Consider the following 60,948-nt stretch of genomic DNA (forward strand, 5'->3'; position numbering starts at 1 on the left):
TAACTGTCAAAATGACATCTATGTAACTGTGTAGCTATATATGTACATATGACCGTATGTATTCATATACCTATTTAAGACAACATGTTTCATGCATTCTGTATGTGAAATTCGCATGTTCTTAGCTCCTGACTGCTAAAATCAAGTATACAAAATCTTCCTGCATTTCATTCATTTCCTCTGTCTTCATACTGCAATCTATTCCCTCATTTTCCTTCATGTTATTACTTTAATGGAGAAATACAACACTGAGTGTATGTTTCACATTAGAAGGTTCAGAATATTCTGTAGAGTAGAAAAAAACTATGTGAAGTTTAACTGATGTGCTGTGAAATGCAAATATTTTGAAGATAATTCAAAATGGCACATAAGTATTTAGTGTAGTACTAGTAGGAACAAATTAATTGGATTTTTTAGAATGTCTTAGGTATTCTCCCTTCCCAATAATGGAAATTATATAGGAAGTTTATTTCTGACTTTCTTAATCTTTGGTGCACAAAGGTGTGTGTGTGTGTGTGTGCATGCATATATATGTGTGTATGTTTACATACATATATAGAAGGTATATACACATATAAATGTAGATAAATTAGTGTGTGTATATGTAAATGTGTGTTAATACATGAATACAGTTCTATAAAAATCAGAGAAAAAGCTAAGCATAAGCCAAGCATGAATAGGTTGCAAGTGTTTAAGACAGCACCTCAAATTTCTCAAAGTTTTTTTTTTTTGTCTTTCTTTTAGGTGTAAATAAGATCATTTTTCTCTTTTTTACATTCTCATGGCATTGCTCTAAGCTTTTAAGAGGGAGAGATTGTGAAAATGTGTATTGATGTGAAGGAATTAACAGTCTGTAGGTAATATCATAGATAATTACATTTGGTGTGATTACATTCTTTTTTATATGTTTCTTAGAAAATGTTCTCCGTAATCTTCTTTAGCTTTTAAAAAAAATGTTTATTTAAAAAAAATGTATCACCCAGGTATAGAAATTTTCAATCATTTTACATCTTCAGTGATGTCTCTGTTGATGCAACGATGCTCTATTGATGACTTTGGTCTAAAATCTCCACTATAGGGAGAAAATATATATCAGCTTTTAAATCATCCAGGTAATCTCATATGTGTTAATTTAGTATTGGTTATCATTGGTTTTAATTCACTATTATTCACTCATTCAATATATATGTATTATGTGTCTATTCCACACAATTGACTTTTTTGAGATGTCAGTGAGTTAGGAAATAGTTTAGGGATGACGTTTTAACTTAGAAAATAGGTGTTGACGGGGCCAGACATGGTGGCTCACACCTGTAATCCCAGCACTTTGGGAGGCCGAGGCGGGCGGATCACGAGGTCGAGAGATAGAGAAAATAGGTGTTGACAAAAATAACTATAATATTATGGTTTCATGTTATTGGTTCCAGTCTCTGCAGAGTACAGCTGGAGTGTTGTACATTTCAGCAGAATTTCAGACTGACTATAAAACGGCCAGTGACTGACTCAAAACCCCACTCTCCATCACTATGTAGGAAAAGTCAATCTGGATTAAACCTAAAATATATTTTTCTTTTCTCTATTATCTTTATGTATTTTTAAGTTAAAATTCATGAAAATAGGATGTCTGAAAAAATGAAGAATTTCATTATTTTTTTTTTCAAAATCTTTGAGTGCCTTAGCCAAATGCAGTGGATACTGATAGATATCATCCTTTCAAGTGTGTTCGAAGATTTCTATGGATTTCCTTTATCTCTATTCCCTAAAACAGACTTTTTTATTTTAACAGCATTCACTGATAGGAAAGACAAGTAAAATCACTCTATCTTTAATTTGTTTGGTCTTTACCCCATAAATGATGGGGTTTAGCAAAGGGGGCACCACCACATAGAGATTGGCCACAAGGGTGTGAATGTGGTGAGGGATGGTTTTACCTCCAAAGCGATGGGCAAGAAATGAGAAGAATGCTGGGGTGTAGAACATAAGTATGACACAGATGTGACAGCCACATGTACTAAGGGCCTTGAATCTGGCAGCCCAGGAAGGTATCTGAAACACTGCCTGAAGGATCATTGTGTAGGATATAATGATAAGCACTATATCCAGTCCCGTAGAGAGTAAGGCCACAATGAGACCATAAATGATGTTGACGTTGATATTGTCACATGCCAATCTGGCAATGCCCATGTGCTCACAGTAAGAATGGGGAATGATGTTTCTCCCACAGTATGTAAGTCGGTATACCAGGAAGATGAATGGACAGCAGATGAAAAAGCTCCTGACCACAGCTGCTACGCCGATCTTCCTGATGGCTGATGAGGTTAAAATGGTGGTGTATCTCAGTGGGTAACAAATGGCCACATAGCGGTCAAATGCCATAGCCAGGAGAATAGCAGATTCTGCCACAAAGATGAAATGTATGAAGAACATCTGAGACACACAGCTACCAAAGGATATATCCGTGGAGTGGAACCAGAAGATAGCCAGCATCTTAGGAGCTGCAGCTGTGGAGAGCAGGATGTCTGCGGAGGCCAGCATGGATAAGAAAAGATACATGGGCTCATGGAGACTGCGCTCAGTCATGATCAAGAAAATCAACAAGAGATTGCCTGCAACAGCCACAATGTACATAGAAGAAAAAGGGATGGAGATCCAGGTATGCAAGCCTTCCAGCCCTGGGATTCCTATCAGGACATACCACACATCCTGGGGATTAGTGTGATTCTGACAGAAAGGAGCCATGTGTACACTTTATTCCAGTGCCATTAATGAAAGACCACAAGCCTGAGGATTTAGGAGCAGCGTCTTAAGCCAAATGATGTCTGATCAGATTTTTTTTATTTCCTGTGTTTTCTTCTCTGGGAGATGTGGGTAAAATGTGTTAATACACCTAATATTTAAGTCCTACCAAATAATTTAATTTTTGTACCTTGAAAAAATTAATAGATATCATTTAATAACTGCTTAATATGTGCCATACTACTTTACAAACATTAACATTAAATCTTAACAATAACCTATTGCAAAGCCCTTTAAATAACCATGATATAAATGATATTATTTTTACAGATATTAAAAAAAAAAAACCCATGGACTTTTAGTCTCTTATTCTGAGCCCTCCTGGATTTAAAGTGAGGAAGGATAAATCTGAAAGCTCTGATCTTTACTACCATCCAATACTGCCTATCAAGATAAAACTAGACACAAAACACCGCATCAAAATTTTGACTAATCACATCCCTAAGGAAAATAGAGAGTTATGAACTTGAGTTGTGTTGCTTAAGGAAATGGGATGGAATTAAGTCAGACAAAATAGATTTCAAGCAATATAGCATATATGCTTTCCTCTACATTTATTGGCCTTAACTTATTGTTAAGCCGAATGCTAGCCATTGAAGACACACAGCAAATTAAATTCACCTGCCAATTAATCTATTCCTCAAAAATATAAGATAAAGCATTATAAATTTTGGCTCTTTGCAGTGCCAAATTGAGCTGGGTTTTAAAGTGTATCCACCTAATAGGTAGTAAAGCATAAAATATTTTGTTTATTTTTTTCACTTCAGTCACTGATTGAAAATGAGACAATACACTTTGTATATTTAAATACCACCAGAGCAGCAAATAATTTAATGTTTTCACATTATATAACAGGAGTCTATATTACTTCAGTCAATTACTAGTTTTTACTAATTACTAGTTCCAAAGAAATGTGAATAGGAGCAAGTGTAATATTGGGTGAAAAGGTAGATTAGGTGATGCAACACCCGGGTAGGTGACATATACATAGATTAGATAGGTAGATAGATAGATTAGAGGAGATAGAATAGAATTGAATAGAATAGGATAGGATAGGACAGGACAGGACAGAATAGAATAGAAGCATGGGTATAAACATAGATAATGATATGTGAATGACAGGTGGCTTCTATACTCCCTCAGTCCCCTTTCTCAAATAAAAGCTGGCTAAAGTTCTTGTTTTCTGAAATGGCACAGGGACTTAAGAAATGACTGCTCCTCCATCTCTTGATTCCATTACATTTCAGTATACTGATCATTGTATACCACAGACTGCTACCTGTACTTTTATTTTTTGTTAAGTGCTAAATATTCTGGTCTCAAATTTTATATGGTGGAAATGTTTGGACCTCGTTTTTTGAGTTGCAGTTTGGAATATAAAATATCCACACAGTTGGTCAATTTAGTCTTGCTTTAAGTTAGCATGAGGTTCCTTAAATATTAAGATAAATTTGAAGTTATTTAACTCTGTGGGTCTACTTTATTTAGATATTTGTTTTACTACTTAACATATGTCGCACATTGTTAGAATGTTTTAAATAAACTCTTGATGTTTCAGAGAAAGAAAAGATTAATTTTGAAACATCCTGACGCAGATCTAGGCCAGAGTCTTGCATGTGAGTGAAGTACAGTTATAGAAGGGAGGATTACAGTCATTGGGGCTTCATCAGGAAATGAGGGGTGGGAGAAAAGAATCCAAGTGAAAAAAAATACAGGAATGAAGATGGGAGGAAAAGAAAAAAGGCTTTTCAGGCCTTTAAAATTTTTTTGTGGTGATCTTTTGTGATGTCAATGCTTTTTGTTTTGTTTTTCCTATAATACTGTCACCTGTGATTGCCCAAATTATAGGCCTGGTATCATTGCAGCATTATTCTAGGATATTTCTGATGGCATATTCTGGCTGAATCATGAATGTGTTCACAGAGCGAAGACAGTGCGGTATAATAGAAACAGTACAGCTCTAGGGACATATATAATTGTATTTAAATACTGGCTAAATCTTATTCTGACTCTATGACCCTGGAAACATTGTTTAATTTAAACTTTAGTTCTCTTGATTGTAAAACATCTAAAAATAAGCATACATTTAAAATGTGAGTCATTTCTGAAGTCAATATTTTAGGAAGGTAGCTACATAAGTCAGTTATATCTCTATCCCAACAATAGATGACATTAGGGCACTAACAAAATTGTAGCAATTAAGACCAAAATTATTGTCAATTTGAATAAGTTGAACTTTGGGACTTCAAACTGAGATTGAATTGATTTAGGGTATCCATAAAGACTAGGAATAATTTTCTCATACTGGGCACATGATATCAATTGATAATCTTTACCCTGAATCTGTCATTTAGTTTCATAAGGTGCAAATGGTTCAGCATAGTGATGGACATGTGAATTTTGAAATGGAGTTTTATTTTTGCCCCACCAGTATAATATCTTTGTTACACAGGAAAGAGAGTTAAAAATTTTTGGGGTGCCGACTTCTTAATTCATAATCTGTGCCTGGGCCATTGATGCACAACAGTTAGTAAACTTTACAGAACAATGCATACACTTGCACACACACACAATAAACTACCAAAATTTTTTATTACTTAGCCTTGTTTTAACTACTAGAATATAAATTCACTGAATCTTTGTACAATATTCAAATCTGCATATTAAAGAAAATGAGCATATAAACATTCTAAGATAAAAATAAAACATTCTTTTTGAAAATGACTCACTTGATAAAAGAGCACAAAAATACTACGATTGCAAATCAACTCCAGCTAAAGCCAAGTCCAGTACTCCATGGATCAAAAATCAAGGAAAATGCGAGATGAGTAAGTTGTTGGAAGAATGAATAGCTTCTGCATTTTCTTGACTTTGTTTTTCTGGTGTCACTTTCTACATGTTTTCATTGAGCATAACTCAGTTTACTTACTTGTATTTTCTAGAATCCTGAAGGTATTTAGTAGGTTGAGAGTAGACAAAGCAAGGAGATATCCAAATACAGATAGGAAATCTGGAACTATTTATACTTCTTTCAAGGCATCTCTTGGGCCCAAGGTTTTCAGCTCCAGAGGACTGAATTTTACTCCTCCCAAGGAAGGAGATGACCCAGAGCTGGTTCTGGGACATCGTCCACAGGGAGAAGCATATTGCATTCTCTTCGATTATAATTTGTGTATTTTTTTTTTCTTTAGCCAGCACTCTCTGACACCTAAGTTAACACGTATGTCTATATATCCAGGTCTTCTGTCCCTGTAATATCTTGTTCCCAATAAACCATTGCATAATGCTCTGAAGTGCAACAGTTTCATCCCGAAACCATCCCTTCCCTGACCTTGCCTTCCACGAAACCAGACCCTCGTACCAAAAACATTGAGGACCAGTGGTGTACAGTGAACACCTGCCTGTGGATTTATTATTAGCAGATCATTTTTACTAAAAACACATTTCTAATCCTGAACCATGTCCTCTCACTTCTAGGAAATGCTGATCTCTCCCACTGGACCTTAGCTTTTTCATGTAAGATTTAAATGATTGCAAACAATAAACTAGACTTTCTGATTTTCTGAATCCTACCTTTGTCACCTCATTCTCAGCAATATCTTTTTGTTTTCTCATTATAATAGCTGTGACTTCATTTAAGGGAGAAATGTGCAATGATATGACAGTCTACCTATTAAAAGAAGAGAGCTGTGCTTCCCTGGCATCATTATGGCTGTTTTAGTAATGTTTCTTGGTGAAGTTAGATAGTAACCATGCAGGCCTTACAAAGGAATCTGGTAACTGCTTCTCACTGGCTCTGCAGGCTACCACATCAACAACAGTTTCAGCTGTTGTTGCCTAATTAATGGAAAATCAGTTTCTTTAGAAGTTAGTGATATATGGGAAAATGTCTCTACCTGGCTTCTTAAAAAGCTACCTAGTACCAGACAGTGTTTTGTTGTTGTTGTTTGTTTATTTGTTATTTGTTTTGAGACAGAGTCTCACTCTGTCACCAGGCTGGAGTGCAGTGGTGCAGTCTTGGCTCACTGCAACCTCCACTTCCTGGGTTCAAGCGATTCTCCTGCCTCAGCCTCCCGAGTAGCTGGGACTACAGGTGCCCACCACCATGTCAGGCTAATTTTTTATATTTTAGTAAAGGCAGGATTTCACCATGTTGGCCAGGATGGTCTTGATCTCCTGACCTCGTGATCCACCCGCCTCGGACTCCCAAAGTGGTGGATTACAGGTGTGAGCTATGCCCAACCCAGACAGTGTTTTAGACACTTGTGATGTCTCCATCTGGTCTTCATTTCAGGACCCGGGCTGATGTCTCTGAAATTGCTTTTTCTTCCCCAGGAGAGGTTTAGTTTTTAGTTTTTGTTTTTAAGTAATTGGTTCCAGATAGAGGCCTTTGCAAAACAAATGACCTAAATGACGAGTATCCTAAACCTCTTTCTTTCTGCATAAAACCCAGTAATCGTATAAAGCTTACTTTCATTGGCTCTTTTATTTTTTTTAACTAATATTCTTCCTTTTGGCTGAATTTTAAAGACTCGAAAGTTCTTTATAAATCTTATCGTCATAGTATAATTATACAGCTCTAAAATAAGCAATGATTTCTGAGTATACTCTTAGTTTTTTTTTCAATCATCTTTTTTTTTAATGGCCTTTATCATAAACTATTTTGGTTTGTATTCTGTTGGTTGCCATAATCAACACAGATACTCATAGTATGAAGCCCTCAAATGAGCCTTCCTACTCTTCCTGTTAAACGTGACTCAAACCAACAACTCAGTTGTGTCGAATGTGTAATATTGTTCAAATAATAAATATAAGTTAATTTTGATGCTTCCATGTGACTGGCTGGTGGGAAACACGTTGTCAGTTATTGAAGAGTTCTCTGCTTCCACAGTGTTGTGTCAGCTCTGCCATGTATGAGGAGTAGATGCTTATTCACTGTCAAAGCACTATAGGGAGGCTTCGTTGGCCATTGAGAAACCTATGAGACATTCACATGACCTCTACAGATTCAGCAGCTAGCTTCTGTTTTTATTATAAAACTGGGGCATAGGAGTCTTGGCAAATTGGGCACATTGCCGTCTGCCAGGGGAGACCATGCAGGCATTTATTATCATTAGGGAACCTGGAGCAGTACTGGCACCTGACATTGATCTCAACTTAATGAATGACAGCTATTATTATTATATAGCAAAACAAAAACAAAAACAAAAACAATTCATTGAAATTTTCTCCTCTAGAACCTACCTCACAGTTTTCAGCTCTGACAGCTATAGCAGAAGATAGACTAGATCCTCTTTGACATCAGGAAATTTACTCCTTTATCCTTAAAATGAACCCTACATTCTAACCCAGAAGAACTAACTTATTTTTCTAGGAATAATTTTACACTTGTCTTTCTAACCATATACTTTCCTCTGTCCAAAAACCATTTCTCCACTTTGAGGCTTAAGCTTTTAGAAACCAAAGCCCATATTTTTGTTTCCTTCTGAGTCAAATAAGTAGACAGAGACTGTTTTTTTTTTTTTTTCTTTTTCTTTTTTTTTTTTTCTTTTTCTGACAGAGACTGTTTTATTGAATGAAGTCCAAAATGAAAAGAAAGGAAGGCATAACTACAGGAAGACAAATCTAGTTAAGTTTCAGTTTCTTAACTGGATTTGTATTTAAAAATACAAAGAAATATTTGCATTTTGGTGTAAAATGACTCTTATGTATTATTTTGTCCAGTTTTAACACTTACCTCCTTAGATCCCTAACAGAATATAGGAAGAGTAAAGCAATTATTTTCTTTTTATCCATGCATAGATCTGTACCTGATTTCCTTCCAATCTTTCCTTCTCTGGAAAGCAGCACTAGCTTACTTACAGGAGAACTTCTTTATGTTCTTTTATCTTTTTTCTTTTAAACTCAGAATAAGTCAATAGCAGTCTCATCTGTTTTGAAGATCCTGCCCCTTTAGATATAAAAGCCAAAAAAATCAGAGCAAAATCTACTTTCAGCCTTGTAACAGTAGAATCCACATATAACATCTAAAAAATAAGGATTCTGATTTAAATTGGACCTGGTAGAAGTTAAATCCAAACTCATATTTCTTTGTGTCCTCTTTATAAACAGTAGCTGCACTGTCCAATACAGTGGCTGCTGAACTGTCCAATACAATGACATTCAACGTTAAATATAAATTAACTCAAAGTAACTGAAATTGTAAATGCAGTTATTCAATTACATTACTATCATTTCAAGCGCATAGGTGCCATATATTCCACTTAGGTTATTTTATGGTATTTTATAGAACATCTCCAGCAGGTTAGAAAAGTTTTCTTGGACAATTCTGGTCCATACAAGTACCACAACATTCCTGTGAGTTGGCTGTTTTCCATTTTGAAGATTAATTAAGTCAACCTAAGAGAATGAAAGAAACTTCAAGTTATCTACTTTGAAACTTGAAAACCTAGGCTCTTCATCCATCTTTGTTTTACAGCAAAGGAAATGCTCAAAAGTACATTTGAAGCAAATAAACAGTTTTTTCCTCTCTCTTAAATATGGTCAAACTGATAGGGTGACTTACATGTGTCCAAGTTGACACAGTGGAACTTATTTGTTGATTCTTTGACTACGTTTAAATATTTTTAAAGTCAGTTATCATGGACTCAGGGTGAAGCCCTAAGTTTAATAATTTTTTTATATTTTTGTGGCACTGATTTTTGTTTATTATTGTTGCTGCTTTTCTTCCTTTTTTAAAAGTAGTAAATCTTCAGCTCTCTCAACATCTTTTCAGAGAAAAGAGTCTAAGCATTCTGGCACGAATCTGTTGGGTCTTGACACTGTAGATGATGGGATTCATTAAAGGTGGGAAAAGGATGTAGATGTTGCCAATGAGAACATGGGCCACGGGAGAAAGGTGGTTGCCAAAACGGTGCACCATTGTGAGGCTAATGATGGGGATGTAAAATATAAGGACAGCACAGATGTGGGAGATGCAGGTGTGAAATAATTTATGCCTCTCTTCTTGAGAGGCAACTGCCAGGACTGACTTCAGAATCAGAATGTAGGAGAAAAGGATGAGTATAGCATCCAACAACAGTGTGCAAATAACCAGCATCAGGGCATAGTAACTGTTGAATCGGATGTCTGAACAGGCTAAGTGGAGAAGATCCTGGTGCAGGCAGAAAGAGTGAGAAAGGATGTGAAAACGACAGTAATGAAAAAGTTTCAGACGGATGATGGGGGGTGTGATGAAGAAAAAACTCCTACCTATGATAGTGAGCCCAATTTTAATAATTCTGGAATTAGTCAGGATGGAGGAATAACGCAGTGGATTGCAAATTGCAATATACCTGTCAAAGGCCATAGTGAGGAGGATGGAGGACTCCATGAAGGACAGACCATGGATGAAATAGGACTGGGCAATGCAAGAATCCAGGCTGATCTCTTGAATCAGCCCCCACAGGATCCCCAGCACTGTGTACACAGTGGACAGCCCCATGCACAGGTCTGTGAGGGCCAGCATGGCCAGGAAGTAGAACATGGGCTGGTGCAGGCTTGGCTCAGTCCAGATCACATGGAGAATCATGCAATTGCCCAAAAGCACCATGGCATAGATAGAGGAGAAGGGGATGGAAAACCAAGGATATTGCTGCTCCATGCCAGAAAATCCAGTGAGAAGGAATGAAGAATTTGTGCTGGGGCTTACTGAAGTAATCATTCTGGAACTGAGATACATGGGAGAATATTTTTCACAGGAATGTTTCAGTTTCAGCTGAATAAAATGAAATTTCTAAGTAAACAAAATGCCTTAAAAATTATTAACTTAAAAAGAATATAGCTGAGCAATTCTATTTCTTTTGAGGTATAGGATCCATTGTCTTTGAGAAAATGGTCTTTTTTGGATGTCATTTAAAAGTCATTAGTTTTTCATTGTTTGGATGTGAATATATCCTTATAAGCCATATGCAAAAACAAATAGGAAATGTATTAGTAAGAGGAGAAAGCAAGCTTTTAAAAAATATGTTGCCCAAGACATTTTCCCAGGGATAGTGGTGAAATTTTTATGCCAGTGAAGAGTGGAAGTTCTCAAAATATTATTCCCTTCTCTCCAATTCATTAAACATTTGAAGTGAAGAGTAATCTTCTGGCTTTAAATATTGTTAGTCTGTTAAAGTAGTCACTTTGTAGCCATCATTTTCCATTTCATGCTGTCTCCAAGTGTATTTTTTTCTCCAAAAAGTATTTAGTGAAGATACTCCTGTTTCCTCCTCCTCCAGATGACATAGCCAGCAATTACTTTTTCTTCCTTGGTGATAAGCAGACAGGAATATTTATGCATGAGACCTGTGGTAAATGATTTCTCACTGGAGTTCTGGCCTCTTGAGATGCTCAACTCATTTGTGCCTTTGTGATGCAGAGAATTAGATTGAAGACACTGTGCCTCTGATAGCAGCTCAGTGCTTCCTATTCCAGTTCATTCAGTTAGTGAGTCAATTAACTATTTATTTAATATGTATTCATTCAATGTACTGGCCAATTGTGTTTTCTTTCTTAGAACCTGCAATTCTACATATCACAAAAGTAGGCTCAAACAGCTAAGCTTATAATTTCAAAAGCCTCATGACAGCAGAATCCATTAGCTTCCTCTTTGCATTGCTTGCATGCTTTAAGTTCCAGCCCTGAGAATCAATATAATTTTTTAAAGCTCTAATAATGTAAACAGGTGTTCAAAAGTCTATACCTACTTTGATGTTTGATTGAATAACTTCGAGATGTTAAAGTAACTTCAGATTTGGGCTACCTTTTATGTCCTACTTTTCAGCTCTGTCTTACTCGCCTCACAACACAATTCCACAGATGTACTCTGTATACTAGACTGACAGCTTCTAGCAAGCAGTCTAACCATTGTTTTTTCTTGTCCTGACTCCTTCTTAGCATTGAACAACTTAGCCTAGTATTTTTAATACTTTTTTTTTCCTATGCAATGCTTAAAGTCTCTTTGTTTCTTGCAGAGGATTTCTCAGTCTTTTGAATACGTCTTCTTTCATTTCTCCAAATCCAATTTTTCTTTTTCCTTAGGATTTTTCTCCAGATGTTCTATCTGCCTAAAATATTCAACATCTTTTCCTCAACTTCTTTCTATCCTTTTAAAAACAATACTGTATTGTTTCTTTGCAACTCAACAAGCACTTTTCAAGAAGTCACTTAAGACAAATTTCTCCATATATCTATTATTTTGGCATCATGTTTTAATTTTAAATAAAACTTATAATTTGATATTTATTAGCTAAATATTTAACTAATATCTCTGTTACAAATTAAAGTTCCTTGAAGTGTGGCCTATGTCAACTCTCTCTTACTCGTTGAGACTAACGTTTGCACCTCTAATTTCTGACTGTTTCTGGGAGCTCAAATTTGTGAATACAACTGCCTATTTGATATCTTCATTTGAGTGTTTAATCTTAAAATAAGAATGATGCCAATCAACTACTTGAATTCCTCTCAAAGTCTATTTTCTGTCCTTTTTCTCCTAATATTATAAAATGACTCCACCAATAATACAATTGTATAAGACAAGTTGAGTCGTTTTTAAAATTTTTTATTTCTCTCTTTTCCTTTCCTCTCTCCATCAAATCTTTCATCAGTTTCTATCATTTCCACCAGAAAAACATCCCTGATATGCCACTTTTACATATTGCCACAGTCTTGGTTTATAATAATTAATAAATTATTATTTATTGCCACCATGAAATATATCTGCCTTTTAGGATTAAAAGAGCAAAATACATGTTGGAGGATCTTTTTTAAAAACTGTGTTTTGAGAGGTAGGATGAAAGAGCAGTTTTGATGAAGTAAATAAATGAAGAGTTAAGGAAAAACGTGGTCAATAAGTCAAGTTTGCCAAATGCTCCACCTGTATTTAAAAAAAAAAAAGATTTACAGTTTTCCAAGACATCATGTTGTGTTATGCTGAGAGTGGAGTATAGTATCTCTCTCTCTGAATTTCCAGCAACCAGAACAGTGCCTAGAATAAAGTAAATAGAGAAGACAAATAGCAATGAATTTGAGTCTGAAGCAATAAAAGGGTTTCAACATCCTCTCTGAGCACTGTCTAGAATGTTGACTTGGAAAACAAGTCTGTAATTCTGATAACCAGGTCATTCTTTCAGGAGTCTTTTTTGATGCCCTCTGATTAAAACTGACCTATGTGTGCAGAAACTCTTTTTTTTTTTCCTGTCTTTTGATAATAATTCCCTACATGATTACTGGCTTATTTTAGGATAGGGTAATAACCAATAGTCATCATTAACCCCAAAGAAATAAAGAAAGCATACTGTGTTTGAAAGACAGTTTTTTAATGTAATTATATAGAACTAAAACATTCCTACTTGCCCAGGCAGTGGAGTTTTTGCTTGTTCTTAGAACATAATTACTGAAAGACACCCACATGTGTACTGCCTTTGACAAAAAAAAAATTGTCCATCCTTCAAAGGTCATTCCACTAATGGTCCTTTCTAGACACCACTAGGGGTCAGAAGTGGTCCGTTAAACATCCTTCCCTTCCTACTTCAGTGAATGCATAAGGCAGATCTGCTTTAGTATAAGCAAGGTCAGGCCCTCAAGAGTCATGGCATGGCTGAAGAGATAAGAACATTCTATAAGACTTGTCCAAAAACTGGGTGTTTAGAGATTCTGAATATGCTAGTTTAGAGAGAACCTATTTACCACAAACCTGAAGTAGGCTTAAATTTCCAGTTTACCTGAATGGTTATGACCTATATGCGTTTATTGCACAGGCCTTGTGCCTCCAAGGAAAATCCACCTCTCAGCATGTTAATTTGCAGACCTGCAGAAGCACAGCGAAAGACCATAGGTGTGTTCATTTCTGCCTGACAGAAATGCGTGGACACTCAGTCACTGAAGACACAAGCCCAGCATCCCAGAGCTCCCAGCGTTAACACGGAAGCACGGGACGTATGAGAGCACCATCTTCTCATGTTGCTTTTCTGGGCTTTTTATTTCCCTCCTCGAGGTATTGCTGTTATTTTCTTTTTTGTGTTGTTTTTATTTTTATTTTTTGTTATTTCTTCCCTCTTTTTTATGAAGTGAAGGCAGTCTACCTAGATTTAGGTGCAAATGTTCATATAGTAGTGAAATCTGGAGCTTGATTGACTAAAGCTCTTTAAGCATGTGGTAATATCTCAGTTAGTATGCACTTCTTGAAATCCAAAGAAATGGTCTGACATTTTTCCAATGTTTAGTTTATAAATTTAGTTTTTATTTTAATATTTTAAGTACAATATGCATATATAAAAGTACACAAATTGTACATGCACAGCTGAATTCACTTTTGGAAAGTGAATACACCCATGTAACAACTAATAAGAGAGAAAATTAAAGAGTAAACATATGCTGACTTTTTATAATTCTCTAATTGTCTCCAAAGTTAATAATTATCCTGATATAATTTATTTCTATCACGATTGACTCAAGTCCATTTTTTAACTGTGTATACATTGAATTATACTGTGTTGTTTATGTCTGACTTTATTCAATATTATGTTTGTGAATTCCCTTCATGCTAGTGTATGACTGTAGTTCATTTTTTATTGCTGAATGTCATCCTATTTTATGTATCTACCACAATGTATTTATTGACTCCATAGTGGATAGATATTTGGGTCCTTTCTAGCTCTTGGCTATCAAATATATTGCTGCTATGAAGAGTCTCATACATATATTTTTCTGTAAATTGCTAGGTCATAAAATATGTATGTCTAACTTTGACATACACTGTCCATCTGTTTACTTCCCCACAATAATTTCATGTCATTTGGTCAACCTTAAAGACAGTAGATGCTTTCTCTTGTAGAAGCCTACACGTGTTCAGATTTTGAACTTATCCTTTTGTATACCTAATAAAATTTAGTTCTTATAATAGACTGGTTAAGATGGTTATTATTGTTCTCATTTGTAGTTGAAGAAATTGCACTCCAGCAAGTTTAAACTGCTCCTGGCTATGTCCTAGAAAAACAACAATAAGTGAAAATATTTTATGCGCCTACTTGACTAAGAATTGTATAAGGAGAACAATTATCCTTTCAGTGGGAAGCAAGCTTGCCTCAATAGGAACAGAATGAGAGAAATGCAAGACATGTAGTAATGGAACCGTCTCACACCCCACTAAATGTAGTTTTTCCTTTTCCCCATGGAGTCAAGGCTATCTAAACTTGTTTTAAGTGCACAAGGTAATATGATAAGGAAATACAAAGCCTAATTCTGCCATCCAGAATGAGCAAGTAGATGAGGAAAAGGGAAGGGAAAAGGAAGAGAATCTGCCAAGTCTGACCTAAGGCCCCCTGTTTGTCCCACTTGCTCTTCAGGATGGCTTAGCAGCTCCCACCTCAGGACCTATCAAAGGCATTTTATTCCTCCGCTAACAAAGTGAAGCCAGCTTTGCTTCTACCTTCTCCTCTATGCACTCTCTTGGGGGTACTTCCTAATCTCTTCAGTGCCTTTCGAGTTAGTTTTCAAAGTATGACTTGAGTTCCTCTCAAGATTAGAAAATAACAATAACAATTCAGGTTGTCTGGGCCAAGCACAGTGGCTCATGCCAGTAATCCCAGCCAAGACTGGAGGGGGAATCACTTGAGCTCAGGAGTTGGAGGCCAGCCTGGGCAGCATGGAGAAACCCTATCTCTACAAAATTTTTTTTTAAAAAGTGGCCAGACGTGGTGGTACATGCCTGTAGTCCCAGCTGCTTGGGAGGCTAAGGTGGGAGGATGGCTTGAGCCAGGGAGAGGGAGGTTGCAGGGAGCAAAGATTGTACCACTGCACTCCAGCTTGGGCAATACAGCGAGATCCTATCTCAAAAAAAAAAAAAAAAAAAAAAAAAAAAAAAAAAAAAAAAAAAAAAGGCAGGGAGAGAGAGAAAGAAATTAACAATTCAGGTTGTCACGTTGTCAGTGGACCAAGAAGGAATTGTAAATTTGTGAAGAAATCTCCTAAAAGTTATGTGCATCTAAGAAAGATAAAATAGCCGGGCGCGGTGGCTCACGCCTGTAATCCCAGCACTTTGGGAGGCCGAGGCGGGTGGATCACGAGGTCAAGAGATCGAGACCATCCCGGTCAACATAGTGAAACCCCGTCTCTACTAAAAATACAAAAAATTAGCTGGGCATTGTGGCGCGTGCCTGTAATCCCAGCTACTCAGGAGGCTGGGGCAGGAGAATTGCCTGAACCCAGGAGGTGGAGGTTGCGGTGAGCCGAGATCGCGCCATTGCACTCCAGCCTGGGTAACAAGAGCGAAACTCTGTCTCAGAAAAAAAAAAAAAAAAAAAAAAAAAAAGAAAGAAAGAAAGATAAAACAAAGAAGTAACCGAATGTTTTTAGCAAATATGTACCATAGAACTAAATTGTTCACATTATTTTGTGGGCAAAAAATTACATCGTCATTAATTTTTACTTTCAACAGCTATGTTTTTCTATTTACTATATAAGAACATAATAAATGCTTGTTGCATAAAATTAAATCATAAAGAAGAGAAAGACAGAGAATCATTAAATTACTTTCATAATGTACATAAAACTTAACATTTTGATAGACTTAAAAACAAGCTGATTATAACCTATTAAAAGACATGTGAATAATAGGTGGAAAGAGGAGCAAGGAAGAATAAAATGGGAGGCGAAGATCTGCTAAAGACTCATGACGGTTTGTTATATAGGTAAACACATGTCATGGGTTTGTCGTACAGATTATTTCATCACCCAGTACTCCATAGTTCCTTTTCTGGCTCCTCTCCCTCCTCCCACCCTCTAAGCTCAAGTAGGCGGCAGTGTCTTTTGTTCTCATTATGTGTGCATGTGTTCTTATCATTTAGCCCCCTGTTATAACTGATAACATGCAGTGTTTGGTTTTCTGTTATTAGTTTATTAAAGATAACAATGTCCAACTCCATCCATGTTCCTGTAAAGGACATGATCTCATTCTTTATCATGGCAACATAGTATTCCATGCTGTATATGTACCACATTTTCTTTATCAGTATACCCCTGATGGGCCTTCAGGTTGATTCCATTTCTTTGCTATTGTGAATATGCTTCAGTGGACACATATGTGCATGTGTCTTTGTAACAGAATGGTTTATATTCCTTTAGGTATATACCCAGTAATAGGATTGTTGGGTTAAATGGTGCTTCTGTTTTCAGAAGTCTTTTAAGGAATTGCCACACTGCTTTACACAATGTCTGAACAAATTTATACTCCCACCAATGGTGTATAAGCATTCTTTTTTCTCCACAACTTTGCCAGCATCTGTTATTTTTTGACTTTTTAATCACAGATATTTTAAGTGATATGAGATGGTATGTCATTATGGTTTTGATTTGCATTTCTCTAATGATCAGTGACACTGGTGGCCACATATGTGTCTTCTTTTGAATAGTGCCTGTTCATGTCCTTTACCCACTTTTTGTGGCATTGCTTGTTTTGTTCTTGCAGATACATTGACATTCCTTATAGATTCCGAATATTGGACCTTTGTTTGATGTGTAGTTTTCAAAAATTTTTTCCCATTCTGTAGGTTGTTTGTTTACTCTGTTGTTGGTTTATTTTACTGTGTAGAATATTTTTAGTTTAATCGGATCCCATTTGCCAATTTTTGCATTTGCTGCAGCGGCTTTTGACATCTTTGACATGAAATCTTTGCCCCTGCCTATGTCCTGAATGGTATTGCCTAGATTGTCTTCTGGCATTTTTATATTTTGGGTTTGCATTTAAGACTTAAATCCACCTTTAGTTTATTTTTGTATATGATGTCGAAAGGAGTCCAGTTGCAATCTTCTACATATGGTTAGCCAGTTATCCCAATGACATTTGTTTAATAGGGTATCTTTTCCCCATTGCTTGTTTTTATCAGCTTTGCCAAAGATCAGATGGTTGTAGGCATGTCGTCTTATTTCTGGGCTCTCTATTTTGTTCCATTTGTCTATGGGTCTTTTTTGTACCAGCTCCACACTGTTTAGTTACTGTATCCCTGTGGTATGGTTTCAAGTTGGGCAATGTGATTGCTCCAACTTTTTTTTTTTTTTAATTAGGATTTCTTAGGCTATTTGGGCTTTTTTTGTTTGTTTGTTCTACATGAATTTTAAAATAGTTTTATCTGATTCTGTGAAGAATGTCATTGGTAGTCTCATAGGAATAACATTGAAGCTGTAAATTGCTCTAGTCAGTATGGCCATTTTGTTTTTTATCCATGAGCATGGAATGTATTTCCATCTTTTTATAGCAGCTTTTATTTCTTTGGGCACTGTTTTGTAATTCTCATTGTAGAGATCTTCCAACTCCTTGGTTAGCTGTATTCCTAGGTTTTTTATTCTTTTTGTGGCAATTGTGAATGGAATTGACTTCCCGATTTGGCTCTTGGCTTGGTCATTGTTGATGTATAGAAAGGCTAGTGATTTTTATACATTGATTTTGTGTCCTGAAACTTTGCTGAAATTGTTTATCAACTGAAGGAGCTTTTAAGACTTGACTATGGTGCTTTCTAGATATAGAAAACAGGAATACTTTTATTTTCTCTCTTCCTATTTGGATGCTCTTTATTTCTTTCTCTTACCTGATTGCTCTGGCCAGAACTGCCAATACTATATTGAATAGGAGTGATGAGAGAGGGCATCCTTGTCTTGTGCTGATTTTCAAGACGAATGCTTCCAGGTTTTGCCTGTTCATCCGCAGCATGATGTTGACTGAGGATTCGTCACAGATGGCTCATATTATTTTGAGGCAGTATCCTTAAATAGCTAGTTTGTTGAGAGGTTTTACCATGAAGTGATGTTGAATTTTATCAAAAAAATTTTTGCACATATTGAAATAACCATGCAATTTCCGTCTTTAGTGGTGTATATATGATGAATCACATTTATTGATTTGCATATGTTGAACCAACCTTGTATCTCAGGGATACAGACTACTTGATCAAGCTGGATTAGCTTTGTGATGTGTTGCTGGATTTGGTTTGCTAGTATTCTGTTGAAAATTTTTGCATCAATGTTCAAGGATATTTGCCTGAGGTTTTCTTTTTTTGTTGTTGTATGTCTAACAGATTTTGGTTTCAGGATGATGCTGACCTCATAAAATGAGCTGCGGTTGAATCCCTCCTCAATTTTTTGGAGTAGCTTCAGTAGGAGTGGTACCAGCTCTTCTTTGTGCATCTGATAGAATCATCTGTTCCAGAGCTTTTCTTGTTTAAAACACTGCTTATTACTGTATCATTTTCGAGCTCATCACTAATCTCTTCAGGAAATCATTTTTTTTCCTGATTCAGTCTTGGGAGGGCATAAAACAATTCTTGGCAAATGCAGAAAAACAAAATTATATCTATCACTCTCAGACCACAGAGGATTAGAAATAGATTTCAAGACTAAGAAAATAGCTGAAAATCATGGAATTACATGCAAATTAAACAACCTGTTCCTGAATGACTTTTCAGCAAATAATGAAATTAAGGCAAAAATAAAGTAGTTCTTTGAGAACAGAGATACGATATACCAGAATCTCTCAGACACAGCTAAGACCATGCAAAGAGAGAAATTTATACACTAAATGCCTACATCAAATGGTTTAAAAGATCTCAAATTAACAAACTAACATCACAACTAAAAGAACCAGAGAACCAAGAGCAAACCAACCCCAAATCTAGAGGAAGACAAGAAATAACCAAGATCAGAGCTAACCTAAGGATATTAAGACAAAATATCATTCAAAAGATTCATGAATCCAGGAGCTGGTTTTGTGAAAAAATTAATAAGGTAGACCACTAGCTAGACAAATGAGGAAGACGAGAGAAGATCCAAATAAGCAGTTAGAAACCACAAAGGGGATGTTATTACTCACCACACAGAAATGCAGATAATCATCAAAAACTACTGTGAACGCGTCTATGCACACAAACTAGAAAATCCAAGGAAATGGCTAACTTCCTGGACTGCTCATTGTCTTAGGCAAAGTAGAGTAGTCGTACTTTATTTGAGGGCTCTTTGAGCAGAATCCTATAAATTCCTGTATTTCTCTATACTCTGTCTCCCTTCCCAGAATACAAAGCCCCTTCTGTGATGCCTCCTTTGCTTCTTTTGCTTATGTGTGTGTTATATTTGAATCTATGGCTCTAGAGAATCCCAAGAAATAGAAAAAGCTAATCTAAGGTCTGAAGAAGACAGATGAGACCTTTGGATAAATATCTTTTCACAAGTTGAGAAGATATGAAGAACCCAAAAAATCCACTGGAGAAGCAGCCCCTAAGTATTGTGAGGGGTTCAGACCTCTAATGGAGTATATCAGCAGCAAAATTTCTATGTTCTTAATCTCTCTCTCTCTCTCTCTCTCTCTCTCTGTGTGTGTGTGTGTGTGTGTGTGTGTGTGTGTGTGTGTGTGTGTGTGTCTACAGAGTAATGGTGTCATTATTGCTCACTGCAGCCTTGAACCCCTGGGCTCAAATTATCCTCTCTCTTTAGCCTCCTGGGTTACTGGGACTGCAGATGCAAGCCACTATGCCCAGCTTGCCTCTTTATTTGTATTTTAATTGGTCAATTTGGTTTTGGGCCTCTTGTCTTTAATTATTTTTCAACCTCCAAGTTGTCAAATATTTGACATAATGGGGAGACTTTCTCCTATTGCCATTTATCAAATTCTTATAAACAAATAAGAAAGAAGACTCCCAGAAATATGTGGAGAGACTGAGGTTAGAATTGAGCAAGGCCTGAAATTTTGTCACAACAATCTAGTTGAAGGAATGTTGACTGATTGAGAAACAATGAAGTGAATAAGACACCTGCATTTTTTATAGTAGACTTTGTAATTGTTCAAAATTCTTCATTTTCCCTTTCTGTAATATAGTTATACATTTTTTGCCTTGTGTCTTAGAATGTTTCCTGTGGGAGAAATATGTATACACATCTCATTGACCTAGTTTGGACGTGTGATTTTCTTGAGCCAGACAAATATGACTTCATGTGGCATATGCAACATTCCAGCAAAAACTCTACCAGCCAATGAGTGTTTCTCCAAGCTCTCTTGGTGTTATGAAAAAGTTATACCTCGAATAGGAGTTCCACCTTAGCTTGATTATAAACCAGTAAGACAGTTATTGCACACTTTGAATGAACTTGAAGCTAAAATTGTCAGCGGGAGCTAGAAATGAGCCTTTATTTTTGAGGCCTAAATCGTGAGGAATTTAAGATTTTTAATTTTCTCGGCCCTGCCAGCAAAGTTTACCAATACTAACTTTTTAGAAATCTTAGGAATCAATCTTCCAGTGTTCTAGTGTATTTTTTCTATCTTATTAATGTAATACATTTTAGCTTAAAAATATAAAGTGTTTGTATATATACAAATAAAATGTATGTGTATGCATGTGTATGTGAATATATGATATATACATATACACGTATATTCATATAATTTACATGCTTTTATAACCTGTTTTTCATTTTATTATCATACCCCATATGTCCATAAGTAAAATATACTTCAAAAATGCTATTGTTAATAGTTGTACACAGTTTCACAAAAGTTCCATAAAATTTTGTTTTATACTCCTTTGATATTTAGGTTGTTTTAAGGACTTCACTAATTTTAAATAATGCTGTCATACACATATGTTTATAATTTTCCTTACAGTAAATGTCTATAAATAGAATTACTTTTGAAACAGAATCTCATGCTGTCACGTGAGCTGGAGTGCAGTGGCATGATCTCAGGTCACTGCAATCTCTGCCTCCTGCTATCAAGCGATTCTCCTGCTTCAGCCTCATGAGTAACTGGGATTACAGGTGTCTGCCACCAAGCCCGGCTAATTTTTTATATTTTTAGTACAGACAGGATTTCACTATGTTGGCCAGGCTGGTCTTGAACTCCTGACCTCATGATCTCTCCACCCAGGTTTCCCAAAGTGCTGGGATGACAGGTGTGAGCCACTACACCAGGCCTAGAGAATAACTTCTTAAATGCTTTTATTGTCGACTGAATTAATTTCTCCATTGATAGTTTCTACTTTGGGTTGATAATTAAAACTACTTGTATCTCTAAGATTTTACACGTCTTCCCATATTTTTCTACTAGTTTTTTCATCACTGGATTTTATGTTGACAGTTAATTGTTCAATCAATTGTGGTGTATGCAGTTAAGAATTTCCCTTTACTCTTTCTGAAGAGTGTATTTGCTCAATTACTATTTGTTTTTAATTTCCAAGCTAAATTTGAAAGCTATATTTTTATGTATCAGATTATTATATTTTACTAAGAGTTAGATTTTGGATTTCTATTTATTCCACTATCTAACTTACACATGAGTGATATTAATTTCTTTTAGAATGAAAAAAATGAAGATGTTTTTAGATAAACCAAAAGGAACAAGTTATTTCCAGCAGAATGAGATAATATTAAGGATACTCAGGAAAAAATAAAATAGACAGAAGGTTAGAAATGAAGAAAAGCATGTAAAACATTTTGTAAATAAGTGTAAACATTTCTTCATTTAATAATAATAGGAAATCTAGGAAGTAAAACTATACACCAGGCGTCCCCAAACTTTTTACACAGGGGACCAGTTCACTGTCCCTCAGACCGTTGGAGGGCCGCCACATACTGTGTTCCTCTCACTGACCACCAGTGAAAGAGGTGCCCCTTCCTGAAGTGCGATGGGGGGCCGGATAAATGGCCTCAGGGGGCCGCATGCGGCCCGCGGACCGTAGTTTGGGGACACTTGCTATACACAATATCTAAAATGTATATGTAAAATTATAGATTGGGAATAGGAAAATGAAGATAAAGTATTAAAACTTATTGTATTGTTTTGGTCAAATGTATATTTGTGTCTGAAAAATAAAGAATACAACTCTAATCATTAAGATGCATTTTTTTATCATTCAGTTTTTTATTTGTGTGATATATACTTTTTCTTTTATTATTCTTCAACTTTGTTAAGGTATGACTCACAAATAAAAATTCTGTATATTTAAAGTATACAAGATGTTTTAATATATGTACTTTGTGAAATGATTACCACAATCAAGCTAATTAACATACTCATCTCACATAGTTACCTTTTTCTTGTGTGAGCACTTTTAAGATCTCTCTTTGCAAATTGCAAATATACATACAGTACGGTTAACCACAGTCATGATGCTATCCATTAGATGTCTGGAATTTATTCACCCCACATAAATGAGACTTTATACCCTTTGAATAATAGCTTCCTGGTTCTCCCACTCCCAGCTCCTGGAAACCACACCTCTACTATCTGTTTCCATGAGTTTGACTTTTTTAGATCTAACACATAAGCAAGATTGTGCAGTATTTTCTTTTTCTGTTAGGCATATTTTCCTTAATGTAGTGTCCTCCAGGTTCATCAATTCTGTCATAAATGGCAGGATTATATTCTTTTTAATTTTCTTCTTTTCCAATTTTTAATTTTTTGTTTTCCATTGAATCATATGAGTTTCTTATATATTTTGGATATTAGATATATGGTTTGCAAATAGGCCATTTCATGGGCCACCTTTCATTTGGATTGCTTTCTTTTGTGTGTGGAAACGTTTTTGTGTGAATAGAAGTTTAATGTAGCCTCACTTCTTTATTTTTCCTTTCGTTGTCTTTGCGTCTCATATCAAATTCAAAAAATGTTTACAACATGAATATTAGAGTTTTCCTCTTATGATTTCTTTAAAAATTTTTTATGGCTTTAGGTCTTAGTTTAAATCTTTAACTCATCTTGAATTTACTTTTGCTTTATGGTGTAATACAAGGGTCTGATTTTATTTCATCTTGAGGGTTCCACCCTCTCATATCACAAAATTCTTCTATTACACCCTTCTATCATCACTGACTATATGCCTTGATTTCAGAATTTTGTCAACTAGATTCAGAATTTGAGTAGGAGAGGGGACAAGGACCACTTGAGACTCATTTTATTTTGTAGACTCTAGCATCTACCTACCCAGCTATTGAATAAGTAAATGAAGTTAAGGTTGTTGATGGTAACAGGATGCTAATAACTGCAGAGCCAGAAACACCATAAAGGGCAAGATAAGAGAGCCGACAGACCTCTAATCACTTCCTGAATACCAATCTTAAACAGCCTGAGGAAGAATGGGACTTCCATTTGAGGTGGGCCTATGGCAGGGTAATAAGACAGCAGTGAATTTTAAGCTACAAAAAGCCCCCTTTCACATTCCTCTCAGTCCTGTGTTTTCTTCTTTTCCTTTCTTTTTTTTTTTTTTTCTTTTTTTGGAGATGGAGTTTCACTATTTTTTCCCAGACTGGAGTGCCATGGTATGATCTCAACTCATCCCAACCTCCACCTCTTGGATTCAAGCAATTCTCCTGCCTCAGCCTCCCGAGTAGCTGAGATTACAGGCATGTGTCACTGTGCCTGGCTAATTTTGTATTTTTAGTGCAGACGGGCTTTCTTCATGTTGATCAGGCTGGTCTGGGACTCCCAACCTCAGGGGATCCGCCCACCTCAGTCTCCCAAAGTGCTGGGATTACAGGTGTGAGCCACTGCTCCTGGTTAGTCCTACATTTTCTTTTCTTTCTTTTTTTCAAATTGCACTTTAGGTTCTGGGGTATATGTGCTGATCATGCAGGATCATCGGATAGGTACATACTTGACCAGGTGGTTTGCTTCCTCTATCCCCCATCACCTGCAACAGGCATTTCTCCCCGTGTTATCCCTTCCAGCCTCCCCTCCCCATGCTGTCCCTCCCTCAGCCCCTCCTACCCCACACTGACCCCGGTGTGTAATGCTCCCCTCCCCATGTTCATGTGTTCTTATCGTCCAACACCGGAGCTGTCTCTCTTCGACTATCTTGTCCTAGTCCTACATTTTCACACTAAGCTCAGTCCTTCCAAAGCAGACTGTGAAATAGTGAAAGTTCCAGGAGATCAGCACTGCCGATTCTGGGTCGCTGTTAGTGGTGGAGGCAGGGAACAAGGGCTCGCAGACAGCAGAGTCAAATCGTGACTGTTTTTCCTTCTTCAAGTAGATCTCTGTAAGACAACAGAGACAACTAAGACTGAGTGGCCAAGCGAGGAGGGAACTTGAAGGGAACACTTTACGGGAAAAGTAATATCTCTAATCAAGAGAAGGGAGTGGAGTCAAGGCCAAGAGATGCAGGATAAGCAAATGGATAGTGAAAAGACATTCACAAGGAAAACTAAAACAATAAGTAATGTAAAATAAAATACAGCAAAATTTTAACTTCCAAATCCAGCCTCCACCTGAATCCTTTTCTGAGGGGTGAATAAGGCACAGGCATCAGGGGCTACCGTCAAGGTACACTAGCTGTTTGCAGCCTCACCTTCCTTCATGGAGTTAAAGATATAGTGTATTTTCCCAAGGTTTGAACTAGTTCATTTCTTTCTGTTTTAAATGCACTGACTTCCCACATCCCTTTTGAGTAAAATATTCAGAAATAATTTAAATACACCGTTGCAATGAAAATAAATGTTTTTTATTAGGCAGAATCCAGATGCTCAAGGCCCTCCATAATATCCCCAAGTTTGATAGTTGGACTTTGGGAACAAAGGAACCTTTAATAGAAATTGGACAGCAAGAAAGGGAGCTTAGTGGTACTTGTGAGCCAGGGCATTAGCCACACCAGCCACCACTTTCTGATAGGCAGCCTGCACCTGCGGGGTGAACTCTTTGCCGAAGTGATGGGCCAGCACACACACCAGCACGTTGCCCAGGAGCTGTGGGAGGGAGACAAGAGATAGGAACATGATTAGCAAAAGGGCCTAGCTTGGACTCAGAATACTACAACCTTATCTCAACCGTAAAATAAAAACAGAATGATAGCTTGATTTTAGCTGATGTTAGCAGTAAGAAACCTCTTACATCAGCTACCATTTATATGCAGAAATATTCTTTACTATTGTCTTAACCCAGGAATTATCGCTGCTATTCTTTAGAACGGTGTAAGAAAGCATGATACAGTGTATGATTCTTGCCTCGAACGAAAGAGATTAGGGAAAATATTAGAAATAAGATAAACAAATGTGTATTAAAAGAAGAAAGCATTCTTAAACATTACAAATGCAAAATAACCCTGATTTGGTCAATACACAATGTACACATATTAAAATGTCATGCTTTAACCCATAAATATGTGTAAATGATTATGTATCATTAAAAATAAAAGCAAATAAAGTAGATAGAGTATGAATATGTAAATAAGCACACATATATGCCAAAGAGTAATGTACTAGGCAGACTGTATTTTTGTTCATTTTAAGTTGCTTAATGTATCTCAGAGATATTTCCTTTTGTTACACACAAAGTTAAGGCACTAAGTATAACAGTAAAAATTACAGAGACAAAAAAAGAAAGCAAGAATTAAGCAAGAGGAAACAATTGTTACGAACAGCAAACAAAAGAAACTAAATGATCCTGAGAGTTCCATACTGATGTGACCAGTTGTCTCTTTCCCATTCTCAACTGGACCCTGATATTTATCCCCTTCCTATAACATGAACTTAACTGCAGAGAGAAAAGGTAAAAAAAAAAAAAATCAAGTGTCCCGTAGACTCACCCTGAAATTCTCCGGATCCACATGCAGCTTGTCACAGTGCAGCTCACTCAGCTGGGCAAAGGTGCCCTTGAGGTTGTCCAGGTGAGTCAGGCCATCACTAAAGGCACCTAGCACCTTCTTGCCATGAGCCTTCACCTTAGGGTTGTTCATAACAGCATCAGGAGTGGACAGATCCCCAAAGGACTCAAAGAACCTCTGGGTCCAAGGGTAAACCACCAGCAGCCTAAGGGTAGAAAAATAGCCCAAGAGGCAGAGAAAGTCAGTGCCTTTCAGAATCCCAAGAGACTTCTCTGTCTCCACATGCCCAGCTTCCATTCTCCTCCTTACGCCTGCCTTGTAATCTTGATACCAACCTGCCCAGGGCCTCACCACCAACGTCTTCCACATTCACCTTGCCCCACAGGGCGGTAACGGCAGCTTTCTCATCACCAGTCAGATGCACCATGGTGTCTGTTTGAGGTTGCTAGTGAACACAGTTGTGTCAGAAGCAAGTGTAAGCAATAGATGGCTCTGCTCTGACTTTTATGCCCAGCTCTGGCTCCTGCCCTCCCTGCTCCTGGGAGTAGATTGGCCAACCCTAGGGTGTGGCTCTGCAGGGTGAGGTCTAAATGATGACAGCCATACCTGTCTTTCTGGCACTGGCTTAGGAGTTTGGCTTCAAACCCTCAGCCCTCCCTCTATGACATGTCTCTTGACCCTATACCATCAGTACAAATCGCTACTGAAAAACATCTTCCTTTATAAATGTATTTACATAACATTTGGAGTCACAACTTGGTAAGCATATTGAAGATTGTTTTCTCAATTTTGTTACTACACAAATAAGAAATTGATGCACAAAAAGTGGAAGAGTTTCGCCTGCTATAATTCAGCTTAGGGATAAGTAGATGAATCTCTTCCTGTGTCTCCAGAATATGCCAAATAATTACGGGACAGAATGGACGAAAATTCTACCTCAGTTCTAAGTATACCTTCTCCTGATTCGGATTAAAACCTCTGGTAAGAAAAAATATATATGCATTCATTCATTTGTTGTTGTTTAGTTTTTCTTAATTTGCTCATGTAACTAATAAATGATGTCTAAAAACAGAATAAATACAAATCAATGTGTTCTGTGTAACAGTTACTTACTAGATTTTGGAAAACCAGAGATGAAAAACTGGAGACCTCTTACTGCAATAAAAAATGCAAATAAGTAAAAAGTCACTCACAACCCAAAGTGTGACTAAAAATGGGCTAATCCATAGTGTCAGTTGGGAGGTTAGCTGGGGACATCTAACTGTTTCTGCCTGGACTACTCTGAAAAAGTTTCTGGCAAAACAGAGAAGCTTCTATGACTTAAAAAGTAGGGGTAGGAAAGGAAAAGGTCTTCCAGACTTGGCTCAGATTATTTTTGTCCCCCTAGTCCACTAAGAATACTGTGTTTTAAAGTCATTTCCTTGATTCAAGTTTCTATTTCTCTCTGTGTTTTGTTTGTTTAAACCTTCTCTACTAAAATTTACTGTTTTATCTCTATAGCTTTTCACCATTAATTCCTTTCTCCCATACCCCTGCCCTTTCTTCCCTCTTGTACTAAATTAACTCCTCAGGTGAGAGAAAAAACTTTTGAAGCATAGAGTTCTGCTTCGTGCTGTTAAAAGATGTAATGAAAACAGCAAAGGTGGCAAGCATTTCTGAGGTCAGCGTAGGGTCTCTGTGTTCCCTTAAGGCCCTGTCAGTCATTCCGAATTCTGCACCTACCTGGAAGCCCATGTCCTTTTAGTAAGAAAAGTGCTATATTTTTACTTTCCATGTTTCTCCTACTTCTCCCTTTCAGCTCTAACACTGAAACTACAATTACAAAAAATAAAATAAAATAAAATTCAGGTTAACCAAAAGAAACTGGATTTTCTATTTCTAGCTATTGCAAGAAAATGTTATTATTTTCATTGTTCTATTCTCTTAAATACTTTCTCTATTATTGCTAAATAAATAAAGATTTCTCACTTTTTCTACCTGTCTCAACCCGCATCAGTTACTTGTGAATAAATTTACTCTAATTATTCTCACACATGCAGAAAAGGTTTGGCTCTTCTATGGCTATGTGGGGCCTAGGTTAAAAAATTATGCCTATATATGATTATGGGGTAAGCGTGATGAAGTTTAAGTATTTTCTTTTATATTCTTTCTTCTGTAAAAACCTAAAGCAATGAAGATCTAAGAGTATGTGTATCCCTGAGAAAATATTTCTCATGTTGCATGCTAGGAAAAGAGGTCTTTAAAATATTTTAAATGTTAAAACATATAGATTTGACTTGACTTTTAGATTTTGGATTTTATTTTATTAAATTTAAACCTGCGTTAGCATTGTTTTAGATCAGACTATTTTCAAGACCTTATTTCACATCCCTGATAGAAGAGCCATGTGTATGTGAAATCGAGTGTTCTAGGGAAGTTTGAATGTCTTTTGCAAGTATCCCATGTCAAAGAAAATCCACAGACCTAAAATTATAATGTAAGATATATTTATATTATTCTGAAAGAGCAAAATTGTCAAGTCAACAGCTTTGAAATCCTGATTGGCAGAAATTGTTACCTTGTTAAAGACTTACCCTACAACTTTTTATGCTCAGAACCAGTTTTCCTAAGTTTTTCTATTTTGTTTTCTTTTCTTAATGATGAACTATGGATCCTCCTCTTGTGTTGGCAGCTGCTGCAAATACCATCATCCTGGTTTCAAGGCAGTCACTGGTTTTCTAACGGTTGCTACTTAGTGTAACTAGAGTGTGACACAGACTTTTCTTTCTATTACCCATAACCCTGCAGGGACAAGGCTGTAAGTTATACTAAGACCATCAAAAGCCCAGGCATACCAAGCAAAAAAGTTTTAAGAAGTGACCAATAGTGCAAATGTATTTATGTTCAGAGCCTCAGGCTCAAATCTAAATTAGCATTCAAATGTCCTGAAAAACTACTCAAGCTCACTGACATCTTCATAATTGTGAGCTTGCTTCTACTCTGTCAATGGGTCCCACAGCATGTGCAGGTCTATTCTGTTTTTATTCCAGCCCCACTGACCACCACACACACACACACACACGCACACACGCACACACACGCATGCACACACACATGCACACACGCCCACAGGCGCACACACACACGTCCTCAAAAAAGAGACAGCGCGGGAGACCGAGGTTCGTTTCTTTATTCCAGTCTGTTAATCTTCCTTAAGTCTAATGTTATATTCTAATTTTATACTAGAATATTTTATATTCTATTTTTTAATATGTTAGAATTATATTCTAATTTTTTATATTTTATATATTTTATATTTTAAATTAGATTTATATTCTAATTTTATACTGGAATATTTTATATTCTATTTTTTCTAATTTTATATTAGAATGTTACATTCTAATTTTATACTAGAATGGCACTAGTCTGAATATACTTAAGAGAATGAATATTAACTTTCTGCATGAAAATCATGACACTCATCTATGGGAGTGTGGTTTTATCATTTGTTTCAAAAACAGTACTTGACTAGAGTATTTTTATATATGCTCTACTGTTTAACCTAAAATTCCCTGAGATATTTAAGCAATCTAGGGTATATGTTCCTAGGTCAAGCACAGTCTAGCCACTAGCTACAGACTTCTCTCCCAGATTCACAATCTCTCAGTAACCATAGCTTAGTATCTTCTCAGAATTAGTTAATTAAAATGAAATTAAAATGCTCCAAGAAAACCAGAACCCATAGAAACAAACCACATACACACAAAATAGTTTTGATATAGGATAGTTTAGTTCACTTTAAAAAGTTGTATATCTTACCAAAAAGCAGTAAAGTTGACATAGACACAAGTTTGCTCAAGTACACATGTAATTATTACAGGGAAATTTATGTTTCAGTCTATAATTTGTTCATTAATATCTTCCCCAAAATGCCCTGAGTAGCTCTGCTTCTGATACGTAAACCAGTGGTTCCTAAATATCCTATCCAGATACAAAGAGTTCTCAGAGCCTACTAAGTATAATGACCCAAGGAAAACATGTGGATATAAAAAAGCTTCTGCTGCCAGTCAATTGAAAATAATGTTATACAAACAGTTAAATATAATGCATTGTCAACATATTCTGGCAGTACAGACAGAGTTACTATGAAAGCGCTTTTAAACACAAGGAAGCAACAGATTCTGTTTAGGTATCAAGTATGTTTAAAATTAATCAACAGGTATGTAATACTGATTTTTTTAAATGTATACAAGTGAGAAAGTTCTAAAAGCCCTTCTAATTTTACCTATAGCAAAAATGGTGCTCAAAGAAAAAAATTACTACCTGTAATCAGAAAGAAAACTACTGCTTGGTTGTTTACCACATGCTTCCTCTTTGTATGTTGTAGCATTAACACCAAAGGAACACTGTGCAATGGTATTATTCATATTATCCTCTAGTTCCTGAAGTTCTAAAGAAAGGAATAATTATTCTTTCATTTACTCATTCATTCATTTATTAATTTATTAGCTATTTTCTTGAATATTTACTTGTTGCCCATTGAAGAATTTAATGTAAGGCACAGTAAGCATGTAAGAAGTTACAGAATAGGCAGAAATGTTTATAAAGCATGGAATGAGTGTGTGTGTGTGTGTGTGTGTGTGTGTGTGTGTGTGTGTATGTGTTCACGTATAAGAAAAATATAGAAAATGGGTGTAGGGAGAGGGTTTGGAAAGATTTTTTGGGGTAGTATCAAAAAATTTATTGAGGCTGGGGTCAAGAGAGTTCACAAGTAATACGCGAGCAGTGAATCTTGCCTGAAATATGGGAGGATAAGATGAAATTCTTTACAGAGATGTTCTGGGGCCAGTAAGAAAAGGAAACTATTTCTTAGAGCAGGAACACTTAATGGACTATAGTATTATAGGCTACAATGTGCAGGCAAAGGAAGTAGGAAGAAAGAGAACGTAACATTGTCTTGAGAAATCATTGTGCCTCTAATTGAGGACATTATTTTCTCAGTAATTGTTGGAGTTTAATCAGAGCATTAGCCTTGAGGCTATGTCTGAGGGTTGAGGTCTTCCCTAGAGCCTCTACAGTACCAGTATCATCTCTATATCAAGAGTTTTTAATAATTTCTGTTTTTTTGGAGATAAATGTGTTATCCATTAATGCTTTGTACAGTTCTCTTGCTTTTTTAATTTCCCACATTCTCTCTGTAAAAGGCACAAGTGCTCCCTATCTGTAGACCCTCAGGAACCTTCTTACATACCTGGACAAAAAAATGAAACAAGGGAAATTAATCAGCTGAAAGTTCTTTATTAGGCAGAAGCCATATCCTTGAAGTAAACATTGTGTTCCCAAGTTCAGAAAATAGAATCTAGAGAAATAGGGTCTTCTTGTAGTTGTCAGGAAACAGTCCAGGATCTCAATGGTATTTGTGAGCCAGAGCAGTGGCCACACCAGCCACCACCTTCTGAAAGGCAGCCTGAACCTGTGGGGTGAATTCCTTGCCAAAGTTGCGGGCCAGTACACACACCAGCACATTGCCCAAGAGCTGTGAGAAGAGGTAGGCAGATACATGCATACGGTTAACAGAGAAATAGATTGGCTTCTGAGAAACTGGGCCAACACCCATTTTTTTCTGTCCAAATCTTAGACAAAACTTATCCCCAGGTTATTCCCATCAGCATAAATAAGTACATATATGAATGCATACATGTAATATATATATACATACACACACCCCCTCTATGTACTTAACTAGCATAGTCTACATATATACATATATGCTATATGTGCTGTATAATGCTATATACAAATTAATTTCAAATTAGTTTTAATTTTGTATTTGTATATAGCATATCCAAATTAATTATTATAAACAGATTAATAGATGCAAATTAATTAATTAATCAATGTGATGATGGGCTGTCTCCCAGTAATGACGTCTGCCCCACTTCCAGTGTAATGTTCTAATCTTTCATAATCAAATATTCCCTTTCCTTTCCATCCCATTTACTGCCTAATTTATAAAGTTTCAATTATTCCTCATTGTAAATCATTTATAGCCTCTAAAACAGCATTCTATGCCTCTCCTTTTTGAGTTGGAGCCTCTCCCATCCCCACATGGAGAAACAAAAGTATTATTCCAAGTACGGAATTTGCAGATGAGAGCTGGTATGCATAATATGAGCTATGGTTAGAGAAAAAAAATTGAAGGAAGTGGGTTGGGAGAGAAAGACAGGATATTAAATAAGTTAATTTTTAAAATAGCAAGATTGTGAGAAAGGAAAAAAGCAGAATATTGAAATAAAAAATTAACAAAAATTTAGAAGCATTAAATGATAAAATATAGTAAAATAGATAAAAATGTGTAAAAGAACCAAAATGTAAGATTACAAAATAAAAGGAGAAAATGGAGCATCTCCTGGATTCACCCTGAAGTTCTCGGGATCCACGTGCAGCTTGTCACAGTGCAGCTCACTCAGCTGGGCAAAGGTGCCCTTGAGGTTGTCCAGGTGAGCCAGGCCATCACTAAAGGCACCTAGCACCTTCTTGCCATGAGCCTTCACCTTAGGGTTGCCCATAACAGCAGCAGCAGAGGACAGATCCCCAAAGGACTCAAAGAACCTCTGGGTCCAAGGGTAGACCACCAGCAGCCTAAAGGTTGGAAAACAGTCCAAGAGACAGAGTCGGTGACTTTCAGAACCTCAAGAGTCTTCTCTGTCTCCACATGCCCAGCTTCCTTTCACCTCCTTAAACCTGCCTTGTAAACTTGATACCAACCTGCCCAGGGCCTCACCACCAACTTCATCCACGTTCACCTTGCTCCACAGGGCAGCAACGGCAGACTTCTCATCACCAGTCAGATGCACCATGGTGTCTGACAGAGGTTGCTAGTGAACACGGTTATGTCAGAAGCAAATGAAAGCAACAGTTAGCCCTGCCCTGCCTTTTATGCTGGTCCTGTTCTCCCTGCTCTTGTGAGCAAGTTGGTTTGGTTTAAGATAAGCAGAGTTTCATCGGTTTGTGAGAATGCAAAATGAACCTTCATTCCTCTGTTTCATTCAACTGGCCCTGAGATTGGCTGTTCTGTCATGTGTGTCTTGACTCAGAAACCCTGTTCTCCCCTACATATCTCCCAACCACATCTCTTTGGGCAGTTATTTCTAAAAATATGCTCCCAGTTTCATTTATGCAGAAATGTTTTAGTCTGATATAGTGGAATGTATCTTAGAGTTTAAGTTTTTGTTTCTGTCACTTTATACTAAGAAAACATGAAGAAAACTAGAAGCAGATGTTTTAGCAAGTTAACTCTATGTAAAAGTTCCTCTTTGTCTCTAGGGATTTTTGTCTCCAAAGGAATTTTAAGAGATTGGAATGGACAAATCTATTGTTTCAGTTTAAGCTTGCTTACTTCTTTCTTCTTTTGGTAAATTCTTCTTATAAAAAACTCTTATTTTTTTTACCATAATGAAATAAATATCCATTACAAGAATATTTTAAAAATGAATATGCTTTATTTGCCAGTTACTGAAATAGGTTCTGAAAACATGCATTTTAAGGGTAACATTTTAATGACATATAAAATCAAATATTACATATAAATATTATGATTGTTTAAAATTATGGTATGACTAAGGAAAAAAATGCAGAGAAAGTACAAAGTAGATTTACCATATTCAGCCAGATTAAAGTTAATGAAGTTTCTGGGAAAATGCTAGCACAGAAGTTTTTTCAACTGTGTTCAAAATATATATATATATATATATTCATATATATATATATATATTCATATATATATATGAAATAAGACCCAGGAATGAAGATCCCAATAGTTTCTCACTCTTTTCTGAATTCAAATAATGCCACAATGGCAGACAAATACACACCCATAAGCATATCCAAAAGGAAGTATTGAGGGAAAGAGAGGAGGAGGAAGAAATAAAGAAAGGAAGGAAGGAAGAGGGGAAGAGAGAGGGTGGAATGGGCGAAGGAGAAGAAGGAAAAATACATAATGGAGAGAAGAAAAAAGGAGAGAGGAGAGGATAGGAGAGAAGAGAAGGGAGGGAAGGGGAGGGGAGGGGATACGGAAGGAAAAGAGAAAGGGAAGGAAGAGAGGAAAGAAGTGAAGAGGAGAGAAAATAAGAGAAAAGTGTAGGGAGGGGAAGGGAAGGGAAGGGAAGGGAAAAAAGAGAAGAGATAAGACTGACGGTTCAAATTTTGTTAATAATATCAACCAACAGAAACTCTCAAACTCTGTTGGTGAAAGTGTACAATAGTATAACCCCTTTGGAAAACATTTAATAGTATCTATGAAAGCTGGATACATGATAAATCTGTTACCACGTAATTACATTTGTAGACATTCAGAAACACATGCATATGTGTATCCAAAGACATGTATAGAAATGCTTATGACAGCAATATTCATAAAAACCTCAAACTGATAGCAATTTAAACGTTTATCGATAGTAGAATTGATAAATTATGGTATAGTCAAAGTATAAAATATTACACAGAAATGAAAAGAATCAAATGCTGCTTAACATGTAGCAACACAAATGCATCTTATAGCATTTAGTGGATTAAAGGTGACCATAAGAGAGTTCAAACTACATGATTTCATTTATATACAGAAAGATGGACAGTGTGACTGAGGTTTTGATCACAAGGAGGGATGTTATCATACAGGGCAGAGAGAAGTCATGAATGACTTTTCAACTTTGCCACAAATTATGTTTCTGTAACCAAGGAAAGATTGAATAATTCAAGAAAGATGGTGGCATGGTTTAATTTGTGTCTTTAAAAGATCACTCTCACTTAGTGAATAAATGTATTTTAGAGTAGAGTAAATGGGAGACAGATAGCTGGGCTTTTGTTGCAGTAGGGAGGGAAGCAACAATGCCATTTCTACTCTCAGGCTTGGGTAATGGTGGTGGTATCAGTCACTGAGATTGTGAAAACGAGAATAGGGCCACATTTGTGAGTTTAATGGTGTGATAAGATCAGAAATTCAATCTTGGATACAGTCTATTTTACGTACTTTTGTAAAACGCAAAAGGAAGTACTTAGCTATATGGATCTGGAGCTCAGAAAGACTATGACCAGGTCAACAATACAGAATGGAACAGAACAAACAAGAACAGATCACATTGTGCTATGTAAATCACGACCACTACCTGGTAAAAATGACAGATGATGTTCTTTGTCTCCTTCTTAGAATGTGTTAGTGAGGTAGGAATTATGTTTCCGGGAGAGAGATCCAAGATGGCTGATCACTAGCAGCTCGGGATTGTAGCTCCCACTGAAAGCGCAAAGAAGGAGAGGACGCCACACCTTCACATGAATTCTTGTTGCTCACTCACCAGGAGATTCCCAGCGGAGGAGCCCCACGGGTCGCCAGCGCGACTCTTGTGACCGGCGGGGCGGTTTTGCCGGCGCCTCGGAGCGTCGGTTCTCGGTGCAGAGTCGGAAAAGCACCCTCAATCTTAACGCCGCTGATTTAGTCGGTGCAGTGGGTTGCTCAGATTTCGGCGCTGAGAATCAGTAAGTTGGACGTCCACTCAGAAACCCAATTACAAAGACGGTAATTATAAAGACCACAGATGGATAAATCTACAACAAAGGGAAGAAAACGGTCAAAAAAGGCTGAGAATACCCAAGATCAGAACGCCTCTTCCTCAGCAGGGGATCCCAGTTCCTCATCAGCAACGGAACAAGGCTTGATGGAGAACGAGTGTGTTCCAATTACAGAAGCAGGCTTCAAAACGTGGATAATAAGAAACTTCTGTGAATTAAAAGAACTTGTTATAACACAATCTAAAGAAACTAAGAACTTTGAAAAAAGGTTTGACGAAATGTCAACAAGAATACAAAATTTAGAGAGGAAAATAAGTGAATTGATGGAGCTGAAAAACACAATACGAGAACTACGTGAAGTATGCACAAGTTTTAAGAGCCGAATTGATCAAGCAGAAGAAAGGATATCAGAGGTCGAAGATCAACTCAATGAAATAAAACAAGAAGACAAGACGAGAGAAAAAAGGATAAAAAGGAACGAGCAAAGTCTCCAAGAAATATGGGACTATGTGAAAAGACCTAATCTGCGCTTGATAGGTGTACCTGAATGTGACGAAGAGAATGAATCCAAGCTGGAAAATACGCTTCAGGACATTATTCAGGAAAATTTTCCCAGCCTAGTAAGGCAGGATAATATTCAACTCCAGGTAATACAGAGAACACCACAGAGATATTCCTCAAGAAGAGCAACTCCAAGGCACATAATTGTCAGATTCACCAGGGTTGAAATGAAGGAGAAAATACTAAGGGCAGCCAGAGAGAAAGGTCAGGTTACCCACAAAGGGAAGCCTATCAGACTTACAGCAGATCTCTCAGCAGAAACCCTACAAGCCAGAAGAGAGTGGGGGCCAATATTCAACATCCTTAAAGAAAAGAACTTTCAACCCAGAATTTCACATCCAGCCAAGCTAAGCTTCACATGTGAAGGAAAAATAAAGTTTTTTGTGAATAAGCAAGCACTCAGAGATTTCATCACCACCAGGCCTGCTTTGCAAGAGCTTCTGAAAGAACCACTACACATATGAAAGGAACAAACAGTATCAGCCTTTCTAAAAAAATTATCAAAAAGAGCATCAATATAATGAAGAATTTACATCAACTAATGGACAAAATAGCCAGCTAATGACAGTATTAAACTCATATATATTATTATTAATTCTAAATTTAAATTGACTAAATCCCCCAATCCAAAGACAGGCAATTTGAATAAAAAACTAAAACCCATCAGTATGCTGCATCCAGATCCATCTCACATTCAAGGATACACAAAGACTCTAAACAAGGGATGGAGAAGGATTTACCAACCAAACAGAGAGCTAAAATAAATAAATAAAAAGCAGAAGTTACAATTAAGCAACAAAGATCAAAAGAAGCAAAGAAGGACATTATATAATGATAAAAGGATCAATGCAACAACAAGAAAAGCTAAAGATCCTAAATATATACGCACCCAATACAGGAATACCTAGACATACAGGACTTATAAAGAGACTTAGACTCCCACATAATAATAGTGGGAGACTTCAACATTAATATTAGACAGATCAATGAGACAGAAAATTAACGATATTCAGGTCTTGAACACAGATCTGGAACAAGTAAATGTAATTAACATTTATAGAACTCTCCACTTTAAATATACAAAATATACACTCTTATCAGTACCACATCATATCAATTTAGAAGTTTAAATGAAATCTTGGTTGGCTCCTTGTTTGTTATTCTCTTCCCTCATTTTCTTTCATGTCTCCATTATTAAGGACAATTATAGGCATACCCATATTTAGACTGCATTCTAGCCTGGGCAATAAAGCAACACCCCCATTCTCTCTGCCTCTTCCTCTTTCTCTTTCTTCCTCTTCAAAAAAAAAAAAAAAAAAAAAAAAAAGATTTCTGAATAGGGGAGGGGAAGTCCGTGATACAGACATTTGGATAAATCCCTAATTTTCCAGGGTCAACATCTTAGAAGGCAGTTTCCACAGGCTTCTCAACCAGGTTTCTCGTCTGGACAGCTGACACAAAAATGATGTAAGCAACTGTTTTCTCCATTGTCCCAAATAGCTAGAACCATTCTCGATGCAAAGGAGAGAAGTTAATTCGTCGCAGCAACAGACGCCGCCGGCCCTCCGGGCTGGGTTCCAGGACTCACATCTCATCCTGCTTGTCAAACCTCTTGATTCAGTGAACCCCCAGTTCATTCAGAAAACAAAACTCACCACTTTCGAAGCCAAAGAATCAGCAGGAAGAAGCTTAACGTAAATTTCCAAAATGGAAAAGAAAATATTCCATGAGCAGTGGCCTTCGAAACAGACAGCGGAGGGTTAAAGCCAAGGCCTCCTCCCTCAAATAAAAGAAACCCCAAATGTTCTACCTGTTTTATCTAAACAACACCCCAATAAACAGCTCGAAAATTTAAAAAAAAAAAAAAAAAAAAAAGGAATTATGTTTCCATTTCGTAAGTAATGAAATAGATTCTTAAAAAAATTAAGTAAATTCTTAAGGCCATAAGGACTGTTATTTGATGCCTGATATTTCCACAGACTTGGCTTTTCACTTTAATTCTATTTCACCTGATACGATTTTACACACTGGGGAAACCTGGTTACATGTTTATTGTATATAGATTGCATTGAGAGCATTTATATAATAGGATAATGTCTTTTCTTTTCTTTTCTTTTTTGTGAGATAGAGTTTCACTCTGTTGCCCAGTGGAGTACAATAGCACGATCTAGGCTCACTGAGACCTCTGCCTCCTGGGTTCAAGCAATTCTCCTGCCTCAGCCTCCTGAGTAGCTGGGATTGCAGGCATGTGCCACCACACCCAGCTAATTTTCTATTTTTGGTAGAGACAGGGTTTCATCATGTTGATCGGGCTGGTCTCAAATTCCTGACTCAAGTGATCTGCCTGCCTCAGCAGGATAAGTATAAAGTGGAGAGAATAGCATCTACTCTTGTCCAGGAAACAATGAGGACCTGACCGTGGGCAGTAAAAGTGATGATTAATACATAGGGACAAAGTCAAGCAGAACTGAACTATCAATTAGAGGTAAGGAAATGGTTTTAAGTCTCTGACTTTGGTGAATGGGCAAGTAGATAAAATGGACTAAAACGGAAAATACTGGAAGAGAAACAGTTTTAGTATGAAAAGTGAAATACCCCTGCTGCGTCTGGGGTGTCTTTAGGACATCTAAATAAATAAGCCTAGTACACAGTTTGATGTGTGGGTTTGGTACTGAAGTTGGAGGTCAGAGCTGGAAATCAGACTTGGGAATTGGAATTATGCAGGCTACATTTAAGAGTTTAGATATAATTGTGAATCCAAGAGTGTGATGAGGACAAAGTTAAATAAAAGACCTTTAATGAACACTAATATTTAATGTGAAATCTCAAGGAAGTATGGAGTAAAACAGAGTCTCAAAAAGCACTGTTTACAATAGCAAAGACCTGGAACCAACCCAAATGCCCAACGATGATAGACCGGATAGGGAAAATGTGGTACATATACACCATGGAATATTATGCAGCCATCAAAAACGATGAGTTCACATCCTTTGTAGGGACATGGATGAACCTGGAAACCATAATTCTCAGCAAACTGACACAAGAACAGAAAATCAAACACCGTATATTCTCACTCATAGGTGGGTGTTGAACAATGAGAACACATGGACACAGGGAGGGGAGCACTACACACTGGGGTCCGTTGGGGGGAAATGGGGGAGGGGCGGGGGGTGGGGAGGTGGGAAGAGATAGCATGGGGAGAAACGACAGATACAGGTGAGGGGACGGAAGGCAGCAAACCACACTGCCAAGTGTGTACCTATGCAACAATCTTGCATGTTCATCACATGTACCCCAAAACCTAAAATGCAATAAAAAAAATGCCTAATGATTTTAGAACTCAGTATCAATTTTAATTAGTGCAATGCCAATGTTGGTTAGAATGGAAGTCAACCTGCTGTTGGTTTCAGAGTAGATAGGAGATAAGGTTCTAGATTTTGACAGACAGTGAAAAACTGAAATGAAAAGGAAAAGACAGGGTGAAAGATAGGAGATGTATGTGAAGAGGATGAGCACATGGTACGGGAGAAATACTAAGGACTCTAGGGTCAGAAAAATATGGGTTATATCATTCTACAAAACTCACATTCTTGGCAGGGCACAGTGGCCCATGCCTGTAATCCCAGTACTTTCAGAGGCTGAGATCATCTGATGTCAGGAGCTGGCGATCAGTTTGGTGAAACCCCATCTCTACTAAAAACACAAAATTAGCCAGGTGTGGTGGCACATGCCGTAATCCCAGCTACTTGGGAGGCTGAGACAGGAGAATTGCTTGAACCTGGGAGGCGGAGGTTGCAGTGAGCCTTGATCTTGCCATTGCACTCCAGCCTGGGCAACAAGAGTGAAACTCCATCCCCCCTCAGAAAAAAAAAATTCCATTCTTGCCAACCTGAAAAAATAAATTATTTAAGCTTTGTACCCAAATTATGATTCTCAGATGAATATTGAGATGATATATTCTATGCACAGAGCAATGCATAGGAGACACATTGTAAGTGTAAGTAGAATTATTTTTATTGTTATTTATGTCTTAAATGCCATTGCTCTCCATGATTCTAATCTCAGTTCACTGCTCTTTGAATTCTGTGTTTTCATATTATCTTATTAATACACTAATCGTTGCAATAATCATTACACACTAAAATTATTCATTTACTGGACACATCTTAGTTTCCTTCTCTAAATTACAATTCTGATTTCAGATTTAGTCCTCATCCTTCCCCAGTGTTCTCTGCATTTGAGGAATTGACATTTCCCAGGTTTCCTCACCTTATGGGACCCATGTACATTCTGCAATGGTAAACACTGGGTGAAGGAAAGCATAAGCAAGATTATTTCTGGCCTCCTCTCTGTCTCTCCCTCTCTCTAAAGGGATCTCCTACAGCAGATAATCTTTTTTATGGTTGATATTTTAATGTCCCCATTAGACAGTCCTGGCTCTCTCCAAGGAGCCCCCAGTATCTCACTGAATCCAGAAGACCTCTGGTTTTGAACTCTGATGGTAGAAACATTTTCTCCTTCTGTCTTTCTAGGCCTAATGGTAGAATAAGCTTTCTGATGTTGCTAACATCTGGATTTCTATGCTGTCCTTGATTTGAAATTTCAGCTCTTCCAATACAAGCATAACCAACTATTAAGAGCTGTTTCAGGTTTTTCTTTTTTCTTTTCTTTCTTTTTCTTTTCTTTTCTTTTCTTTTTTTTTTTATACAGCTTTGTCACCCAGGCTGGAGTACAGTGGCCAGATCTTGGCCACTGCAACCTCCACCTTTCAGGTTCAAGCAATTCGCCTGCCTCAGCCTCCTGAGTAGCTGGGAGTACAGGCGCACACCACCACATCCAGCTAATTCTTTGTATTTTTAGTAGAGACAAAGTTTCACTCTATTAGCCAGCATGGTCTTGATCTTCTGACATCGTGATCCATCCACCTTGGCCTCCCAAAGGGCTGGGATTACAGCCGTGAGCCACCACGCCCCACAATAGCTGTATTTAATTATAGGTTGAAGTAATTGATAATGGTTTGTGCTTTCCTTGACAGATTCTAACTGATATAACTAATAAACTGATTTCTGATACTATGTCTTATTAGTGTACAAATTTCCTATGTGAAAAAAATGCATGATACACACTTGTTGACTAATCAGACTATAGTAAGACTGAGGGAATAACTTTGTAGAGGCAGAGGAAGGAAACTCATTAATTACAAATACTAAGATATCACATAGTCATTTGTGAACCAATGGTTCCTCAGTTTAGGTCTCAGACAAACTTCTCTAGGGATAGTGTAATACTCATAACATAGAAAAGAGAGATTTAACTTTTGGATAATTTAATCATTTTTATCTTCAAATACTAGGGAAATAAGAGTTTCCAAGAAAATGTCTCTACTATAAAAGAGGTTAAAATTTAGTGGTAGGAATACACAATGAACAGATTAAGTACATTAGTAGGAAAAGTGCTAAATATTATGATAAGAAAGAGGTCATAATTGTAGCAGAGTTTATATACAGGGTTTTCCACCCAGTTAAATTTTTTTTTAAAAAAATAGCTTCTTAATTGAGATGACATTTAAGACTTAAAGTATGAGTACAAGATAGACAGAGCAAAATGAGGGAAAGACATCACCCAGAGTAAATGAACAGCATGAACAAGCAAATGGAGTCAAATGCAGAAATCCAAATTCTCTAAATTGACTGGGGTAATTTTGTCAGTGCATTCAAGTATGCATCTGTAACAGTGTGTGTTCTTACATGTACATGGGATATGTGTGCATGAGATGTTTGTGCATGGAGCATAGGAACTTGTGTAGATACATACACATATCTGTATGTGTGTATCAGAGAATGTTTACATTGTTACAAGATTTTATATGACTACATGCACAAGTATTCATGCTTCATGTCACTTTGGTATATTTTTCCTGTGTGTCAAGATGTGTACTTATATGTTTTCCAGTAAGGGTGAATGTGAAAACTGCTCAGCAAGAAATGAACAATAAGTAACACAGAAAAATGAACCCTCTTCTCTTAACTTAAAATACAGAGTGAGATTTAGAAGGGGAGGGGATAGCACAAGTATGAGAGTTTAAAGTGTGGTTGCTTGAACACAGTAATTATTCAAAGAATGTGCTTAATTTATGTATGCTGGAAGACAGTAACTGAGGGATTAATGTGCCTGAGCAACTCTTATTTATTCTGCTTTGTGGGTTATTAGTAGGGACTCAAAAACATGACAAAGGAATTCCAGAAGCTGTTAGATGGTAGCACTGCCTATCTATGTGCTCCCACTCAAGAGGTAAGGTGAGGTGAGCTCTTTGGGGTGGACCCATATAGCAAATACTTCGAGAAAGAGGCTTTGGGATTACTGAAATTGGAGAAGAAATGATATTATGTCCTCTAAAACCTATTTCTTGAGTCAGTTTGAGGTTGCTACATACTTCCTAAGGATTTGGGTACGGGAGTTTGACATGAGTGTCACAGAATGGCTATGGTCATTGCCAGATCCAAACAAGGGGCTTATAGGCATTTTCTGTTCTGTCAATAGATTTCCTTCTTTTCATTCACAGACAGGGATTTTAGCTGCCATCTCTCACTCTGTTTCACAATGTTTTCCAGTTCTGTGGAATCACTGCCACAATGGTCTCTTACTCAATTTTTTATTTAATTTCATTGTTTCAATCAACTTCAGTTCTTTATCCAACACCTCAGTATAATCACAGCAAGCTCCTCTCACTATATCCAAGTTAGGCTTTGTCTAATCAGTTCTATAATATATCCATGTGAATCAATTTTCTTAAATTTCTCTATTTATTATGTCACTCTTACATGCCAGAAACTTTAGTGATCTTTTGCTCCAAACAATAGCTATTTTTCTTGCTTCATCTGGTCTCCGCATCCAATTTCCCTAATTTTATATCACCCTGCCTCCTTTAAATATCCGTATTCTCTTCTATCAGTTTAACCTAACATGTTGATTCCTAAATCTCAGCCTTTTAATCTGCTTTTACTCACATAAACAGCCTTTTGTCTTCACTAAAAATCAGTTGTTTTCAATACTGATTGCCAATAAATTTTTTTAAATTATAAAAATTGTATATGTTTATCAATGCACACATGTATAAAGATAAATAGAATAAAATCACTACCACTAAAAACAATAAAACTTATGTGTATTTATAAAAACAGAAGAGCTGAACAAAGAGATTGATTATTTACTGGATAGTGTAATAATGACTTTACAGGTATCAATTAAATTAGTTCTTTCAAAAATCCTTTAAGGAAAATAAATACGATATATCTAATATATTTACAGCTTAATGGAATTATAAATCTGTTTCAGGTTGCAGAAGTAGCAGATGAAGTACTGATGAAAACCAAGACAGCTAGTTCACATGGCTTAGAGATAATTCTCTATTAAACCATTGAAGACACTAAGAAAAAATTCAAGGTTTAGCCCTTAATTGATCTCTAGGAAGCCCCATCTCACTGCATTATAAATGATAAAAATATGTTGTTTAAAATAAGTAGAAGTGAACTACAGTCACCAAATGAGCTATATCCTGAGTTCATACAAATAATAACTTATACAGAATTTTTAATTTGAGTCCTAACATATCTTTACACACTATCAACAATCCTCTTACATCTTTCAAGAGTACCTGCATTGCCCGCCCTTTCTTTAAAGACATTGTCTTATTCTAGAGATGACCTCCCCTTTGCAGGAGTAGCTACCCCACTAAATCCACCCACAAGTTTTCTCTTATCTTTCAGGATTGCAAGAAAGTCTCCTCTTTATTCTTAAACTCTCATTCTCCAATGTTCCCATTTCCATCAAAAATGGTTCATTCTTTTGGCTGAATCAACATAAAACATAAAGACAGAAAAAATATATAATGATATTTCTTAGAGAGCGTATTTCTTTATTTTTATCATGCAGGAGCTGAATCTGCAGGCAAGATATTGCTCTTCTCCCCAGTATCCTCCATCTAAAGGAGATGAGCTTTTAGGACATGGATACAAACATAGTGGACCAGTAGGTACAAACACAGTGGACGGGGAGCTCAGTGATAATTGTGGGCCACAGCACTTGTTGATCTTTGCCCGGAAGCCTGTATCTGTAGGGTAAACTCGCTGAAGTGGGTTGCCAAAACCATCAATATCACGTTGCCTAAGAGCTGGGGAGGGAGTGAAGATAAAAAGGAAATGGTACATAGTGAATAATAGGCCTCAAGCTGGACTTGCAATAAAGAAAAGAACACTTATATTCTTTTTGACAAGAGTTTGTGCAACTCTCAGAGTCTTATTCTCACAAAGTCAAGTACACCATTACGGGCTAGACATCAGCTTCAATATGATTGCCAGCCCTGCACCTTCCATTGTGTCCTATCCTTCTCTAACTTGCTATGCCAACTCATTACCACAGCACATTGTGATTAATTGTTTCACTTTTTTAAAGACTCTATCCTTTTAAAAAGTAGGATAATAGTACTTCAAGGAACAGTAAGGGATAGGATAAGTCCCCAGCTGTCACACACATGCAATTTTCACAAACACTCATAACAAAAAATCCTGTACCATGTGTACAAAAGCGTATTATCATCATTTAGAGGAAAACAATCTTTTTAAAAGCTTCCCATTACTCTTTTCTCGTTTATCTTTTTCTATTCTACAGGACTATGCAGAAAAGTATCTATTAATTTTTGCAGAAAATTTCAATGACCAAAGGCAATATGTTATTTTCTCTACCTCAACTTTTGTTCCCTCATCCACAAACACTCATTTCAATTCTGGCCAGAATTTTTTATAAGATGTGCTTTTCAGAGCTATCAAATGGTAAGTGGCCTTCCACTATTTGTAGTCCTTGCTCTACCATATTTTAGGTATGTTATTTAGACCAACATAACTCTCAAATTCGATCCCATCACTGAAATATCATATCTCACAGCTGACTCATAGCACAAGAGAAAGCCACCTCTGCTTTCAAAAGTAGTCATTGTGCAAATATTTAAGGGGAAAGAAGAAAGCATGAGTGTGCTTAGAACTCACCAGGAAGTTCTCAGGGTCCGTGTGTAGCTTGTCACAGTGCAGGGCACTCAGCATAGCAAAGGTGCCTTTGAGGTCATCCATGAGTGTAACAGCGTTTCTGAAGGAGATCAGCACCTTCTTGCATGTGCCTTGACTCTGGGGTTGCCGTTATTACACAGTCAGAGCCCAGATTGCCAAAACTTTCAAAGTACCTCTGGATCCGTGGGTAGACAATCAGGAGACTGTGGGATAGTCATAATCAAAGAGCAGATGCAAAGTCAGAATATGTAAGACAACTGGCTAATCCCTTTTTCAGGAACACTTTCTGCCTTTCTGAACCTTGCTCTGGCTTCTAGCAGCTACCTGCCCAGAATCTCACCTCCAGCCTTCTCACATCAACCTTGCTCCATAGGCTAGTGACAGCAGCCCTTTCGTCAGCAGTGAAATGCACCACGGTGTCAGGTCTGGGAGTTTCCTGGTGATCGCAGATGAGCCGGAAGCATGTCTGCACTGCTGCTTCATGCGTGGCTTTTTACTTCTCCTCTTTGGTCCCCAGCCCTTTGCCTCTCGCGTTGAAATGAATCTGTTGGTCAAAGGTGGGTTGTGACTCCAAGAGTGGGGTTTAGGCAAGAGAAGTTTTGCAAGATGGACTTTTGAGTTTCTGATAGCATCTGGGTTGCCTCTCAAGGGGACTTTGCTGTTCAGGCTTAATTTGAAACTTCTCTTCTTTCCTGTCCATTTTTCTCCAACTACCTTCACCACATGCAGTTTATATCTCAAGGTCTTCATCACCACTGACCCCTAATAACCTGAATGCTGACAAATAGAAATAAGTTAGAACTGAAAAGGATAAGAATCATGAATATGTTAGCCATCAATTCCTGGGTCAGGAGTTGTGACAATATGACAGCGTGTTATTCATCCAGGCTTTATGTGGAAGAAGCCACACCCTTTATTGGTTTTCAATTCTCTTAAGACTACATTGAGTACACAAGTTCATTCCTTTTTAGAATGGGAATAAACACCTCTATCCAGCATCCATTTGGAAGAAAGCAGAATAAGAAACAAACTAGGGAAGTAAGGGGAAAACTGGGTTTTATTTCAGTGTTTTTTAATCTATTTAGTAGTCAGTGTACTCATCTGAGCAAAGGAGATTTCCTCTGAATCACTGAACAATAATTCGTGTCAAATTCTATGTATCTACAAAACTATGCCAGAGCATATAGGTATTTTAGTGTTGGGGGAGAAGGGCGCTGCTCTGTTCAGTCAAGAGGCTAGAAGAAGAATCCATGGCCAGTGCTGGACATCAAGTCATTTGTGTCTGGCACATGCTTGATCTACAGTCTAATGCTGTGTTTGACTTGTCTTTATATCTAATCAGACAGAGACATTCTTCACTGACAATATTCCACAGGCTGCTGCCTGTGTCACACGTGCTGCACGTCTCATGCATCTCAAACAAGCCATTTCAAGAATAGACAGGGCACACTTCCACCGGGAGAGAGAATAGCAGTTTATTTTATATTCTTAGCTCAAAGCTTATTGTCCTCCTACTTACAGGTTCAGGATGCTAGTTTGTGTGTTCCCCCTGACATAAATCCTTACAAGAAATAAAGTTTAGGAAATCATCCCCATGTGTACTTCAAGGAGACTCTAAATTTCAAAGAGCTCAATGCAATATATTCAAGCTGAATTTCTGATATTAGAGACACAATATTTTGGTCTACTTTATATAGTCGAGAGGCAGTTATCTGTTTTACTTAGGAACATGCGGGAAGTTTGTAGTGGCAAACAGAGTTTGATGCAAAACCAGGAAGATTATCTTTAAGAGCAGAGATCAATGATATGAAGAAAAAGAAGGGGCACCACAATGAGCTCTTACTTATAAACATGCACTAACATTCAACTACAAAAAAAAATCCATTGAGAATGTCTTCCAATTAATGTTGTACAAATTCTTCCCACTACATTTTGATCTCACGGTGTTAGTCTGTTGCTCAGACATGACACACTGATGCTGACTTGTTAGCTTCTGCAGATTGATTTCGTTCACCTAAATCCCCCCACCCTGAAGCTTACAATGAGGTCTCTTCCTTGAAATGCTGTGACCAGTCTGCATACCTGAGGGCATGGAATAAATTTCACTTTCTTAGGCATGCACAGGGACTGTGTAAAGCCAGGTGCCATTAGAAACAATATTGCCCCTATAAAATAAAACTGCTATCCCTGCCTAAACAGTGACCTCCTAAAGCTTGGAACGCTTTCCATTCATTAAGAACCATCCTTACTACTCTGCTGGCATCCAGCACCCAGGTCTTCGCTGAACATTTCCCCATATCTCCCAAACCATCTGTTTCTGAAGAGCCCTGTTCTATAGAGGTCTTTCTTCCCACCAGATTTCTCCCACACCTTTTCCTCCCACTTGCAGAACTCCATTGTACAGGTTTCTGTATTGCTTAGTTATTTAATTTGCTCATCAAAACTCACATCTCATGGAAACATAAATAAGGAGCATGCACACAACACAAACACACATAGGCATGCAGAAATACATGTACACACATCAATCATTATAAACCCTTTGTGGCTCATATATTTCAAAGGACAAGGAAAAATAACTGAAGACAATCATGTGTGATCTCTAAGCAGAATAGTTTTATTATTTTTGTTGCTTGCAGAATAAAGCCTCTCCTTCAAAGCTCTGAGTCATGGGCAGGGGCCTCAGTGGTATCTGGAGCCCAGGGCACTGGCCACTCCAGCCACCATCTTCTGCCAGGAAGCCTGCATCTGGGGAGTGAATTCTTTGCCATGAAGGACTGCCAAAACAGTCACCAGCACATTTCCCAGGAGCTGTTGAGATGAAAGGAGACAACAAATATAAACCCACAGTGAGCAGAGAGCTCCAGCCTGGCCTCTGGATAACTACACACCCACCTTCCACCCAGAATCAAGCTTATGTTAACTTCTCTCAAAGCCTGGATTTTGCCTACCCATTGAATGCAGGTAGCTGTTCCCCTTGCCACATTGGTCACTGGCAGAATTTAAATCTAGCTATCTTCTTGCCACCACAAACCCTGTATTTTGTAGGCTGAAAACTTTAAAAGAAACACGCTCACACACACACACACACACACACACACACACACACACTCACAGCTGACTAAAATATCTCCTCCAGGACAAACGTTTCTATTCTTTCTCATCCCCAGAAACCCTTTTGCCCCATTTGGAATTACAGGATGTGAGTTTGTAATGAAGCATTTGTAGTGTTTTATATGTGTCCAGCTAATTATATGAATAGCCTTAGCAATATACGTTTGGCCACCAAGGTACTCCACGTCGACTGAGCCAATATATGCCTTCTGCCTGCATCTTCTTAATGTCCATACTTGTCCTGCCTCCAGAAAGATGCTTTAAAACAAATAATCAAAATGAGGGAAAGATAAAGTTCTTTCTACCAGAATCTAATAAAGAAAAGTCATTGTCCTCATTTCCACAACTCTTTTCTCAAAGCCAAAGTTGTCCCTCTCGATTGTTAGAGACACTGCGTAGGCCCTAAAGCATTACCACTGGGTCTCAGTCCAGGTAGTCCTCTGGAGTCTCTTAACTCCCAACCCCAATATCTTCAAATAGTTCACACCCTGCAGGTAGCTTCAGCTGTGCTCAGACCAATTCTTATTGGTCTAAGTTACCTCGAGACTAAAGGCAACAGGGCTGTCACATCTCCTGGACTCACCCTGAAATTCTCAGGATCCACATGCAGCTTGTCACAGTGCAGCTCACTTAGCTGGCCAAAGGTGCCCTTGAGATCATCAAGGTTCTTTATGGCTTCTCCCAAGGAAGTCAGCACCTTCACGCCATGCGCCTTGACTTTGGGGTTGCCCATGATGGCAGAGGGAGAGGACAGGCTGCCAAAGCTGTCGAAGAACCTCTGGGTCCATGGGTACACAACCAGGAGCCTGTGAGATTGAACAACAGCAGTTTGAAAGTCAGAAGGTGCCACAAATCCTGAGAGGCAGCCTGGACTTTTGCCAGGCACAGGTTCCTTCCTTCCCTCCCTTGTCCTGGTCACCAGAGCCTACCTTCCCAGGGTTTCTCCCCCAGCATCTTCCACATTCACCTTGGCCCACAGGCTAGTGATAGCAGCCTTGTCCTCAGCTGTGAAATTACTCATGGCGTCTGGACTAGGAGCTTATTGATAATCTCAGATGTTTCAGAATCGAGTATGTGGAACTGATAGAGGGTGCTTCCTTTTATTTTTCAACCCTAGGCACCCGCTGGCCCACGGGCCTCACCCGATACTCTAAGACTATTGGTCAAGTCTGCCTTGTCAAGGCTATTGGTCAAGGTAAGGCTGGCCAACCCATGGGTGGAGTTTAGCCAGGGACAGTTTCAGGCAGATATTTGCACTGAGATAATGTCGGGAAGGGGCCCCCAAGAGGTTCCTGCTACTTAATTTTTTTAGAGCCTTTGTCCTGTTCCAATTCAAGCATTCTAATGTTTCTATAATTTATTCTCTTCTTTAGCTAATTTCTTACTCCCACCATAGAATGTACCAGGACTTCTCTGTCAGCCTTTTTTACCTTCTTGTCTCTAGTTCCAGTGATGCCTAAAGATTTAAATTAGAGCATGTGACAATTTTTGAAAAGTTTGGGGTTTGTGAAATACATTTTAGGCATAGGTCCAGGATTTTTGATGGGACAAGTTTTAGTCTCTTTTTGTAAGCATTGGTTTTTAAAGAAGAAGTGCTATGCTTATCTTTGAATATCTTCTCTGTGGGTTTGGCCATTCTCTCTTCAGTTCTCAATAGTACAGTGAAAACAATTCCTATAAAGCAACAGTTTCAATCCAGGAATAGATTCATGTCATTTAATGTAAGACTGAATCCTTACCTCAATATCTACTTATCTGTACCTGTTTCAAGTAAAGCATGTCTGCCTCATCTCAGCAAAAATATTTGTTTCCATGTTCAGGTGTATATGTACACACCAATTGATGTGTATTTATCACTGGATAAGTCTATGTGCTGGATATGTCTAAGGTTTTGGTGTAGCTCTTTGGTGTTTTGTAATGGTGATGGTGGAATGTTCTTTGGCAGGTACTGTGATTTGAATTAATTATCATGTGTAAAAGCTAGGTTCACTTCCCAGTGAATCTTATTCTAATATGTAGGAAATACATGTGAATGCAAAACAACTCTAAAGAGACAGGGGCTGTTTTTATTGACTAATAGTCCACACACTATGACAATTCAAATATCACTTTACTTGAGACAGTTTTATCTCTGACTCAGTGCTGTTTCTGACATACTGGGCTCTTAACATGTCAGGAAGTATTTATGCTGTTATTTTGTTATATTTTGTTTTTGGTTAGTTTGTTTTTGTTTTTCTCTGAAAGTGAACCATGATCTCAGACCTTGCCAGATTATGATGCCAGAAGCTGTTGAAATCTGGCTTATTGGATGCGAGCTGTATCTTCAAATTAGTTTATCATCTAAGCTATTAGGTTGATTGAAATTATAATAATATTGGTGAAATCCTTTCAGCTTTCATGATCCCGTGTAAAGCTTATATCTGCTCATTGATAGAGATGGCTAAAGGGCCAGAAAGATATGCATTTATCCGTGTAATAAGCCTGTACCTCCTGCACATGTACCTTGGAAATTAAAATTAAATTAAATTAAATTAAAAGAAAAAACAATGCCATGTCAACATCAGGAAGTTCATTTTTATGGTCTATAAATGGGCGGCATAAATAATCTCCCCCTTTCTTGGCATACTGTCTAAAAATAATCCTTGGGGCTGCTCTGCCTAGGAAGTTGCTATTCATTTATTCTTTCACTTTTGTATAAACTTGCTTTCACTTAAAAAAAAAAAAAAGGAAAATGTGACTTGTGAAATGGGATTGAATGACTGCATTTGAAGTGGGACCTTTATGACATGAAAGAGCCAGGCAGAAGACGTTTGGAGAAAGAAGTTCCTGAAAGAAGGAAGGGCATGTGCAAAATTCTGAGGCTGAGGAAAAGAAAGAAAGAAAAATAAAGGAAGAACTTGACATTTCACTGTACATAAAGACATTACAAGACTAAAGTATATTGAAGAAAAAAATAAGTGAAATCAAAGTTAGAAAGAAGGGTGTAGGCTCACTATTTGGGTCTTGTAGGTGAGAGGAGTAGAGTAGGTACTTTCTACAGAAACACAGGGAACAAGTGGAGATTTGACAACCTGAGATAAACATGATTTCTAATCCACTCAACACCCAAGCTTATTTTTTTTCTCCTTCTTCATCTGCCTTACTTACTGCATAGTGCTGTAACAAAATACCATGCACTGGATGGCTCCAATGACAGAATTTTTTCTCACATTTCTGAAGGCTGATTCGTGGTCAGGGTTCTCTCCATGGATTGCAGATGACTGACTTCTCTCTGTGTCCTCATAGGGAGGAAAGAGAAATGGCAGAAAGAAAAGTGTCTCTGCTTCTGATGAGGAAAATAATTCTATGATGGGGATCTGCTCTCATGAGTGCATCTAAACCTAATTACTTTTCTAAAGCCTCCCCTATAAATGGGGGCCAATTAGGAGTTGGGGCATTAGTATGTGGCTTTTCTGGAGACAAAGGCATTAAGTTCATAATGCCAACACATTAAACTAAATGCTTGCTTATAAACATGCATTAACTTTCTTTTTTCTTTTTTCTTTTTTTCTGTGGAGTATACTAACTTTATTCTACAAGCAATGAGGGCTTAATACATGTTTTTAAAATAACTTTTACTTTTAAAAAGTACATTAGAGGAAACTGAAAAACATGAGAAGCAAAGAACAAAGTCACAATCACAAGCAGTTTATAGTTTGACACATTCTTCTAGGTCCTGTGCGTCTGTAGGCACAACATCCAATTTTATGGGACTGAGACTGTACAGTATGTATCATGATTTTTCACACATCATGAATATTTACCAATTGCATTAACTTTCAATTATATAAGTATTTCAGTGAATCTGTCTTCTCAATTAATGTTATACAGACTTTTCAGACTACATTTTCACTGAACAGTGCTGGTCTGTTGCTCAGACCAGACACACTGATGCTGACTTGTGAGCCTCTGCTGGCTCATTTCCTTCACCTAAGTCCCCACCTCCTCCAGAAGCTTACGATGAGTTCTCTTCCTTGAAATGCTGTGACCAGTGTGCACACTTGAGGGCATGGGATTAGTTTCACTTCCATAGGTATGCATCAACCCTTAAAACAAAAAGTTCCTTAGTGAAGTAAGGATGACTTCACTGTAGTTAATGAAAAGAAAAAAAAAAAAGCTGTTTCCTGCTCTTATCTCTAACACCTGAAGCACCCCAAAGAGCCTCACAAGGGCTGTAAAAAGCCAGATGCTACTAGAAATAGTATAGCCCTAATAAAATAAAACTGCTATCCGTAGCTAAACCTTCATCTCCTAAAGCTGGGAAAACTTTTTTTCATTAAGATCCTTCCTTGCCACTATGCTGCAATCCAGCCCCCAGGTCTGCATTGAACTTTTCCTGATCTCTACCAAACCATCTGTTTCTGAAGAGTCCTGTTCTATAGAGGTCTTTCTTCCCATCAGATTTCTCCTACAAATTTTCTTCCCACTTGCAGAACTCCCATGTACAAGTTTCTATGTTGCCTAGTTTTTTTAATTTGCTCATCAAAACCCTCATCTCATGTAAAAATAAATGAGGATCATACACATTACACAAACACACACACATGTACACATACACATACACGCATCCCTCAACATAAACCCTTTGTGGCTTGTATATTCAAAAATACAGACGAAAGAAAATAACTGAAGACAATCATGTGTGATCTCTAAGCAGAATAGTTTTATTATCTTTGTTGCTTGCAAATTAAAGCCTCTCCTTCAAAGCTCTGAGTCATGGGCAGGGGCCTCAGTGGTATCTGGAGCCCAGGGCACTGGCCACTCCAGCCACCAACTTCTGCCAGGAAGCCTGCACCTGGGGAGTGAATTCTTTGCCATGAAGGACTGCCAAAACAGTCACCAGCACATTTCCCAGGAGCTGTTGAGATGAAAGGAGACAACAAATATAAACCCACAGTGAGCAGAGAGCTCCAGCCTGGCCTCTGGATAACTACACACCCACCTTCCACCCAGAATCAAGCTTATGTTAACTTCTCTCAAAGCCTGGATTTTGCCTACCCATTGAATGCAGGTAGCTGTTCCCCTTGCCACATTGGTCACTGGCAGAATTTAAATCTAGCTATCTTCTTGCCACCACAAACCCTGTATTTTGTAGGCTGAAAACTTTAAAAGAAACACGCTCACACACACACACACACACACACACACACACACACTCACAGCTGACTAAAATATCTCCTCCAGGACAAACGTTTCTATTCTTTCTCATCCCCAGAAACCCTTTTGCCCCATTTGGAATTACAGGATGTGAGTTTGTAATGAAGCATTTGTAGTGTTTTATATGTGTCCAGCTAATTATATGAATAGCCTTAGCAATATACGTTTGGCCACCAAGGTACTCCACGTCGACTGAGCCAATATATGCCTTCTGCCTGCATCTTCTTAATGTCCATACTTGTCCTGCCTCCAGAAAGATGCTTTAAAACAAATAATCAAAATGAGGGAAAGATAAAGTTCTTTCTACCAGAATCTAATAAAGAAAAGTCATTGTCCTCATTTCCACAACTCTTTTCTCAAAGCCAAAGTTGTCCCTCTCGATTGTTAGAGACACTGCATAGGCCCTAAAGCATTACCACTGGGTCTCAGTCCAGGTAGTCCTCTGGAGTCTCTTAACTCCCAACCCCAATATCTTCAAATAGTTCACACCCTGCAGGTAGCTTCAGCTGTGCTCAGACCAATTCTCACTGGTCTGTTACCTCGAGACTAAAGGCAACAGGGCTGTCACATCTCCTGGACTCACCCTGAAGTTCTCAGGATCCACATGCAGCTTGTCACAGTGCAGCTCACTTAGCTGGCCAAAGGTGCCCTTGAGATCATCAAGGTTCTTTATGGCTTCTCCCAAGGAAGTCAGCACCTTCACGCCATGCGCCTTGACTTTGGGGTTGCCCATGATGGCAGAGGGAGAGGACAGGCTGCCAAAGCTGTCGAAGAACCTCTGGGTCCATGGGTACACAACCAGGAGCCTGTGAGATTGAACAACCGCAGTTTGAAAGTCAGAAGGTGCCACAAATCCTGAGAGGCAGCCTGGACTTTTGCCAGGCACAGGTTCCTTCCTTCCCTCCCTTGTACTGGTCACCAGAGCCTACCTTCCCAGGGTTTCTCCCCCAGCATCTTCCACATTCACCTTGGCCCACAGGCTAGTGATAGCAGCCTTGTCCTCAGCTGTGAAATTACTCATGGCGTCTGGACTAGGAGCTTATTGATAATCTCAGATGTTTCAGAAGCGAGTATGTGGAACTGATAGAGGGTGCTTCCTTTTATTTTTCAACCCTAGGCACCCGCCGGCCCACGGGCCTCACCCGATACTCTAAGACTATTGGTCAAGTCTGCCTTGTCAAGGCTATTGGTCAAGGCAAGGCTGGCCAACCCATGGGTGGAGTTTAGCCAGGGACAGTTTCAGGCAGATATTTGCACTGAGATAGTATGGGGAAGGGGCCCCCAAGAGGATACTGCGGCTGAATTATTTTTTAGAGCGTTTGCCCTATTTTGGTTCAATCATTCATATTTTTTTTCTGTTCTTCCCTTTTTCTGGCTTCTTTCTCCCACCATAGAATATACCTGGAATTCTCTGTCAGCCTGTTTTACCTTCTTCTTCTCTAGTTCCAGTGAGTCCTAAAGATAAAAATTAAAGCATGTTCTATCTTTTGGAAAGTTTGGGGATTGTGAAATGTGTTTTAGGCATAGGTCCAGGATTTTTGATGGGACAAGTTTTAGTCTCTTTTAGCAAGCATTAGTTTTTAAAGAAGTGCTATACTTATCTTTGAATATCTTCTCTGTGGGTTTGGCCATTATCTCTTGAGTTCTCAGTAGTGCAGGGAATACAATTCTTATAAAGCAACACGTTCAGTGCAGGAATAGATTAATGTTCTTTCATGTAATATAGACTGAATCCTTGCCTCTATATCTACTTCTCTGTATCTATTTGAAATAAAGCATGTCTGCCTCATCTCAGCAAAGATATTTGTTTTCATGTTCAGGTATGCATGTATACACCAGATGATGTGTATTTATCACTGGATAATTGTATGTGATGGCTGATGACCCAGGATTTCCGTAAAGCTCTTCTGTGGTTTGTAAAGATGATGGTAGAATGTTCTTTGGCAGGTGCTGTGGATTAGAATTAATTGTCATGTATAAATGCTATGTTCACTTCTCAAGGAATGGTATTCTAAGACATAATACGTGTTTGCGTGGAAAACAACTCTAAAGAGGCAGGGATGTTTTTATTGACTAGTAGTTTACACGTTATGACAGCTTGGATATCACTGTACTTTAGACATTTGTCTCTCTAACTCAGTGCTATTTCTGACATATTGGCCAATTAACATGGCAGGAGGTATTCATGTTATTTTTATTTTTTGTTCTGTGTTTTTATTTTTTGGTGGGATTGGTTTGCTTTTTTATTTTTTTTCTCTGAAAGCGATCCATGACCTTGCTAGATTATGATGCCAGAAGCTCTGGAAATCTGGATTATTGGAGGGGACCTCTATCTTCCCCAGCCTTTCAGGTTGATTGAAACTATAATAATATTGGTAAAATCCTTCCAGCTTTCATAATCTTGTGTAAAGCATATATCTGCTCAAAGTTGGAGATTGCTAAAAGAACAGAAAGATACATGTTGACCCAAGCGACAAAGCTGCACATGCTGCACATGTTCCTTGGAAGTTAGAATAAAAGTTGAAGAAGGAAGATAAAAAAGGTTCCTCAAAATATCAGTATCTTCCAATTACTGACATAATAATAAGGGACTTCTCTCAATCTAAGGATGGGTGGGAAAGATTTAATACTGATTACAGGGACTGAGGGGAACCCAAATTAGAGTCTCCTTAAGATAAGGGATCTGTGAGATGCCTGTGTACAGATGTTTAACCATATCTGGCAATATGATTGGGTACCACATGTAGAGCCTGACCTTGGAGGATGTCTCAGAGACCAAGCCCTCTAAGGCCTAAACAAGCGATTTTTTTTTTTTCTGAGACAGAGTCTCATTCTGTCGCCCAGGCTGGAGTGCAGTGGTGTGCTCAGCTCCTTGCAACTCCCACCTTCCGGGTTCAAGCAATTCTCCTGCCTCAGCCTCTGGAATAGCTGGGATTACAGGCACTTGCCATCATGCTTGGCTAATTTTTGTATTTCTGTAGAGATATTGTTTCGCATGTTGGCCAGATTGGTCTTGAGCTCAAAAAAACAAAACAAAACAAAACAAAACAAAAAAAAACAAAGAAAAAACAAACAATGGCAACAAAAAAAAAAACAAAGATAAATGAAATAAAAAGCTCATTCTTTGAAAAGATAAATAATAAATGAATGTGATACACCGCATAAAAAGAATTAGAAACAAAAATCACATGATTATCTCAATAGCCACAGAAACTGCATTCAACAAAAATTCAACATCCCTTAATGACTAAAACTCCCAGCAAAATCCATGTACAAAGGACATATCTCAATGTAATAAAAGCCAGCTATGGCAAACACACAGCCAACATTATACTGAATGGGAAAAAGTTGAAACTATTCCCCCTGAGAACTGGAACAAGATAAGGACACCCACTCTCATCACTTCTCTTTAACATATTACTGGAAGTCCTAGCCAGGGCAATCAGACAAGAGTAGGAAATAAAGTGCATCCAAATCATGAAAGAAGAAATCAAACTGTCACTGTTTGCTGAGGATATGATTATGTACCTGGAAAACCCTAAAGACTCCTCCAAAACCTCCCAAAAGTGATAAAAGAATTCAGCAAAGATTTTGGATACAAAATTAATGTACACCAATCAGTTGCTCTCTTACATACCAAAAATGATCAAGCTGAGAATAAAATCAAGAACTCAACTCCTTTTACAATACCTGCAAAAACAAAACAGAACAAACAAACAAACAAACAAACAAAACTTAGGAACATATACCTAACCAAGGAGGTGAAAAACACCTGCAAGCAAAACTACAGCACACTGCTGGAAGTATTCATATAAGACAGAAATAAATGGAAACAAATGTCATTATCATGGATGGGTAGAATAAATATTATAAAATTGACCATAATGCCAAAAGCAATCTACAAATTCATTGCAATTCCCATCAAAATACCACCATTATTTTTCACAGAACTAGAAAAAACAATCCTAAAATTCTTATGGAACCAAAAAAGAGCCCACATAGACAAAGCAAGACTAAACAAAAAGAACAAATCTGAAGGCATCACATGACCTAATTTCAAACTGTACTGTAAGGTCGTAGTCATCAAAACAGCATGATACTGGTATAAAAATAGGCACATAGACCAATGGAAAAGAATGGAGAACTTAGAAATAAACCCAAATACTTACAGCCAACTGAACTTAGACAAAGCAACCAAAAACATAAAGTAGGGAAAGGTGACCCTATTCAACAAATGGTGCTGGGATAACTGGCAAGCCACATGTAGGGTAATAAAATCGGATCCTCCTCTCTCACCTTATACAAAAATCAACTCAAGATGGATCAAGAACTTAAATCTAAGCCCTGAAACTGTAAAAATTCTAGAAGATAACATCAGAAAAACTCTTCTAGACATTGGCTTAGGTAAGGATTTCATGACCAAGAACCCAAATGCAAATACAATAAAAACAAAGATAAATATCTGGGACTGAATTAAACTGAAAAGCTTTTACGCAGCTAAAGGAAAGGTCAGCAGAATAAACAGACAACCCACAGAGTGGGAGAAAATCTTCACAATCTACACATCTGACAAAAGAATAATATCCAGACTCTACAATGAACTCAAACAAATAAGCAAGAAAAAAAATCCCATTAAAAAGTAGGCTAAGGACATGAATAGACAATTCTCAAAAATAGATAAAAGGACCAAGAAACATACGAAAAAATTCTCAACATCACTAATGATTAGGGCAATGCAAATCAAAACTACAATGTGATACCACCTTATTCCTGCAAGAATGGCCATAATCAGCATGGGGAGAAATGACAGATACAGGCGAGGGGACAGAAGGCAGAAAACCACACTGCCATGTGTGTACCTATGCAACAATCTTGCATGTTCTTCACATGTACCCCAAAACCTAAAATGCAATAAAAAAATAAATAACGTACTATAAACAAAAAATATATATATTTTTTAAAAATAGATGTTTGCATGGATGTGGTGAAAAGGGAGAACTTCTACACTGCTAGTTGGAATGTAAACTAGTACAACCACTATGGAAAACAGTGCAGAGATTCCTTAAAGAACTAAAAGTATAACTACTACTATTTGATCCAACAATCCCACTACTGGGTATTTATTTACCCAGAGGAAAAGAAATCATATGAAAAAGATACTTGCAGACATTTGTTTATAGCAGCACAATTCACAATTGTGGAACCAACCCAAATGACCATCAATCAATTAGTGGATAAAGAAACTGTGATGTGTGTGTGTGTGTGTGTGTGTGTGTGTGTGTGTGTGTATGTGGTGTGTACAAGTATATATATGTGGTATAAGAAACTGTGATATATATATATATATGTAAATATATTTATAACTATAGATATATTTATAAAACATATATATACACCATAGTATATAACTCAGGAATGGAAACCAAAAATTGTATGTTTTCATTTATAAATGGTAGCTAGGCTATGAAGATGCAAAGGTGTAAGAATGACACAATGGACTTTGGGGACTCGGGGGATAAGGGAGTGAAGGGAATGAGAGATAAAAGACTACAAATTGGGTTCAGGGTATACTGCTTAGATGACAGGTGCACCCATATCTCACAAGTCACCACAAACTTATGTCACCAAACACCACCTGGTCCCCCAAATAACCTATGGAAATAATTTTTTTTTTAAAAATGCATATTGCTCATATGTTTTTATTTTATTTTTTACTCTTGAGTTGTTTAAGTTCTTTGCATTTTCTGGATATCAGACCCTTGTCAGATGAGTAGTTTGCAAATATTTTTTCCTATTCAACAGATTGTCTCTTCACTCTAGTGACGGTTTTCTTTGTTGTGCAGAAGCTTTATATTACATTCCCATTTGCCTATTTTTGGTTTTGCTGCCTGTGCTTTTGGGGTTCTAGCTATAGAGTCTTTGCCTACACATGAGCAAAGATTAGTTCTGAATAAACATTTCTCAAAAGAAGACATGCAAATGGCCAACGGATATATGAAAAAAAATGCTCAACATCCCAATCATTAGGGAAATACGAATCAAAACTACAATGAGATATCTACTTACCCTAGTTAAAATGGCTATTATCAAAAAGGCAAAAAATAACAGGATAAGGTGAAAAGGGAACTCTTTCTTATACACTGTTGGTGGGAATGTAAAATAGTACAGCTGTTACAGCTGTTATGGAAAACAGTAGGAAGATTTCTCAAAAAACTAAAAATAGAACTATCATACAGTCCAGCAATCTCACTAGTTAATATTTATCCAAAAGAAAGGAAATCAATATATCCAATGGATACATTACACTCATGTTTATTGAATACTATTCACAATAGTTAAGGTTTGATATCAACTTAAGTGTCTATCAGCAAATGAATGGATAAAAAAATTGATATCTTTGCACAGCACTATTTTGCCATGAAAAAGAATGAAATCTTGACATTTGTTGCAACACAGATGGAACTGGAGGTCATTATGTTAATTCAAAGCTCTGAAGCAGAACAAAAACAAACTCTTGGTATGCCAAGGAGGTAGATAATAAAATAAATCAGATTTAGAAAGTCAAATATCACGTTTTTATTCATCTGTGGGAGCTAAAAAAGTGAGGTGGTAGAATGATAGTTATTAGAGGCTGGAAAAATTATGAGGGCGTATAGCAGGGGATTTAAGAGATGTTGGTTAACAGGTACAAACACAGCTAATAGAAGGAGTAAGCCTAATGTCCAATATTTGAGTAGGGTGACTGTAATTACTATTTATTATATATTTCAAAATGGCTAGAAATGAGGACTTGATATTTTCTCAACACAGCAATAATAAATGCTCCAAGCAATGGATATTCTAAATATCTAATCGTTTCACATTCTATGCATGTATCACATGTACCCCATAAATATGTACAAATATTGTGTATCCAAAAATGCACATTGCTCTCATTTGTTAACTGGCTGATGAGGTGAAAATATTTAGTGCCATGAATAATCCCTGTTTACTCTGTTTATGGGCACATTGAAAGGTTTGTAGAGCTCAGAGAGACCCGTGTTGTTGACAGCCTGCAACTATAATAATTATTTTTCTCTCTTCCA

General features: G+C 37.5%; 6 protein-coding genes and 1 long non-coding RNA gene across 7 annotated transcripts; all 7 read right to left on the bottom strand.

The window, feature by feature from the left end:
* Positions 1–1,779: 1,779 nt before the first annotated feature.
* On the bottom strand, positions 1,780–2,739 carry LOC101044685 (olfactory receptor 52Z1P). Its single transcript, XM_003923824.1, has one exon. The coding sequence runs from the start codon at positions 2,737–2,739 to the stop codon at positions 1,780–1,782; it is 960 nt and encodes a 319-aa protein (XP_003923873.1).
* A 6,817-nt stretch (positions 2,740–9,556) lies between these two features.
* Positions 9,557–10,516, bottom strand: OR51V1 (olfactory receptor family 51 subfamily V member 1). Its single transcript, XM_003923371.3, has one exon. It carries the CDS (start codon positions 10,514–10,516, stop codon positions 9,557–9,559), a length of 960 nt encoding a protein of 319 aa, XP_003923420.3.
* A 14,754-nt stretch (positions 10,517–25,270) lies between these two features.
* HBB (hemoglobin subunit beta) lies at positions 25,271–26,881 on the bottom strand. The gene is made up of 3 exons (XM_003923369.3): positions 26,726–26,881; positions 26,373–26,595; positions 25,271–25,533 (listed from the first exon to the last, which is right to left on the bottom strand). Exons 1-3 carry the CDS (start codon positions 26,815–26,817, stop codon positions 25,405–25,407), a joined length of 444 nt encoding a protein of 147 aa, XP_003923418.1. The 5' UTR covers positions 26,818–26,881; the 3' UTR covers positions 25,271–25,404.
* Positions 26,882–31,647: 4,766 nt separating this feature from the next.
* Positions 31,648–33,428, bottom strand: LOC101036482 (hemoglobin subunit delta). The gene is made up of 3 exons (XM_003923370.4): positions 33,138–33,428; positions 32,789–33,011; positions 31,648–31,905 (listed from the first exon to the last, which is right to left on the bottom strand). Exons 1-3 carry the CDS (start codon positions 33,227–33,229, stop codon positions 31,777–31,779), a joined length of 444 nt encoding a protein of 147 aa, XP_003923419.2. The 5' UTR covers positions 33,230–33,428; the 3' UTR covers positions 31,648–31,776.
* Positions 33,429–44,388: 10,960 nt separating this feature from the next.
* Positions 44,389–46,018, bottom strand: LOC101044349 (uncharacterized). The gene is made up of 3 exons (XR_744232.1): positions 45,878–46,018; positions 45,536–45,756; positions 44,389–44,664 (listed from the first exon to the last, which is right to left on the bottom strand). It is a non-coding gene; the product is annotated as an uncharacterized LOC101044349 (long non-coding RNA).
* A 2,131-nt stretch (positions 46,019–48,149) lies between these two features.
* On the bottom strand, positions 48,150–49,739 carry LOC101051711 (hemoglobin subunit gamma). Its single transcript, XM_039470517.2, has 3 exons — positions 49,597–49,739; positions 49,251–49,473; positions 48,150–48,364 (listed from the first exon to the last, which is right to left on the bottom strand). Exons 1-3 carry the CDS (start codon positions 49,686–49,688, stop codon positions 48,236–48,238), a joined length of 444 nt encoding a protein of 147 aa, XP_039326451.1. The 5' UTR covers positions 49,689–49,739; the 3' UTR covers positions 48,150–48,235.
* Positions 49,740–53,347: 3,608 nt separating this feature from the next.
* Positions 53,348–54,948, bottom strand: LOC120364592 (hemoglobin subunit gamma). The gene is made up of 3 exons (XM_039470518.2): positions 54,793–54,948; positions 54,447–54,669; positions 53,348–53,564 (listed from the first exon to the last, which is right to left on the bottom strand). The coding sequence occupies exons 1-3, from the start codon at positions 54,882–54,884 to the stop codon at positions 53,436–53,438; spliced, it is 444 nt and encodes a 147-aa protein (XP_039326452.1). The 5' UTR covers positions 54,885–54,948; the 3' UTR covers positions 53,348–53,435.
* Positions 54,949–60,948: the final 6,000 nt, after the last annotated feature.

The sequence above is a fragment of the Saimiri boliviensis genome, chromosome 6, assembly GCF_048565385.1.
Source record: "Saimiri boliviensis isolate mSaiBol1 chromosome 6, mSaiBol1.pri, whole genome shotgun sequence".
In the NCBI taxonomy this organism is placed as follows: Eukaryota; Metazoa; Chordata; class Mammalia; order Primates; family Cebidae; genus Saimiri; species Saimiri boliviensis.

What these genes read in the sequence shown, in the direction of transcription:
- LOC101044685 (XM_003923824.1), bottom strand. Translation starts at nt 2,739, where the DNA reads ATGGCTCCTTTCTGTCAGAATCACACTAATCCCCAGGATGTGTGGTAT.
- OR51V1 (XM_003923371.3), bottom strand. Translation starts at nt 10,516, where the DNA reads ATGTATCTCAGTTCCAGAATGATTACTTCAGTAAGCCCCAGCACAAAT.
- HBB (XM_003923369.3), bottom strand. Translation starts at nt 26,817, where the DNA reads ATGGTGCATCTGACTGGTGATGAGAAAGCTGCCGTTACCGCCCTGTGG. An exon ending in GGTGGTGAGGCCCTGGGCAG is followed by an intron (nt 26,596 to 26,725) that starts GTTGGTATCAAG and finishes TTCTACCCTTAG; the next exon opens with GCTGCTGGTGGTTTACCCTT. An exon ending in TGGATCCGGAGAATTTCAGG is followed by an intron (nt 25,534 to 26,372) that starts GTGAGTCTACGG and finishes TCCCTCCCACAG; the next exon opens with CTCCTGGGCAACGTGCTGGT.
- LOC101036482 (XM_003923370.4), bottom strand. Translation starts at nt 33,229, where the DNA reads ATGGTGCATCTGACTGGTGATGAGAAGTCTGCCGTTGCTGCCCTGTGG. An exon ending in GGTGGTGAGGCCCTGGGCAG is followed by an intron (nt 33,012 to 33,137) that starts GTTGGTATCAAG and finishes TCCAACCTTTAG; the next exon opens with GCTGCTGGTGGTCTACCCTT. An exon ending in TGGATCCCGAGAACTTCAGG is followed by an intron (nt 31,906 to 32,788) that starts GTGAATCCAGGA and finishes CTCTTCTCACAG; the next exon opens with CTCTTGGGCAATGTGCTGGT.
- LOC101051711 (XM_039470517.2), bottom strand. Translation starts at nt 49,688, where the DNA reads ATGAGTAATTTCACAGCTGAGGACAAGGCTGCTATCACTAGCCTGTGG. An exon ending in GGGGGAGAAACCCTGGGAAG is followed by an intron (nt 49,474 to 49,596) that starts GTAGGCTCTGGT and finishes TCAATCTCACAG; the next exon opens with GCTCCTGGTTGTGTACCCAT. An exon ending in TGGATCCTGAGAATTTCAGG is followed by an intron (nt 48,365 to 49,250) that starts GTGAGTCCAGGA and finishes TCATCTCAACAG; the next exon opens with CTCCTGGGAAATGTGCTGGT.
- LOC120364592 (XM_039470518.2), bottom strand. Translation starts at nt 54,884, where the DNA reads ATGAGTAATTTCACAGCTGAGGACAAGGCTGCTATCACTAGCCTGTGG. An exon ending in GGGGGAGAAACCCTGGGAAG is followed by an intron (nt 54,670 to 54,792) that starts GTAGGCTCTGGT and finishes TCAATCTCACAG; the next exon opens with GCTCCTGGTTGTGTACCCAT. An exon ending in TGGATCCTGAGAACTTCAGG is followed by an intron (nt 53,565 to 54,446) that starts GTGAGTCCAGGA and finishes TCATCTCAACAG; the next exon opens with CTCCTGGGAAATGTGCTGGT.